The sequence below is a fragment of the Aegilops tauschii genome, chromosome 3 (assembly GCF_002575655.3).
Source record: "Aegilops tauschii subsp. strangulata cultivar AL8/78 chromosome 3, Aet v6.0, whole genome shotgun sequence".
Lineage (NCBI taxonomy): Eukaryota > Viridiplantae > Streptophyta > Magnoliopsida > Poales > Poaceae > Aegilops > Aegilops tauschii.
The window spans coordinates 627,101,268-627,158,739 of record NC_053037.3 but is presented as its reverse complement, the minus strand read 5'-3'; the positions used below and the strand labels follow the sequence as shown (position 1 = coordinate 627,158,739).

The 57,472-nt window shown below is 47.3% G+C and overlaps 1 protein-coding gene and 3 long non-coding RNA genes across 4 annotated transcripts; 2 read left to right on the top strand and 2 right to left on the bottom strand.

Annotated features, from left to right (window-relative positions):
* Positions 1–24,937: 24,937 nt before the first annotated feature.
* Positions 24,938–25,860, bottom strand: LOC120976150 (uncharacterized). The gene is made up of 3 exons (XM_045234489.2): positions 25,737–25,860; positions 25,443–25,652; positions 24,938–25,353 (listed from the first exon to the last, which is right to left on the bottom strand). The coding sequence occupies exons 1-3, from the start codon at positions 25,779–25,781 to the stop codon at positions 25,165–25,167; spliced, it is 444 nt and encodes a 147-aa protein (XP_045090424.1). The 5' UTR covers positions 25,782–25,860; the 3' UTR covers positions 24,938–25,164.
* Positions 25,861–25,993: 133 nt separating this feature from the next.
* LOC141021111 (uncharacterized) lies at positions 25,994–26,614 on the bottom strand. The gene is made up of 3 exons (XR_012181117.1): positions 26,456–26,614; positions 26,190–26,363; positions 25,994–26,065 (listed from the first exon to the last, which is right to left on the bottom strand). It is a non-coding gene; the product is annotated as an uncharacterized lncRNA (long non-coding RNA).
* A 17,941-nt stretch (positions 26,615–44,555) lies between these two features.
* On the top strand, positions 44,556–45,057 carry LOC120970263 (uncharacterized). The gene is made up of 2 exons (XR_005764978.2): positions 44,556–44,655; positions 44,801–45,057. It is a non-coding gene; the product is annotated as an uncharacterized lncRNA (long non-coding RNA).
* A 9,304-nt stretch (positions 45,058–54,361) lies between these two features.
* Positions 54,362–54,868, top strand: LOC120970262 (uncharacterized). Its single transcript, XR_005764977.2, has 2 exons — positions 54,362–54,462; positions 54,607–54,868. It is a non-coding gene; the product is annotated as an uncharacterized lncRNA (long non-coding RNA).
* The last annotated feature ends 2,604 nt before the right edge of the window (positions 54,869–57,472 follow it).

Genomic DNA, 57,472 nt, shown 5'->3' with positions numbered 1-57,472 from the left:
CCTGAGGCTTGGACCAAATTTGAATTTCTTCCCGCCTGTTGTACTGCCAGCCTCCGGAGCGGCGGCGACTCTCTTCCGCCCTTGCTGAAGTGGCGGAGTCCGCTGATGCGCCGGAGGAGGCGAAGGAGGAGGCGGAGTCCACTGACGCGTCGGAGGAGGTGGAGTCTGCTGACGCACCGGAGACATCTGAGGCAGAAGAGGACTCTGCTGAGGGGCCTCCTCCGTCGGAGATGGTGGCTGAGGCGGCTGAGACAGCTCATGAGCCGGAGACGACTTAGGCAGCTGAGACAGCTGAGCTGGACTGTGAGGAGTTTGCCGAGGGGTCTCCTCCGGCCCGAGTCTGCTGAGGTGACGTCCAGTTTGGAAGCTTGATGTTCTCCTTTCTCCATAGACAGGTACTCCTTAAGGCATTTTCCAAAAGCATCTCCCCTTTACATGTAGGGTACTCAAGCTCCAGCCCCTCAAATCCCTCCATTATTTCATCCACCCTGACAATAGCAAAGCCATGTGGAATCAGACGGCAATGGAAAGATTCCTCAGCTCGAGGAGGTAAGACAGAGCCGACCGCCGCCTTCAAGGTCAGGTTCTGGCATTTCGCTGTTAGCACACAATGTTCATTCTCCGTGATACAATCCACGGGGTAGCGAGGAGCCATGATATCAGGCTGAACGAGCTCCATGGAAGCCACACTGCTTCTCCACTGATATGGTGGGGTAGCTTCGGGGGCAACATCGAACGAAGGATCTTCGTGCCACTGAGATGGTTGGCCGGTAGCTCGCTGGCTCTCAAGTTCCTCTAGTTTCGCTAATCTTGAATTGATCTCCTACATTTCGCTTGCTTCCTCTTTCTTCTTTCTCTCTCGGCTTCTATAACCACCCCTATCGGGAAACCTATGCACCCACGAAACGGAGCCTGATGTGCCTCGTGTTCGTCCACGGTGTTCAAGATTCCCGAGGGCCTCTGTCAGCTCGTCCTTCTCTCAGTCGGGAATGAACGTCCCTTCCTGCACTGCCTTAATTTCTTTCTCAAGCTTCATGATGGATATTGCAAGTTGATCGTTCGTCCAAACACACTTCCCTGATTCTGGGTCCAAAGTTCTCCCAACCCCGAAGAACCAAGTCCTTGCCCGATTTGGCCAGTGCAATGTCGCTGGTTGGAGCCCTTTAGCAAGCAGGTCTTGCTCAGCTTTGTCCAATGTAGGCTGGGCTTTGCTGTAGCCAGCTGACCCGGTAGTATGGTGATACTTCTTCTTAGCCTTCTCCGATTTCTTGTAGGCCACAAATGCGGGCCAGTGATCTCTTATCTTCTCATATTGACCAATAAATTCTAGAGTCTTGTCTTTGTCGACAAACTTTTTCTTCAAATCTTTCTTCCAGTTCTTGAATAATTCTGCCATCTTCTTAAGAGAAAACGCCTTGACATTTCGTTGTATAACTGGGTTATTCGGATCCTCCTCTGGCGGTAGGCTAAAATTTGTCATCAGCGAGGTCCAAAGATCATCTTTCCGTCTATCTTGGACATAAGAAACTTCAGGTCCTTCTTCTTATTCCATTCTTGGATGCTGATCGGGACGCTGTCCCTAACAATAACTCCGCACTAATGTATAAATTTGGTCCTGGTACGCTTGGGAGCAATCGGTTGGCCATCTCGAGCGACTTCTTCGATCGTGAACCTTTCATCCTGGCCCAACTTTTTCTTCTGGCCTCGTCTTTTTACCGAAGTTTGGCTCGATCCGGAGGGCTAAAAGAAGAAAGAAGCGTCAATATATGTACATACAAAACAATTAATGCATCTAGTCAGCAGAGGCTTTATATATATATATATATATATATATATATATATATATATATATATATATATATATATATATATATATGCTATTCTAAGCGTGAGTGTAGAATAGCTTATTCTACACCCCCAGTAATGCTACATGCAAAATCTAGCAAATCACTATACAAAATGTGGTAATTCAAAAATATTTGTTTTACTATCCAAGTTTCCAACTTACCACATTGTCACAAAATTTACTATATTTTCAATGATGCCTTACTACATTTTGCATGTACTGTTACTGGGGTGTAGAATATGCTATTCTACACTCACGCTTAGAATAGCGTTAATTGTGAGGAATAGTTATTCGTCACCCTGGGTGAGGAATAGTTATTCTTCACCCTCTCTATTTTACCATCAATGCATCGTAATTTTACGTTTCGTAAGTTTTGTCTTATTTCCGACGTAAAAATAGACCGTAAGAAAATATATAATCGTGTAAAAAATATTTTATGTTATGTAAAATTACAAAAGTAAAAACATAGTGTAAAATACACATAAACTGCAAATTTTCTTGTCTTATGACCTATATTTTTATTTTCTTATGCCAAATTTTACGTAGTGAATCGATAGGAATGTAATTATTTGAATTCCAAACGTAATTTAATTATGAAATGTTCGTAAGATTACCTCGGGTGAAGAATAACTTATTCTGTACTCTGGGTGATGAATAGTATCACTATATATATACACACACCTCGCCGGACTTTGCAACAGTTATGGCTCCCTTCTCCGTTGGATCACCAGAGCCGTCATGATCTTTGATGACCCACAAGTATAGGGGATCTATCGTAGTCCTTTCGATAAGTAAGAGTGTCGAACCCAACGAGGAGCAGAAGGAAATGATAAGCGGTTTTCAGCAAGGTATTCTCTGCAAGAACTGAAATTATAGGTAACATATAGTTTCTAATAAGATAATTTGTAACGAGTAACAAGTAACAAAAGTAAATAAAGTGCAGCAAGATGGTCCAATCCTTTTTGTAGCAAAGGACAAGCCTGGATAAACTCTTATATAGAGAAAAGCGCTCCTGAGGACACATGGGAATTATCGTCAAGCTAGTTTTCATCACGTTCATATGATTCGCGTTCGGTACTTTGATAATTTGATATGTGGGTGGACCGGTGCTTGGGTGCTGTCCTTACTTGGACAAGCATCCCACTTATGATTAACCCCTATTGCAAGCATCCGCAACTACAAAATAAGTATTAAGGTAAACCTAACCATAGCATGAAACATATGGATCCAAATCAGCCCCTTACGAAGCAACGCATAAACTAGGGTTTAAGCTTCTGTCACTCTAGCAACCCATCATCTACTTATTACTTCCCAATGCCTTCCTCTAGGCCCAAATAATGGTGAAGTGTCATGTAGTCGACGTTCACATGACACCACTAGAGGAGAGACAACATACATCTCATCAAAATATCGAACGAATACCAAATTCACATGACTACTAATAGCAAGACTTCTCCCATGTCCTCAGGAACAAACGTAATTACTCACAAAGCATATTCATGTTCATAATCAGAGGAGTATTAATATGCATAAAGGATCTGAACATATGATCTTCCACCAAATAAACCAACTAGCATCAACTACAAGGAGTAATCAACACTACTAGCAACCTACAGGTACCAATCTCAGACTTAGAGACAAGAATTGGATACAAGAGATGAACTAGGGTTTGAGAGGAGATGGTGCTGGTGAAGATGTTGATGGAGATTGGCCCCCTCCCGATGAGAGGAGCGTTGGTGATGACGATGGCGATGATTTCCCCCTCCCGGAGGGAAGTGTCCCCGGCAGAATAGTTCCGCCGGAGCCCTAGATTGGTTCCGCCAAGGTTTCGCCTCGTGGCGGCGGAGTCTCATCCCGAAAGCTTGCTTATGATTTTTCCTCGGACGAAAGACTTCATATAGCAGAAGATGGGCACCGGAGGGCCACCAGGGGGCCCACGAGGCAGGGGGGCGCGCCCAAGGGGGTAGGGCGCGCCCCCCACCCTCGTGCCCAGGGTGTGGGTCCCCTCTGGTATTTTCTTTGCTCAGTATTTTTTATTATTTCCAAAAATAACTTTCGTGGAGTTTCAAGACTTTTGGAGTTGTGCAGAATAGGTCTCTAATATTTGCTCCTTTTTCAGCCCAAAATTCCAGCTGCCGGCATTCTCCCTCTTTATGTAAACCTTGTAAAATAAGAGAGAATAGGCATAAGTATTGTGACATAATGTGTAATAACAGCCCATAATTCAATAAATATCGATATAAAAGCATGATGCAAAATGGACGTATCAACTCCCCCAAGCTTAGACCTCGCTTGTCCTCAAGCGGAAACCGATAGCGATAAATATGTCCACATGTTTAGAGATAGAGGTGTCAATAAAATAAAATACGGACATGAGGGCATCATGATCATTCTTATAACAGCAACATATATGGATATTGTCATATGATTTCTTATGCTCAAGTAAAAATCTATTCACAATGTCAAGTATGAATCAGAAACTTCATTGAGAACCAACAAACTATAATCTCAGTCATTGAAGCAATTACAATTTATCATAACATCGGAAAGAGTCTATGTCAGAGCTTTTCAGCAAGCCCACATACTCAGCTATCATTTAGTCTTTCACAATTGCTAACACTCACGCAATACTTGTGGTTATGGAGTTTTAATCGGACACAGAGAAAGATAGGGGCTTATAGTTTTGCCTCCCAACCTTTTACCTCAAGGGTAATATCAACAATAATAGCTCATGCTAACTTACATCCAATTATTTATATATATATATATATATATATATATATATATATATATATATATATATATATATATATCAGGATCTTTCCGATACACTGTACTTGCCAAAGGATAAAATGTAAAAAGGAAAGGTGCAAATCACCATGACTCTTGCATAAGGTAAAAGTAAAGGATAGGCCCTTCGGAGAGGAAAGCAGAGGTTGTCATGCGCTTTTATGGTTGGATGCACAAAATATTATGCGAAAGAACGTCACTTTATATTGCCACTTGTGATATAGACCTTTATTATGCAGTTCGTCGCTTTTATTTCTTCCACATCACAAGATCGTATAAAGCTTATTTCCTCCACACTAATCAATCATACATATTTAGAGAGCAATTTTTATTGCTTGCACCGATGACAACTTACTTGAAGGATCTTACTCAATCCATAGGTAGATATGGTGGACTCTTGTGGCAAAACTGGGTTTAAGGGAATTTGGAAGCACAAATAGTATTTCTACTTAGTGCAAAGAATTTGGCTAGCATGAGGGGGAAAGGCAAACTCAACATGTTGGATGATCCATGACAATATACTTTATCTCAGATATAAGAAAACATAACCCGTTACGTTGTCTTCCTTGTCCAACATCAACTCTTTAGCATGTCATATTTTAATGAGTGCTCACAATCATGAAAGATGTCCAAGATAGTATATTTATATGTGAAACCTCTCTTTCTTTATTACTTCCTATTAATTGCAACGATGACCAAAGCTATGTTTGTCAACTCTCAACAACTTTTAATCATCATACTCTTTCTATGTGGAGTCATTACTCTTCATAAGATCAATATGGTCTCTTTGTTTCTTTTTATTCTTTTCTCTTTTCTTTTATTCCTTCAAGATCATGGCAAGATAATCAAGCCCTTGACTCAACACTAATCTTTATTATATATAGCTCACGGACTCGATTACATAGAGGGATCCTAAAGCAAAACTCAAAACTAGATCATACCAAAAACTTTATTCTACTAGATCAAGATATTACTAAAAGGATCGAACTAAGAAATAAGGTAAAGATAGGAGTGTGATGGTGATACGATACCGGGGCACCTCCCCCAAGCTTGGCAGTTGCCAAGGGGAGTGCCCATACCCATGTGATTAGATCTCCTTTTTCGGTGATGGTGTGATATTCTTGGCGATGATACTCCTCAGGATACGATTCTCTTCCTCGAGCTTATTGAGTTGCTGCTTGAGATCCATTATCTCCTTACGGAGCTTACCCGTGATGGTTAAAGCTCCTTGCACCCATGGATGTTGCATAGCTGCAGGGGAACAAGTAAAACTCTTTTTCATATTCTCGTAAGAATGAAATCTAACATTGGAAGGGATAACCGAGTTTGGAATAGCCGAGCTTTGTAGTTCCCCCATTGTAAATCCAGCTCGGAAGCGAGAAGTGACTTCTTGATCCTCCTCCATGGCATCTATCCTCTTCAAATCAGCCTCCATCTCTTCCTCCGTTGCTGGCCCAAAGTGGTCAACATCGCTGTTTGTCCTTGATCTCGATGCCGGATGAGACACCCGGCTCTCCCCGACTGACTCTTGAGAAGATATCTTGCTCTAATTTGCAGCAGCAACAACTCGAAACACAAACAGAGGATAATTGCGTGATACGGTGGTCAAAACCTTCGGGAGATTATATAATGAATTTTTACCGACCAAAATACGTATCGTGCAAGAAAACGGAGTCCGGAGAGCACACGAGGTGCCCACGAGGCAGGGGCGCGCCCAGGGGAGCAGGGCGCGCCCTCCACCCTCGTGGAGGCCTCGTGTCCTTCCCGGACTGCTTCTTATTTTTCTATTTTTCTAAATATTCCAAAACGGAGAAAAATTGCCATTGGAACTATTTTGGAGTCGGTTTACTTGCCGTACCACATACCTATTCCTTTTCGGAGTCTGAAACGTTATGAAAAGTGTCTCTTATGTCTTCCTCCGGTGTTACGGTTTCGATAACATTAGTTTCGACATTTATAGGATTACTTGAGATATAATGTTTGATTCTTTGACCGTTAACCACCTTCGGATTTGTGCCTTCGAAGTTGTTGATTTTTATAGCACCGGAACAGTAGACCTCCTCGATAACGTAAGGAACTTCCCATTTAGAGAGAAGTTTTCCTGCAAAAAAACTTAAACGAGAGTTGTATAGCAATACATAATCACCTACATTAAACTCACGCTTTTGTATCCTTTTGTCATGCCATCTTTTAACTTTTTCTTTAAACAACTTGGCATTCTCATAGGCTTGGGTTCTCCATTCATCATGTGAGCTAATGTCAAATAACCTCTTCTCACCGGCAAGTTTGGAATTATAATTGAGCTCTTTAATGGCCCAATATGCCTTATGTTCTAGTTCGAGAGGTAAGTGACATGCTTTTCCATAAATCATTTTATACGGAGACATACCCATAGGATTTTTATATGCAGTTCTATAGGCCCATAATGCATCATCAAGTTTCTTGGACCAATTCTTTCTAGATCTATTAACAGTCTTTTGCAAAATTAATTTGAGTTCTTTGTTACTCAATTCTACTTGACCACTAGACTGCGTGTGATATGGAGATGCAATTCTATGATTAACATCATACTTGGCAAGCATTTTACGAAAGGCACCATGAATAAAATGTGAACCACCATCAGTCATTAAATATCTAGGGACTCCAAACCTCGGAAAAATAACTTCTTTAAGCATTTTAATAGATGTGTTATGATCAGCACTACTAGTTGGAATAGCTTCTACCCACTTAGTAACGTAATCAACAACAACTAAAATATGTGTATACCCATTAGAGGAAGGAAACGGTCCCATATAATCAAAGCCTCAAACATCAAATGGTTCAATAACAAGTGAATAATTCATAGGCATTTCTTGACGTCTACTAATATTACCAATTCTTTGACATTCATCACAAGATAAGACAAACTTAGAGCATCCTTGAAGAGAGCAGGCCAATAAAAACCGGATTGCAATACCTTATGTGCAGTTCTATCTCCAGCGTGGTGTCCTCCATAAGCCTCGGAGTGACACTTGCGTAGGATCTGTTCCTGTTCATGCTCAGGTATACAATGTCTAATGACACCATCTACTCCTCCTCTATAAATATGTGGGTCATCCCAAAAGTAATGTCTCAAATCATAGAAAACTTTTTCTTTTGCTGGTATGTGAAACTAGGAGGTATAAATTTAGCAACAATGTAATTAGCATAATCAGCATACCATGGAGCAGTATGAGAAGAATTTATGACATTTAATTGTTCATCAGGAAAGCTATCATCAATAGGCAGTGGGTCATCAAGAACATTCTCTAACCTAGACAAGTTGTCTACAACGGGGTTCTCAGCTCCCTTTCTATCAATAATATGCAAATCAAATTCTTGTAGCAAGAGAACCCATCTAATAAGTCTAGGTTTAGCATCTTTCTTTTCCATAAGATATTTAATAGCAGCATGATCAGTGTGAATAGTTACTTTAGAATCAACAATATAAGGCCTGAACTTATCACAAGCAAATACAACTGCTAAGAATTCTTTCTCAGTAGTGGCATAATTTCTTTGGGCACTGTCTAGAGTTTTACTAGCATATTGAATAACATTTAATTTCTTATCAACTCTTTGCCCTAGAACAGCACCTACGGCATAATCGCTAGCATCACACATAATTTTAAAGGGTAAATTCCAATCAGGTGGCTGAACGATAGGTCCAAAAATCAATGCTTTCTTAAGTACTTCAAATGCTTCTACACAATCATCATCAAAGACAAATGGTATATCTTTTTGTAATAAATTAGTCAGAGGCCGAGAGATTTTTGAGAAGTCCTTAATGAACCTCCTATAAAAACTGGCATGACCAAGGAAACTTCTTATACCTTTGATGTCCTTGGGACATGGCATCTTTTCAGTAGCATCAACTTTAGCTTTATCCACTTCAATACCTCTTTCAGAAATTTTATGCCCCAAGACAATACCTTCATTAACCATAAAGTGGCACTTCTCCCAATTCAAGACAAGGTTAGTTTCTTCACATGTCTACAAAACTCGATCAAGGTTGCTCAAGCAATCATCAAAAGAGGATCCATAAACGGAGAAATCGTACATGAAAACCTCACAAATCTTTTCACAAAAATCAGAGAATATAGCCATCATGCATCTTTGAAAGGTAGCAGGTGCATTACATAAACCAAAAGGCATACGTCTATAAGCAAAAGTATAGAAAGGGCAAGTAAAAGTGGTCTTTGCTTGATCATCAGCTGACACAGGTATTTGAGAGAAACCAGAGTAACCATCTAGAAAGCAAAAATGTGTATGTTTGGATAATCTTTCTAGCATTTGATCAATAAAAGGTAGGGGTAATGATCTTTTTTAGTAGCCTTATTTAATTTGTGGAAATCAATTACCATCCTATAGCCTGTACTAATTCTTTGCGGAATTAATTCATCTTTATCATTAGGAACGACAGTAATACCTCCCTTCTTAGGGACACAATGGACATGACTTACCCACTGACTATCAGCCACGAGATAAATTATACCCGCCTCAAGGAGCTTTAGTATTTCCTTTCTTACCACTTCTTTCATCTTAGGATTCAGCCGTCGTTGATGATCAATAACTGGTTTGGCATCTTTCTCCAAATTTATTTTGTGTTGGCATAGAGTGGGACTAATGCCCTTAAGATCATCAAGAGTATATCCAATAGCAGCACGGTGCTTCTTTAGAGTTTTCAATAATTTTTCTTCCTCCTTCTCTGAAAGGTTAGCACTAATAATAACAGGATATATCTTCTTTTCATCAAGATAAGCATATTTAAGAGTATCGGGCAATGGTTTAAGATCAAACACGGGATCACCCTTGGGTGGAGGAGGATCCCCTAAGATTTCAACAGGCAAATTGTGTTTCAGAATAGGACCCTGTTTAAAGAATACTCCATCTATTTCCCTTCTTTCATTCATAAACATATCATTTTCATGGTCTAGCAAATATTGTTCTACAGGATCACTAGGAGGCACGACAATAGAAGCAAGACCAATAATTTCATCTTTACTAGGCATTTCCTCTTCACGGTGTTGTCTACGAAATTTAGAAAAATTAAACTCATGAGACATATCATCCAAACCAATAGTAACAACATCCTTTTCACAGTCTATCTTAGCATTAACAGTATTCAAGAAGGGTCTACCAAATATAATGGGACAAAAGCTATCTTGAGGGGAACCAAGAACAAGAAAATCAGCAGGATATTTAGTTTTCCCACACAAGACTTCAACATCTCTAACAATCCCAATTGGTGAAATAATATCTCTATTGGCAAGTTTAATTGTAACATCAATTTCTTCTAACTAAGTGGGTGCAATATCATGCATAATTTCTTTGTATAAGTCAATAGGTATTGCACTAGCACTAGCACCCATATCACACAAGCCATGATAACAATGATCTCCTATTTTAACATAAACAACAGGCATGCCTACCACAGGTCTAAGTTTATCTTTAGCACTAGGTTTAGCAATTCTAGCAGTCTCATCACAGAAATAAATAACATGCCCATCAATATTATCAGCCAAGAGATCTTTAACAATAGCAACATTAGGTTCAACTTTAACTTGCTCAGGGGCTGTATAGGTTCTAATATTGCTTTTACGAACCACAGTTGAAGCTTTAGCATGATCTTTTATCCTAACAGGAAAAGGTGGTTTCTCAACATAAGCAGTAGGAACAATAGGATCATTATAAGTGATAGTCTTTTATTCAACTTTAATAGGTGCAACTACTTTTACTTCTATGGGAGGATTATATTTAAACCACTTCTCCTTAGGGAGATCAACGTGAGCAGCAAAAGATTCACAAAAAGAAGCTACTATCTCAGAGTCAAGTCCATATTTAGTGCTAAAATTTACGGAAAACATCGGTATCCATAAAAGATTTAACACAATCAAACTTAGGTGTTATACCTGACTCCTTACCTTCGTCGAGGTCCCAATCTTCAGAGTTGCGTTTAATTCTTTCCAATAAATCCCATTTGAATTCAATAGTCTTCATCATAAAAGAACCAGTACAAGAAGTATCGAGCATGGTGCGATTGTTGTCAGAAAGCCGAGCATAAATTTTTTGAATAATCATTTCTCTTGAGAGCTCATGATTGGGGCATGAATATAACATTGTCTTAAGCCTCCCCCAAGCTTGAGCGATGCTTTCTCCTTCGCGAGGCCAAAAATTATATATATAATTACGATCACGATGAACAAGATGCATAGGATAAACTTCTAATGAAATTCCAATTTGAATCGTTTGTAGTTCCATGATCCCATATCATCACATAGCCTATACCATGTCAATGCATCTCCCTTCAAAGATAAAGGGAAGACCTTTTTCTTGATAACATCATCGGGCATACCTGCAAGCTTAAATAATCCACAAACTTCATCCACATAGATTAGGTGCTCATCAGGATGTAATGTTCCATCTCTTGCAAAAGGATTAGCTAGAAGTTTTTCTATCATACCCGAAGGAATTTCAAAGTAGACATTTTCATTTTCAGTAGGTTCAGTAGGTTGAGGAGCAACTCTTCGCTCTACTGGTCGGGGTGAAGATACTCCGAACAAGCCCCTCAGAGGATTACTTTCCATAGTAACCAGTGACAGTAAATTTCAGCACACTCTATAAATTTTTCCTTACCAAATTCCACCTACCAAAGGCGCTTCACTCCCTGGCAACGGCGCCAGAAAAGAGTCTTGATGACCCACAAGTATAGGGGAGCTATTGTAGTCCTTTCGATAAGTAAGAGTGTCGAACCCAACGAGGAGCAGAAGGAAATGATAAGCGGTTTTCAGCAAGGTATTCTCTGCAAGCACTGAAATTATAGGTAACAGATAGTTTTGTGATAAGATAATTTGTAACGAGTAACAAGTAACAAAAGTAAATAAAGTGCAGCAAGATGGCCCAATCCTTTTTGTAGCAAAGGAAGGCCTGGACAAACTCTTATATAGAGAAAAGCGCTCCCAAGGACACATGGGAATTACCGTCAAGCTAGTTTTCATCATGTTCATATGATTCGCGTTCGATACTTTGATAATTTGATATGTGGGTGGACCGGTGCTTGGGTGCTGTCCTTACTTGTACAACCATCCCACTTATGATTAACCCCTATTGCAAGCATCCGCAACTACAAAAGAAGTATTAAGGTAAACCTAACCATAGCATGAAACATATGGATCCAAATCAGCCCCTTACGAAGCGACGCATAAACTAGGGTTTAAGCTTCAGTCACTCTAGCAACCCATCATCTACTTATTACTTCCCAATGCCTTCCTCTAGGCCCAAATAATGGTGAAGTGTCATGTAGTCGACTTTCACATGACACCACTAGAGGAGAGACAACATACATCTCATCAAAATATCGAACGAATACCAAATTCACATGACTACTAATAGCAAGACTTCTCCCATGTCCTCAGGAACAGACGTAATTACTCACAAAGCATATTCATGTTCATAATCAGAGGAGTATTAATATGCATAAAGGATCTGAACATATGATCTTCCACCAAATAAACCAACTAGCATCAACTACAAGGAGTAATCAACACTACTAGCAACCTACAGTTACCAATCTCAGACTTAGAGACAAGAATTGGATACAAGAGATGAACTAGGGTTTGAGAGGAGATGGTGCTGGTGAAGATGTTGATGGAGATTGGCCCCCTCCCGATGAGAGGAGCGTTGGTGATGACGATGGCGATGATTTCCCCCTCTCGGAGGGAAGTGTTCCCGGCAGAACAGCTCCACCGGAGCCCTAGATTGGTTCCGCCAAGGTTCCGCCTCATGGCGGCGGAGTCTCGTCCCGAAAGCTTGCTTATGATTTTTCCTCGGATTGAAGACTTCATATAGCAGAAGATGGGCACCGGAGGGCCACCAGGGGGCCCACGAGGCAGGGGGCGCGCCCCCACCCACGTGCCCAGGGTGTGGGTCCCCTCTGGTATTTTCTTTGCTCAGTATTTTTTATTATTTCCAAAAATAACTTCCGTGGAGTTTCAGGACTTTTGGAGTTGTGCAGAATAGGTCTCTAATATTTGCTCCTTTTCCAGCCCAGAATTCCAGCTGCCGGCATTCTCCCTCTTTATGTAAACCTTGTAAAATAAGAGAGAATAGGCATAAGTATTGTGACATAATGTGTAATAACAGCCCATAATGCAATAAATATCGATATAAAAGCATGATGCAAAATGGACGTATCAATCTCCTTCCTCCTCCATTGTTTGATCACCGGAGCCGTCATGATCTCCTTCCTCACCATCGGTGTCATTGAGAAACGACAAGGTGATATCACCTCCGTCGTGGATTATATCCCCCAACGACTCTACTTTTTCTAAGTCCCTGTCCATAGTTTCTGCAAACATTACAACATGGCAATGTACAACCATAAGAGATGGATTAGTGGCAAACATAGACCTAATCACAACAAGGAATCATATGCATATGAGCAATGGATTAGTGGCAAACATCATGCAAAGTTTATAGGCTTTATATATAACTGTCAGTTTCAGACGATGGTTGAGGACGCCTCCCCCCTCATGTCTGATGAGTCGTCTTATCTTTCGAGAGAGGATACTTTGCGGACCGCCTCTCTACACGATCATGCAAAGTTTAGGGGTGTTCTAACGCGGTGCACTACACGATATAGGTGAAGGGGGATAACATCCGAGAATGTTTTCCCAAAGTCTGCATTTTCAGACAGATGAACCGGAGGGTGACGGTTCCAGGTTCGCTATGCTAGCTGCTTGTGACAGACGAATGGAGGGCATATTCGAGTTCGTCATATTTTTCTGATCCATTTTCATATATAAATTATTTTCATCGGAGTTACGGTTAATTTTCTAATTTGTTTGATGATCGCCATTGATCTATATAGTTCTAAATGGAGACACTTTGTTACAAACATATGAACATAAAAAATTCTATGTTACATCAATCCATCCATCCATATATACATATGAACAAATCAACATATAAAAAAATTTAAGAAAAAATTTTCGATGTTACATCAATCCATCCATACATATGAACATACAAAAAAATTTAAGAAAAAAAATCTATGAACATAAAAAATTCATACATATGAACATATACATCAATCCATCCATCCATCCATATGAACTTTGTTAAAAAAATGCAAGGGCGGCAGCGGCGGCGGGCAGGGGTAGTGGCATCGCAGGGCAGGGGCGGCGGCAGCGCATGGGAAGGGGGCGGAGCTCACTGGGGGTGGCGTCTCGGGGTAGGGCTTGGCGGCATCGGGGCAGGGCTCGATGGTGATGGGAGCAACGGCGACGAGGAGCAGCCTGGGGCAAGGCCCCCCTTTCGTCCCGGTTGGTGTCATCAACCAGGACGAAAGGCCCCTTTCGTCCCGGTTGGTGTCATCAACCAGGACGAAAGGCCCCCTTTCGTCCCGGTTGGTGCCACCAACCGGGACTAAAGGTAATTTTCAGTAGCCCAAAGGGCGGGAAGCAGATACTTAGTCCCGGTTGGTAACACGAACCCGGACTAAAGGGTGCCTTTGGTCCCGGTTGGAGCCACCAACCGGGACTAAAGGGTGCCTTTGGTCCCGGTTGGAACCACCAACCGGGCCTAAAGGGCTGATGCTGCCGCAGCCACATGTTTAGTCCCACCTCGCTAGTTGAGAGGCGTGTGCACTGGTTTATAAGCCCCGCTGCGACCGCTAGTTGAGAGGCGTGTGCACTAGTTGAGAGGCATGCCTAAACTTTGCCAATGTCCTGTTGGGTCTGCTGGGCCCGCGGGCATGCATCCTGGCCCATGTACAAATGGGTTTCTAGTCGTATGCAGGCAATGGTGGCCTAGTAGGCGGCATTTTTTATGAAAATTCTTTTTGATTCTTTTTAGTTCATTCTTTTTAGTTAATGTTTTAGTTGATTCTTTTTAGTTAATGTTTTAGTTGATTCTTTTTAGTTAATATTTTAGTTGATTCTTTTTAGTTCATTCTTTTTAACACATAAATACTTTGATAATTTTAGTTAATATTATTTTGATTCTTTTTAGTTGATTCTTTTTGCTATTGAAGAATATTATATTTAATTGATTCTTTTTAGTTCATTCTTTTTAGTTAATGTTTTAGTTGATTCTTTTTAGTTAATATTTTAGTTGATTCTTTTTAGTTCATTTCTTTTTCACAAATAAATACTTTGATAATTTTAGTTAATATTATTTTGATTCTTTTTAGTTGATTCTTTTCGCTATTGAAGAATATTATATTTAATTGATTCCTTTTAGTTCATTCTTTTTGCTATTAGAGTTTTATAAAAACTTTTTAGTTCACTCTTTTTGCTATTAGTTCATTTTTGAGCTAAATGGCCCTGAAATTGAAGGCACTACAAATGACCTATGTAAAGGTTGAAAGTTGGCATGGTATCATTATTTCACCCACATAGCATGTGCTAAAAAGTTGAGAGGGTTACGACAAAAACTTGATGCACTTCGTGTACAAAATGGACAATCTCTTTCAAAGTATCACGGTTTCGGACGAAAACTCATCTGTTACAAAGGCATTTCATTTTTTTGACCTTATTTCAACTCCAGACTTTTTGTGCGTTCAACATGCAACATTCAAAGCCACATCATCAATTTTCAACCCTTTCTGACTTCATTTGGTATTTTTCATGCATTTACTGATTTTTTTAGCTAAATGACCCTGAAATTGAAAAGCACTACAAATGAACTCTAAAAGGTTGAAAGTTGGAATGGTATCATCATTTCAACCACATAGCATGTGTACAGAATGGACAACCTATTTCGAAGTATCAGGGTCGAATGAAAACTCATCTACTACAAAGGGATTTCATTTTTTCTTCGCGTAATCAAAGCCATCATCAGAATAGTTGTGGAGAGAAAGTCTTCACTTTTTCTTCGTGTGTGTCCCTTGCTTATTGTGCCATAACCATGAATAATCTTCATCGTTTAACAGGGTGCTTGGGTCAACCTTCACTTTGAAGGGAGGAATTTCATGGAAATTTTCATAATCTTCACACATGTCTATCTTTCCCTCCACTCCCACGATGTCTCTTTTCCCTGAAAGAACTATGTGGCGCTTTGGCTCATCGTATGATGTATTTGCTTCCTTATCTTTCTTTTTCTCGGTTTGGTAGACACGTCCTTCACATAGAAAACCTGTGCCACACCATTGGCTAGGACGAATGGTCCGTCTGTGTACCCAAGATTGTTCATATCCACTGTTGTCATTCCGTACTGTGGGTCTACCTGTACCCCGCCTCCTGACAGATTGACCCATTTGCACCGAAACAAAGGGACCTTAAAATCATGTCCATAGTCAAGTTCCCACATGTCCACTATGTAACCATAATATGTGTCATTTCCCTCTTGGTTGTTGCATCAAAGCGGACACCACTGTTTTGGTTGGTGCTCTTTTGATCTTGGGTGATCGTGTAAAATGTGTTCTCATTTATCTCGTACCCTTGGTAAGTCAATACAGTCGAAGATGGTGTCCTGGCCAACGAGTACAACTCATCTCCAACAATGTTGTCACCCATGAGATGTGTTTGCCACCAACTGCCGAAAGTCCTTATGTGTTCACATGTAATCCAGTCGTCACACTACTCCGGGTGTTTGGAGCGCAGAATATTCTTGTGTTCATTGACATACGAGGTCACCAAGGTAGAATTCTGTAGAACTGTGTAGTGTGCTTGAGCCCAAGAATGCCCGTCCCTACATATTATTGAGTCCACTCCTAGCGTGCCTTTTCCAGTCAGTCTCCCCTCATATCGCGATTGAGGAAGACCAATCAGCTTAAGGTCAGGAATAAAGTCAACACAAAACCAAATGACCTCCTCTATTTGATGGCCCGTGGAGATGCTTCTTTATGGCCTAGCACGATTACGAACATATTTCTTTAAGACTCCCATGAACCTCTCAAAGGGGAACATATTGTGTAGAAATATAGGGCCCAGAATGGCAATCTGTCGACTAGATGAACTAGGAACTGCGTCATGATATTGAATAAGGGCGATGGGAACACCAGCTCGAAACTGACAAGCCATTGCACCAAATCATTCTTTAACCTTGGTAGGATTTCTGGATCGATTACCTTCTGAGAGATTGCATTGAGGAATGCACATAGCTTCACAATGGCCAATCAAACATTTTTCGGTAGAAGCCCCCTCAATGCAACCGGAAGCAGCTGCACCATAATCACGTGCCAGTCATGAGACTTTAGGTTCTGGAAATTTTTCTCTGGGATATTTATTATTCCATTTATATTGGACGAGAAGCCAGATGGGACCATCATATTGAGCAGGCATTCAAATAAGATTTCCTTCTCTTCTTTGGTAAGAGCATAGCTGGCAGGACCTCGATACTGCTTTGGATGCATGCCATCTTTTTCGTGCACATGTTGCTGGTCCTCGCGTGCCATCGGTGTATCTTTTGTCTTCCCATACACGCCCAAGAAGCCTAGCAGGTCCATGCAAAGATTCTTCGTCACGTGCATCACGTCGATTGCCGAGCGGACCTCTAGGTCTTTCCAATAGGGTAGGTCCTAAAATATAGATTTCTTCTTCCACATGGGTGCGCGTCCCTCAGCGCCATTCGGAACAGATTATCCGCCAGGACCCTTTCCATAGATTACTTGTAAATCCTTGACCATATCAAGTATGGCATCACCAGTATGGAGGATGGGCTTCTTCCGGTGATCTGCCTCACCTTTGAAATGCTTGCCTTTCTTTCTTAAGAGATGGTTGGTCGGAAGAAATCGACGATGTCCCAGGTACACATTCTTCCTGCATTTGTCCAAATATATACTTTCGGTATCATCTAAACAGTGCGTGCATGCATGGTATCCCTTGTTTGTTTGTCCTGAAAGGTTACTAAGAGCAGGCCAATCATTGATGGTTACAAACAGCAACGCATGTAGGTCAAATTCCTCCTGTTTGTGCTCATCCCACACACGTACACCTTTTCCATTCCATAGCTGTAAAAGTTCTTCAACTAATGGCCTTAGGTACACATCAATGTCGTTGCCGGGTTGCTTAGGGATTTGGATGAGCACTGGCATCATAATTAACTTCCGCTTCATGCACAACCAAGGAGGAAGGTTATAGATACATAGAGTCACGGGACAGGTGCTACGATTGCTGCTTTGCTCCCCAAAAGGATTAATGCCATTTGCGCTTAAACCAAACCATACTTTCCTTGCGTCACCTGCCCACCTTCTCTCGATTTTTCTCCACTATGACCCGTCAGTGGGTGCTCTCAACTTCCCGTCTTTCTTACGGTCTTCTTTGTGCCATCACATCAACTTGGCATGCTCTTTGTTTCTGAACAGACGTTTCAACTATGGTATTATAGGAGCATACCACATCACCTTGGCAGGAACCCTCTTCCTGGGGCGCTCTCCCTCAACATCACCAGGGTCATCTCGTCTGATCTTATACCGCAATGCACCGCATACTGGGCATGCGTTCAAATCCTTGTACTCACCGCGGTACAGGATACATTCATTAGGGCATGCATGTATCTTCCGCACCTCCAATCCTAGAGGGCATAGAACATTCTTTGCTTCATACGTACTGTCGGGCAATTCGTTATCCTTTGGAAGCTTCTTCTTCATTATTTTCGATAGCGTACCAAATCCCTTGTCAGATACACCATTGTCTGACTTCCATTGCAGCAATTCCAATGTGGTACCGAGCCTTGTGTTGTCATCTTTGCAATTTGAGTAAAACCCTTTTTTGTGATCCTCTAACATGCGATCAAACTTCAATTTCTCCCTTTCACTTTGGCATTGTCTCTTTGCATCAACAATGACCCGGCGAAGATCATCATCGGGCACATCGTCTGGTTCTTCTTGATCTTCAGCTTCCCCCGTTGCAGTATCACCGTATCCATGGGGATAGTTGTCATCATCCTCTTCTTCTTCGTTGTCTTCCATCATAACCCCTCTTTCTCCGTGCTTGGTCCAAACATTATAGTGTGGCATGAAACCCTCCTCAAGCGGGTGGATGTGAAGGGTTTTCAAGTTAGAGTCATCCTTCGTATTATCACAGACAGGGCATGGACAATACATAAAACCATTCTGCTTGTTTGCCTCAGCCACTTCAAGAAATTTATGCAGGCCCTCAATGTACTCGGAGGTACATCGGTCACTGTACATTCATTGCCGGTTCATCTGCGTACATCCATTGCCGGTTCATCACGACAACCTGCTCGAAACTTTTGCTAAATTTTGAAAAGTTGGCAATGGCGGCCAATGTGCAGTACGCGCCACACATATCTTAAGTCAAGGAAATCTTTGAAAAACCATATTTACTAAAACCAGAATACTCTCGGATTTGAGCACAGGGCTTCCAATGGTGTGCACTAGTCATGGAAAAGATTTGAAGTTTAAATGTTGTAGAAAATTGTGTTGTGCGTGGAAAATGGCAGTTTCCTACACCAGGAGACTGTTTGTTACAATAGCGGCAGAAAACCACTATTTTACATTAGCATTCCATTTAAATTAAAAAAATAAAAAATTTTGGATGGTAACTAAAATATTCGGAGGTCATCGAGATTTCCGGTTTCTGGACGGTAACCAAAATTTTGGTCCGAGAAAAAAAAACCTGCTCACTGCTCGAGGTGGACTGAGTCTGGTTAGACTAGCCACAATGGGTAGTGACATAGACTAGTAGCATGTCCATGTTACTAGTCTATGTTACTACCTCTATAGTGGGGAGTAACATATGTGTGGTAACATGCAACACTTCATTTATTAGTCCATGGACTCATCTTGCCTTGATATGTGTGTTGTTACGCATACTACTAATAACTAGCTATGTTACCACATGCCTCTCTTTCTTTATTTATTACTTGCCACATCATCTATTTTATCTAGATATGTGTGATGTTACTACCTATGCTACTCCGACTGTGGATAGTCTTAACTGTTCGAAGGGAGGTGATCCGGAGCAAACAAACATTTGGCAGGATTCTAGACCGAGAGGATACAATGCTGGACCTGGCTGCACGACACTTGACGCCTAGGGAATCGACGGCTTACCTTTTTACCGTACGTGGCCCTTCCCCTAGAGAAAGACGCAATGTTATTTTTTTTGGTTCCTTTTTTTCCAGGAGTGGGTGGAAAAGCCGGTTTTCGAAAAATCTCGGGAATTCCAGATTTATTTCTCCCGAATTTTTGAAATGAATTTTGAATTCCAAATATTAGAATGTCTACAAAAAAGAAATTTAACCCATTGTGTACATGGAGTACTTCTTGTTGCAGTGGTCAGCTCTCACACCTACATGTCACAGATCAGGAGTTCAACCTGAACCTACCACCGCGTCGCTAACAATTTATTTAAATAAGCTCAAATAACGCAAAATGTTGATTACTGTGCAAACTGGGAACCTAACCCGCGTCGCGAAACCAATAGCTCGCGCTCCCTACCACTACGCCAAGAGACTGCTTGTTACAATACTGGCAGACAACCACTATTTGACATTAGCCTTCCATTTAAATTGAAAATTTTAAAAAATTCAGACATTCTAAGGTCAACGAAATTTCCGGTTTCGGGTCGGTAACCGGAATTTTGGTCCGACAAAAAAATATCCCTGAAAAGACGACAAACTCGCGTGTTGGCTCCGTGTGTTGCGGGGTTGGGCGATGGTGTTAACTTTCCAGGTCAGGTTTGTATTGTTTGCCTATTGGTGTACACCGCACCGATTTACACCCGGCACGAGGTGTTCCCATGTCGCTGTGGGTGTAATTACTTTGCAAGCCCGATACTTTGACCATGTTCGTTGTGATGCCTCATATTTGTCCATGTCGTCCCTCTCGAAAACGGATAAATACATGGTTTTTTCCTTCCGCGAAAGGCACGATTTTACTTCCATGAGAGGCATCGATTGGCTTCCGCGAGTGGCACAGCTGTGCATCTTGAAAAGGAAAAAAAAACGTGTTTTATTTTTTTTTTCCTTTTGCGAGAAGCTCGGTTTTGCTTCTGCGAGAGGCACGGCCATGGCCCTCGGAAACGACTTTCAGAAAGGAGAAAAAAATGCTCCCGGTGAGGTTTTTTCGTCTGGTTTTATCATGAAAAAAGTTTACAAAACCTATTAACATAGGATCTAGTTTTGAAGATCTCGACGTAAGGAATCCAACGGTGAAAACGATTTGATATTTGGACGCACGGTTTAAGAGATAAAACATGGATAAACGGATTTATGAAAAAAGACAAAACTCTCAGGTTGCAACAAGTGCACCACTTGTCGTAACCTGGGGGAGGTGAAAGTGATCTTTGAAACGAGTACTCCTCAATTAGTGATTTGGCACCTCTCTTGATTTCCCCTATTGCTACCTTTCCAACATTCCGACACCATTGCCTCGGTATGCTCCCACTTGTATCCTGCATGGGTTGGCAGGACCACCATTCTGGCCCCACGTGCCGGCATGCGTTGTGTACTAATATTTGGATAATTAAATCGACGAATTGCAACACAACGTTAACATGGGTCGGGAGCGGAACAAGCACACACGGGCCTATCGTACGTGTTGCTCCAACCGGATCCGAGGAGACGACCCAGTACACTCAAACATAGGGCTTCGGGCATATCGTTCATAAATCCCTGCTCCACTCCACTGACCTTCTAAGCTCCCGCGCGCGTCTCATGACCCCTTCGCTGGTGCCGATGGCCATCGATCCTCCGGTGTACAGGCCAACTCCATGCCATCGCGGTGATACTTTTCAAAACCGTTGGATCACAGAAATACTAGCATGGGACAACAACCATGCGTAGTTGCAGTGAATACTGAGAGCCCTTTCCCCGGTCTGCATGACTCGGAGGTCTCCATGTATCAAGATCTCATTCGCCAGGGGTAATCTTGTCCGTCCAGCCAGTAGAAACCCCGGTTCCGCTGGCCAGTACATCTTAGGCGCCAATAGATTCTGATGGATGTGTTAGCCGTCACTTCTACTTCGGCAACACTTCTCTTAGTTACAACTGCAATTGTTCCTCATACGGAAACCGCACCCGAACGTGTAGAGGACATTGTAAGCATATCAAACCTCACGACCACTTCACAGATGTGAAAAACTGGAGACGATTTGTTCGGGGTTCAAATTTCTTTGTGGCCCGTGGCGCTCATGTTTCCACAGCAGTAAGCGTTAATACTACTTTGTACATAGAGCTCCAAATCCAATTTACTACCTGCCTTGGTCCGCATATGTAGCATCGACCACCGGTGCACCTGGTGCGTCTGCGACATAAGCTTTGACGGTTACACCAGTCCCTTCCGTCGCTCTGTCAAAATCGACAATGCTCACTCCACCTCCAACGGTAGCCTAAGAGCTTCCACGGGACCATGTAGGTTCAATGGTTCGAGCTGACTCTGGCCCTTTTCATAGCATCGTGTTCCTCGGAACAATTTCAAGGCTTGCTTCTTCATTATAATTCATGTGCATTCCTAAACCCCGCTCTCTTTTGATTATATGATATCTCTAACTGCGCACGCATTCTATGTACACATAGCCCAACTGTAACATCCCAAATTTTCAGGTTTGTAACCTTAATAGAATCATTCTTTTTTGCATCATGATTTATATGCATATTTTGTAATATTATAAATTTATACATTGAGAGAGAATAAAAGGACTTTCCTGAATGTTTATTTGACTCTTATTTTGTTTTTATAAATATTAAAATAATTCTCAACTCAAGGAAAAATATTGAGAGCAGAAAACACGACGACTTCTTCCCTGTTAGTTACAAAATGACACTACAAAATTACTTTACAACTTCCTTGATCATTTGACCCTGTATCAGAGCTGATGTTGACTGTAGGTCCTGAGTCGTGACCCTAGCAAACGGATTAGAAAAGCCAGATGAGTGAAAAACTTACTTTACAACTTTTTGTCTACTTTTACTTCTTGCTCTCATACTTATACTTTCTCTTTTGAAAACGTAGATGACCCTATGTGCGACTCTAGATGGTCTCAAACTTGGTGCTTTAGCTCCTTCATGCAATATGATTTTGTGATCACAAACTCTGTGTGAGGAAGTTACCAAGACTCCTCAAACACATCAGCAAACTTCTGTAACGGGTTGTAAAGCAACAGGTGGAGGGCCAGGACACTTGTTATTTTCAATTTCTATTTCTTGGATTTGTACAATTTATCCCATCACTCCATTTTGCACTAGTTTCTCATTTTTTGCGGCTGGCATGATTCAATTTTTCTTTGGTATTGTGTGATCATGTAGAGTAAAGGATTTTCCCTATTTTGTCACTATCAATGGGCTATTTCTATAAATCCAATCAGCTCCCAAAATGATGTCGTATGTGGAAAGGTCCAGGATCTTGACATTGCTACAAAAAGTATTTCCTTGCACCTTGAAATCTAGTTTTGGTACACTTGCAATGCAAATTAACTTGCCTCCTCCAGCAAGTTACTTTTCCGGGCTGCATTGGTTGCTGATAACAATTGCTTTAGACTGCAAAAGTTGTGCTCATAGAAGTGTCTGAAGATTCACTGTCAAACAAGGTTTTGGCTTTCATGCCAGAAATATTCAGTATCAGAGAGAAAGTATTAGGGCCTGTTGTTCCTTCCTTGGCATGAATAGAAATGTGCATTGCTTGTGCATGTTTCTCTACAGTATTTTCAGGGGCTCTGCCTTTATCAGTTGTGTTTGGGGCTGTGTGGTACACTTGCTCAGGCACATTATTGTCCTCCTCATCATCCATTTTTGTAATATATGCAAAGTCTTTCCAATTTTGCATTTATGATGTATTGTCCATTGCTCTCTGCAGTAGCTGTTAGAGTTGTGTCGAATATTGTGTACAAGGTAGGTTATAGTTGGACTTGTAGTTGTATTGTATTTATATAGGATATGGAGTCGTGTCCTAGTAGGACACTTGTATCCTAGGCCTATCATATATAGTGGTGGTAGACACACGATATAACCTATGCCAACATAATAGTACCGGAACGCAGGGGAAGCTGGCGGCATGTGCCGGTGTCCAGGGCGACCGGGTGCAGTATTGTAGCGGTGTCATGGGGAGGAGAGACCATAGTCAGGCCCCGGGGATGTAGCCATATCGGTGAACCTCGTTAACAAATCTCGGTGTCGTGCTCATGTGATTGCTTGGTCCTCGGATAATCGACGGTATGCCTCGGATTTATTCTAACAAGTGGTATCATGAGCAAGGTTACGAGGAGGCTGTGGATTGTTGATGTAGAGGAAGTATCGAGTCTGAGATTGCAGCCGGTAGCGGCATGGTTCTCGACAAGATTGGAATAGAAGCAAGGCGGAAGCATCGGTGGCAGCGCGTGTGCGTGTGGCGTGCGGTGATTGATCGGGCGAACGTACTTACGGTGTGTTTTTCAGCAAAATTCCCGGCGATGTCGGATTGAGCAGGCGACGTGTCGTGGTGTTGCTGATTCGTCGGTCTTGATGAGACCGGGGAGTTCATCGAACATGGACACAAAGGGGCCCAATCTGAGGCGCGTACAGGGTGGCAGCAGATGCAGTGGTGGCCAGGCGCGCGTGTGGAAGACCAAATCTGGCGTGTGTGCGCGCTAAAGGCCAGGCCGTGGTAGATGCGTGCGTTGCACGAGACAACGTCGCGTTGGAAGCCCTGGAGTTGCATTGGTGGCTGCTTAACTACCGGAATCGCACCCTATGCCGACGGCCAGGGCCGTCGGCATAGCCATGACTAGCCGTCGGGTCAGGCCTATGCCGACGGCCCCCGTCGGCATAGGGCCGTCGGCAACATATCCGTCGGCGTAGCCAGGATGGCCGTCGGCATAGAAAAGCCGTCGGCATAGACCCTATGCCGACGTTGGCCGTACATCTATGCCGACGGCCTTGGCCGTCGGCAACGTCATCGCCTAACGGCGGCCGCCGTCAAGTGCTGCCCAATGGCTTCTCGCCACGTGGCGAGACGCCGTTCAGCATGGGCGTGTCTATGCCGACGGCCCAGCCGTCGGCTTAGTTTGACATTATGCCGACGGCCAGGCCGTCGGCATAGACACGCCACGTGTCAGATACTGGGCGCTCCTGGGGCAGGTCTATGCCGACGGCCTGGCCGTCGGCATAGACGTGCCATGTGTCGGCCACTGGGAGCTCACGCCAGGCCTACGCCGACGGCCTAGCCGTCGGCATAGTTTCCGCGTGTTGTCCACTGGGAGCTCACGCCAGTCCTATGCCGACGGCCGACGGCCAGGCCGTCGGCATAGTTTCCACGTGTCGTTCACTGGGAGCTCACGCCAGGCCTATGCCGACGGCCAGGCCGTCGGCATAGATTCTGTCCATTTTTTTCTTTTTTCTGTTTCTTTTCAGCTCAATTCATTTGAATATATAACAAATAGCATATAGAACAAAGAGCATATACACAGCATCACACAACAAATTGGCATCGCTAAGAAGCATCGCAAAGCATCACACATATAAGTCCACAAAGCATATAAGAATCTCACAAACAACAATAAGATAAGTATCATCACAAGCATACAAGTATCATAGCATCGAGAACAAGCAAGTATCATAGCATCGAGAAAGGCTTAAGCGCCAGGGCGTCGAGCACCGCGGAGGTCGTCACCGCCAAGACCGCCGAAGCCCAGGTCGTCACTGCTAGCGGCAGCGCTACCGCCAAGACCGCCTCCGCCTCCATCTCCGTGGATCGGAGTGGTCGGGCTCCGTGTCTCGGGAGTGTTGCGAAGACCACCGCCAACGGTAGATGCACCTGTTCCCTGGATGTTGAAAAGATATATTAACGGGATATAAGACTGTGTTGAAAGGCATGACATGCTTTGGATGAATTGATTGGGGATGAACTAACCGGCGAGGGGCCAGCGTTCTGTGCCACAAACTCCTCAAAGGTCAGCAGCACTGGTTGTGCTGGAGGACCCTCTGCTGATGGCCATTGAGGACACCTGCCGGCCGCCATCTCCTGAAAAGTGTGCTGCATCTCGCGATCCCTCTGCTGATGGTATGCATGAAGGCGGTCGTGCCACGCCATGGTCTCCTGGCGTGTGTACTCCATGTAGGCCTACAGTATGACATGATGAGACTCATAAAACTACTAAATGCGGAAAATAAAGGGAACAATGAAGATAAAAGGGAAAATACTTACAGTTTGCTGCTCCTGAAAGAGGGACAGTGACGGTGCACTGCTCATGCGCGTGCTCGTGCGCTGGCTCAGGGTCGGGTCGATCCGACGGAGCTGTGTGTAGGAGATAGACGGAGTGATCACAGCATCGAGAACCGCCTCCTGACCGTGCTCCTTCGGCCCATGCCCACCACCACCCTTTCGTCCAGATCCGCCGCAATGGGGTCAGGTGTGTCAGGATGTAACGCCAGATACCCTTCGGAGTAGGCCTTCTTCCTCCCCGCGGTCTTCTTGCCGTAGTACTTGGGCTCGCCAGGCTTGGGGTCCTTCCGCGTATGGGCGATCTCCCACGCCTGCATGTGTGAGAGAGGCCGCTTCAGTTTCTCCTCTTGCACCACCAAAAAGAGGTTAGTCATACATAAGAAAGTGATGGTAAATAGAAGAAGAAGAATGTTTAATGGGGTTAGCTAGTCATACATTAACTGCCTTGTGGAGATAGTGGTTTCGGTTTCCCTGAGCATGTACTCCCTCCTTCCCTCGGTTAGCCTTGTTTTTGACTCTCATAGCCGCCCAGGCTCCAGCCTCATCACACCAAAGATCCACCAATGCCGCCCAGGACTCGTCTTTTCCATAACACCAATTTGGACACACCTACATAATAAAAGCATAATGGCATGTCAACACGAAACGGTGAAATGTACCACAAGGTAATGAAAGCATAATGAAAAATCTTTTATACTTACCGCCAAGAACTCGTCCCTCTCCAAGGTAATGCCCATCCTCCGCGCTTCTTCCTTGGTCATCTTCACACCAAGATAGTCGTGGTAGTATGTCGAGATGGCCACATAGCGCACCTCGTACTGCATCTGGCGGGCCTTCTTCTTGCATTGGCGTAGCACGATTTGGTCCGCTCTGCCCCTGTGCTCCGGGAGAACTCGATAGAATTTCTACAATCATGCACGAAACAAGAATGGAAGAAGCCATGAGTTAAATCATTCATGAAACTAGAATGGACTTGTGCTTCTGAAGAGAACTCACCCAGAAAGTGGTGATCACGGCCTTGGCATGGGTCCCATGCTCCGCGTGGAGGGCCGCTTCCCAGTGCTCCCAGCTCGTGGCCAAGACCCGATGGTCCGGGTGCCTGACTGGATCCGGACAGTACAACCCCGGCCAGTGTAACTTCAGCAGGACGGTGATGAGGCCGTTGGGAATACGGACCCCTTTAGAATATATCCAGTTGCTGCAAAAGAATGAACTATTAGCATGTGACAAGCAAAATAAATAACAACCGGAATGAGCATGTGACAAGAAAAATAATGAAATTATTATAAAGTGGCACTTACTCTTTCCCCGTGGGCTCAATGAGCCACTTCTGCTCCTCAGTAGCAGGAACCTGCTTTGGTAGCTTTGCGTTACCACGCAGCCACCCCTTGTTGTCAACCCCCTCCCCGCCAGCACCATCATCCCCGCCACCACCCTCCTCCTCGCCTGCCTTCCCCTCCCCAACCTCCTCGTCATCCTCCTCCTCGTCCTCCTCCTCCACCTCCTCGGCCCCATCCCGAACCTCCTCCTCCTCGCCTGCCTCGTCCTCCTCCTCCTCCTCCTCACCAGAGGAGGGTACCTCACTAGAGGATGGCCTCGAAGACAACACCCCTAAGTCGGTGAGGGTGCGCTCTTTTTGGCCGCGACCCCCTGTAGTGGCTCTCCCCCCACCTCGCCCTCTAGGGGCTCTCCCCCCGCCCCCTCCTCCTCTAGGGGCACCTCTCCCTCGACCTCCTTGTGAGGAGTCATCGTCAAGTAGCCGGGGGGAGGATTACGTGCTCGACCACTCCGACTAGGCAGGCCAATGACCTTGCGTAGGAAACCCACGCCGTCGGCCTTCCCCTTGCCCATGTTCCACGAACCTGCATTGAAAAGAGAATAAGCAATTAGTAAATTAATGAAATGAAGGAAAAGGCATGAAAATAAACACATTAATAAAAAGGCATAAAAGGCATATTCCTAAACTATAGAAAAAAAGACTTGACACGTACATCTGCTAGAAACCATATGAATCATCACTGTTGTAACCTCTTTCTCGGTCCGTCTCATCATCACTATCAATCATATCATCTTCGTTGTCTGACGGAGGTGGAGGCTCTTCCTCGTCGTCAGCGTCTAAGTTTAACTTTTCTAGCATAAGTATGTCATTTTCATTGACAATGGTCTCACCATCATTACGTGCTTCGTCGTCGTTTGGATCCACATCATCATCACCCAATGGTCTAGCGTCATCGTTTCTAACCACATCATCATCATCAGGTTGCTCTTGATAGAACACTCCCTCGTATGTCATGGGGTTAATGTTGTAGTAATCGTCTTCATTCGGGTTCGGTAGCTTACCATGTGGCGACACCTTGAACACAACTTCCCAACCCTTTAGGTACTCTTTCTGGCATGGGTAAGGCAGATAATATACTTGTGTAGCTTGGGTAGCCGCAATGAAGAGATCGGCTCCGGCATAGACGGTTGATGGTTTAACTTCGACCAAACCAATGGAAGGCGTATGTTTTACCCCCTCCCGCGGATCGAACCATCGACATTTGAACACAGGCAGACTTAGGGTCTCGCGCCCCTGGTGGAATTTAATCTCGTATATATTTTGTACCCTTCCGTAGTAGTCTACTGAATTTTGACCGGGGGTGTACACTCCGGTATTTATAGTTTTGGGATCAGGCCGGCTGTTCTGGTGATCCTCTGTATGGAAGCGATACCCATTCACATCATACTTTTTACATGTCATGACGGCAGGGTCAAAACCCATGGAAACCCATCTCAATTCATCATCCATAGATATGTTCGGATCTTTTCCCTACAAGTATAATTGAAATTGTTGCGTGCATTAGTTAACTAATAAATGTTGAACTAGGTATTTAATAGGGGAGTGTGGACAATTACTTTCTCCATGAACCAAGCAACAAAATTTTTACGTCCAGGGTTTCCATGACGGAGAAGAGTAAGTGCCTCCGCCTCAGTAGGAGGATTCATTCCCGTCCATTCCTCTTGAACGAAATCACTAAAAAAAAGAAAACCGGTGTTAAACCGGGACTAAGTGAACATAAAACATGATGATGTGGAAGACATAAAGGAATGGTGTAGTGGTATTACCTCATCCACACTTCCTCAACTTCCCTGATGTTGTGCAAGATATAGAACATGAGGTCCTCCCACTCTTGTCGTGGCATGTTATAAGGTTTCGAGGCCCCAGCCCTCCCACCTTGCGCGTTGAATAGATAGAGCTTGGGTTGATAATTCGGCTCTTCTATATTGTATCGAGGCACCTTGTTATGCAGATGGGGAACGTGGTCTGGATAGTATGATGTCCTGAGGTCTGACACCTCCTCTAGGATAACTGCCTCAGCTATGGAAGCTTCAATCTTAGCTTTGTTTCCACATTTCTGTCAGAGATGCTTGTTCTGTCTCTCAGGGCCGTACTGCCAGCGATTCTGCACAGGCCCCCCCAACAATACCTCGTTCGCGAGGTGCAGAATGAGATGTGTCATCGGTGTAAAGAAGCCTGGCGGAAAGATCTTCTCTAGCTTGACTATCAACTCTGGTGCCTTCTTATGCAATTTTTCAATCACGTCTTTACTTACTTCTTTAGCACAGAGCGTGCGGAAGAAATGGCTTAGCTCGGCAAGCACTCGCCAGACATGCTCGGGGACATAGCCTCGAACCATCACCGGCATTATCCGCTCAATCCATACATGGTAGTCATGACTCTTCAGGCCGGTCACTTTGCCAGTTGAAAGATTGACTCCCTTACTTATATTCGATGCATAACCATCGGTGAACTTCAAAATGTGTTTCAGCTAGATAAGTACTTCCTTTTTTTCTGGTGGTTTAAGGACAAAGTCCGCATCTGGCTTGAACCAGTTTTTTCGACCGCCTGTGGGAGGCTTCATGTTCAGACGTGGTCTATCACAAATTCTCTGTTGATCGGCTCTAGCTTTAACGTTATCCTTCGTCTTATCAGGAATACTGAGGATCGTGTGGAAAAGGGACTCTGCCACATTCTTTTCGGTGTGCATCACATCGATATTGTAAGGAAGTTTGAGGTCCTTGAAATAGGGAAGCTGTGAGAAGGGGGTAATGTGAGTCCAGTTGTGCGTCTCACCATATCCCTCGAAGCCTTTGGCTTTGGCTTTGGCTTTGCCTTTGACTTTAGGCTGGAGAGCTTTTAGCTGAGCAAGAACATCTGCCCCCGAAAATGTTGGAATCTCGGTTACTTCATGAACAACCCGGCCTTTCGTGAAGTTCTTCTTGTCTTCCCTGTCTGGATGGTCTGGAGGGAGGAACTGTCGATGCAGGTCAAAGGCTACATACTTGCCACCCTTACTCAGCCAAATCATTCGCAGAGCCTGCATGCACACTGGGCATGGCATCTTCCCACTTGTACACCATCCGCAGAATAGAGCATAGCCGGGAAAGTCATGCATGCAATAGTGCAACCAAACTTTCATCAAGAAATTTCTCTGCAGATCCCGGTCGTATGTCAACGTCGGAAAGTACCAAGAATGGTGCAAAGCATCCACCAGCGGCTTCATAAACACACCCAATTGCTTCCCCGGATAATCAGGACCCGGAATGATGTGCGACAAGAACATGGTCTTGCGTTGCATTAGGGCACCGGGAGGAAGATTGAGCGGAATTACAAACACGGGCCAGCAGCTGTATGGATTGGACGACATACCATATGGATTCAACCCATCACCTGATATGGCTATTCTGACATTCCCAGCCTCGGCTGCTTCCTCGGGGTATTCTTCATCGAACGACTTCCATGCTTCCCCTTCCGATGGATGTACGATTTTTTTTGGATTGTACCTTATACCTTCCTTGTGCCACTTCATCATTTTGGCAGACTCCTTCGTGATGAAAAGGCGCTGCAATCTTTTTATAAAATCAAGATACCGAAGAACCTTAACGGGGATGGTTAGCTGCTTTTTCTCACCATCCTCACCGACCACCTCAATGTACCGAGACGAACCGCACTGCCTACAGTACTTGTCGTCCGCATACTCGTGCCTAAACAAAAGGAAATTCTTCGGGCAAACATCTATTTTCTCATAATCCATAGAGAGAGCCTTCATGATTTTCTTTGTGTCGTACATGCTTTTCGGCAGTTCATAACCCTCAGGGAGGCTGTTAGCCCATACTCCCAAGAATGCTTCGAAGCATTTCTGGCTACAGCCGTACTCAGCCTTGACTGCAATCAGTTGCGAGATGGCATCCAGCTGAGATATTTTCGCCCCCGCATAAAGCGGTTTCTTCGACGAGGCCAAGACCTCCAAGAAGGCCTTTGCGGTTGCCTCCGGCTCCTCCGGTTCATTCTCTGAAGGTGTCGCATTTCCCGTTTCTGCAACAATGACATCATCTAGCATGTCCCTGACCCCGTCGTCCTCATATCCATCGATGCGTTGTCGCATCACCTCCTCTCTACCACGGTCCTGCTCGGCTATGTTTATCGGCGGCATGTCAAAGTTTGGCATATATCCGTGCGTGCGAAGGTGCTCACTCATGTCCGTCTGATTTCTACGGTGACGTCTGGCACATCTCGCACAGGGGCATGGTGGGATAATTCTCATTGGACGACGGAATATCTCCTTCAAATAGACATCGGTTTTCGCGATCCACTCTGATGTTACTCGATTCCGACGGATAAAACCACTGTACATCCACTGATTATCTGCCATCCTCTGCTTTTTTGCAAGCCACACAACATAATTAAGGATTCATTTAAATTAATCACATCAAATTTTTAGTTTCTACCGCGTTTAATCCACCTACATCTCTAATAGGTAAAGATGGGTCCTAATCCCACCCGAGGATGTGTAGATTGAGTACGTTCTCCATTCTACCCCGTTCCGAGACAAAATTTCGGCAGCACCTCCCCGCTGTTCTCCAGATACACGTCTCGGCAAATAGCCGAGAGAATGATCTCCGGAGAACAATGGGGAGGCGCCGCCGAAATCCTGTCTCGGAACGGGGTAGAACATGGAGAACATACCCAATCTACACATCCTCGGGCTGTCCGTGGAAAACGCTGGACAATCCGAAAGAGCTGCGGTGATAAATATGCAATTGAATGCATATTTATCGATGCAACCCTTTCGGACGGGAGACGCCTAGGTTACGCCAGTTGACTTGAGAATGAAATCTAGTCACATGATTCGTAGCTCATCCTCGGCTGTAGAGGAAGTAGTCGAACAGCGGAGGGACAATCGGGGTCCAACAGCTCCTACGACGATCACCCCACCGAGGTGGAACACCACAGAACCTGCACCGTATCATCATCATCATCATCATCTATCATCATGTAACAATTATCGAAGCATAAAAAAATCATCATCATCATCATTTATCTTGATCCAACAATCATCATCATTTATCATCTCTTCCGAAAAAATGGAAATCTATCATCATCATCATCTAAAAATTATCAAGGCATAAAAAAGCACTATCATCTATCATCAACATCATCATCTATCATCATCAACATCATAATCTATCATCATCAACATCGTCATCTATCATCTATTTTTTTGCATTTCTTGCATTTCTCACATTTCTAACTATCATCAAATCATCTATCATCTAACTATCATCATACATAATGCATGCATCCATCCATCTAACCATCTATCATCATACATAATGCATCCATCCATCTATCATCTAACTAAATTAAAAAAAATGCTTCAAAGAGGGAGGGAAGGAGCTCACCGTGTGGGAGGGCCGGCTGGGGGGGGGGAGGACAGGCACGGAGGGGGAGGTGGAGGGGAGCTCGGGCTCGGGCTAGGCCGACCGGAGCATCGACAGAGAAGGGCCGGTGCAGCCTAGCCGCCGGCCGGAGCAACGGTTGGGCAGCGGTGGGTCGGGGCGGGGCGGCCGGCGTGGGGTTGCGACGGGGAGGCCAGAGGGGGGTCGGGGCGGGGCGGCCGAAGGGGGGTCGGGGCGGGGCGGCGCGGGGTCGGGGCAGGGAGGCCGGAGGGGGGGCGGGGCGGTGCGGCCGGCGCGGGGCCGGCGTGGGGCGTCGCGGAGTCGGGGCGGGGCGGCCGGCCCGGGGTCGGGGCGGGGTGGCTCGGGGCGGGCGGCGGCGGGCTCGAGGTGGGGCGGCGCGGGTCGGAGCGGGTAGGCGCGGGCGGCGGCGTGCTCGGGGCGGCGCGGGCGGTGGCGTGCTTAGGGCGGGCGGCGGAGGAGGTGGGCGGCGGCGGTTGGGGTCGGGGTCGGGTGCGGTGAGAGGGAGAGAAATGAGTGGAGCAGGGTGGCCGCGCGAGGGGATAAGGTTGGCCCTATGCCGACGGCATGGCCGTCGGCATAGGCTCGGCCCACATGTCAGCAGCCCAGGGGGAGTGGATAACGTGGACAAGGTGGCTCTATGCCGACGGTCAGGCCGTCGGCATAAATAGGAGGCCTATGCCGACGGCATGGCCGTCGGCATAGATTGCAACTACTTTTTTTTGAAGAAACAGTCCCACCTCGCCGAGGGAAAAGCAATTTGACCTGTTTAAATAGTTCACTAATCCATACATTATAAACTCCGGTATTCATTAGACTTATATGAAGAAAATGGACAGTTGCTGTGAACTTTTCAGTGCTTGGGCACCGGGCGTGCCCGGGCAGCCGGCCAGGTGCCCGAGCACTAAAAGGTTCACAACAATTGTACATTTTCAATGATGAATACCGGAGTTTTTAATCAATTCAATTATTACATTTTTAGATTCTTAGTTTACCGTCTGTATGGGACCCGGCACCTGGAGGGGGGAAACGGGCGCGTCGGGTCTACACGGAGGGGATCTTGCCGTGGGTCTGGCCCGGATGTTGCTCCAAAGTGTTCCTATGGGCTGACCTAACACAACCGGGTGGATAGGTCCACTGCTCAAAGCCCATCCGTGCAAAGTCAAAGGGCAAGATCCCGTGGTCAAACGCTACAGGGTTAGGCGGGACGGGGGCCCTGGGGGTAGCAATGCCACCCGAGCGTCGCACCGGGCCCTCATACATGCGGGGTGGTGTGGTGGCATCTCCCAAGAGGCGGCACGCGTCTCCGGGGTGTGCCCCCCCTCACGGACGGCGCCGCCGCCCGCACCTGGAGGGGGGAAACGGGCGCGTCGGGTCTACACGGAGGGGATCTTGCCGTGGGTTTGGCCCGGATGTTGCTCCAAAGTGTTCCTATGGGCTGACCTAACACAACCGGGTGGATAGGTCCACTGCTCAAAGCCCGTCCGTGCAAAGTCAAAGGGCTAGATCCCGTGGTCAAACGCTACAGGGTTAGGCGGGACGGGGGCCCTGGGGGGTAGCAATGCCACCAGAGCGTCGCACCGGGCCCTCATACATGCGGGGTGGTGTGGTGGCATGTCCCAAGAGGCGGCACGCGTCTCCGGGGTGTGCCCCCCTCACGGACGGCGCCGCCGCCGGCACCTGGAGGATGGAAACGGGCGCGTCGGGTCTACACGGAGGGGATCTTGCCGTGGGTCTGGCCCGGATGTTGCTCCAAAGTGTTCCTATGGGCTGACCTAACGCAACCGGGTGGATAGGTCCACTGGTCAAAGCCCGTCCGTGCAAAGTCAAAGGGCTAGATCCCGTGGTCAAACGCTACAGGGTTAGGCGGGACGGGGCCCCTGGGGGGTAGCAATGCCACCCGAGCGTCGCACCGGGCCCTCATACATGCGGGGTGGTGTGGTGGCATGTCCCAAGAGGCGGCACGCGTCTCCGGGGTGTGCCCCCCCTCACGGACGGCGCCGCCGCCGGCACCTGGAGGGGGGAAACGGGCGCATCGGGTCTACACGGAGGGGATCTTGCCGTGGGTTTGGCCCGGATGTTGCTCCAAAGTGTTCCTATGGGCTGACCTAACACAACCGGGTGGATAGGTCCACTGCCCAAAGCCCGTCCGTGCAAAGTCAAAGGGCTAGATCCCGTGGTCAAACGCTACAGGGTTAGGCGGGACGGGGGCCCTGGGGGGTAGCAATGCCACCCGAGCGTCGCACCGGGCCCTCATACATGCGGGGTGGTGTGGTGGCATGTCCCAAGAGGCGGCACGCGTCTCCGGGGTGTGCCCCCCTCACGGACGGCGCCGCCGCCCGCACCTGGAGGGGGGAAACGGGCGCGTCGGGTCTACACGGAGGGGATCTTGCCTTGGGTCTGGCCCGGATGTTGCTCCAAAGTGTTCCTATGGGCTGACCTAACACAACCGGGTGGATAGGTCCACTGCTCAAAGCCCGTCCGTGCAAAGTCAAAGGGCTAGATCCCGTGGTCAAACGCTACAGGGTTAGGCGGGACGGGGGCCCTGGGGGGTAGCAATGCCACCAGAGCGTCGCACCGGGCCCTCATACATGCGGGGTGGTGTGGTGGCATGTCCCAAGAGGCGGCACGCGTCTCCGGGGGGTGCCCCCCTCACGGATGGCGCCGCCGCCGGCACCTGGAGGGGGGAAACGGGCGCGTCGGGTCTACACGGAGGGGATCTTGCCGTGGGTCTGGCCCGGATGTTGCTCCAATGTGTTCCTATGGGCTGACCTAACACAACCGGGTGGATAGGTCCACTGCTCAAAGCCCGTCCGTGCAAAGTCAAAGGGCTAGATCCCGTGGTCAAACGCTACAGGGTTAGGCGGGACGGGGCCCCTGGGGGGTAGCAATGCCACCCGAGCATCGCACCGGGCCCTCATACATGCGGGGTGGTGTGGTGGCATGTCCCAAGAGGCGGCACGCGTCTCCGGGGTGTGCCCCCCCTCACGGACGGCGCCGCCGCCGGCACCTGGAGGGGGGAAACGGGCGCATCGGGTCTACACGGAGGGGATCTTGCCGTGGGTCTGGCCCGGATGTTGCTCCAAAGTGTTCCTATGGGCTGACCTAACACAACCGGGTGGATAGGTCCACTGCTCAAAGCCCGTCCGTGCAAAGTCAAAGGGCTAGATCCCGTGGTCAAACGCTACAGGGTTAGGCGGGACGGGGGCCCTGGGGGGTAGCAATGCCACCCGAGCGTCGCACCGGGCCCTCATACATGCGGGGTGGTGTGGTGGCATGTCCCAAGAGGCGGCACGCGTCTCCGGGGTGTGCCCCCCCTCACGGACGGCGCCGCCGCCGGCACCTGGAGGGGGGAAACCGGCGCGTCGGGTCTACACGGAGGGGATCTTGCCGTGGGTCTGGTCCGGATGTTGCTCCAAAGTGTTCCTATGGGTTGACCTAACACAACCGGGTAGATAGGTCCACTGCTCAAAGCCCGTCCGTGCAAAGTCAAAGGGCTAGATCCCGTTTGACCCTACAGGGTTAGGCGGGACGGGGGCCCTGGGGGTAGCAATGCCACCCGAGCGTCGCACCGGGCCCTCATACATGCGGGGTGGTGTGGTGGCATGTCCCAAGAGGCGGCACGCGTCTCCGGGGTGTGCCCCCCCTCACGGACGGCGCCGCCGCCGGCACCTGGAGGGGGGAAACGGGCGCATCGGGTCTACACGGAGGGGATCTTGCCGTGGGTTTGGCCCGGATGTTGCTCCAAAGTGTTCCTATGGGCTGACCTAACACAACCGGGTGGATAGGTCCACTGCCCAAAGCCCGTCCGTGCAAAGTCAAAGGGCTAGATCCCGTGGTCAAACGCTACAGGGTTAGGCGGGACGGGGGCCCTGGGGGGTAGCAATGCCACCCGAGCGTCGCACCGGGCCCTCATACATGCGGGGTGGTGTGGTGGCATGTCCCAAGAGGCGGCACGCGTCTCCGGGGTGTGCCCCCCTCACGGACGGCGCCGCCGCCCGCACCTGGAGGGGGGAAACGGGCGCGTCGGGTCTACACGGAGGGGATCTTGCCTTGGGTCTGGCCCGGATGTTGCTCCAAAGTGTTCCTATGGGCTGACCTAACACAACCGGGTGGATAGGTCCACTGCTCAAAGCCCGTCCGTGCAAAGTCAAAGGGCTAGATCCCGTGGTCAAACGCTACAGGGTTAGGCGGGACGGGGGCCCTGGGGGGTAGCAATGCCACCAGAGCGTCGCACCGGGCCCTCATACATGCGGGGTGGTGTGGTGGCATGTCCCAAGAGGCGGCACGCGTCTCCGGGGGGTGCCCCCCTCACGGATGGCGCCGCCGCCGGCACCTGGAGGGGGGAAACGGGCGCGTCGGGTCTACACGGAGGGGATCTTGCCGTGGGTCTGGCCCGGATGTTGCTCCAATGTGTTCCTATGGGCTGACCTAACACAACCGGGTGGATAGGTCCACTGCTCAAAGCCCGTCCGTGCAAAGTCAAAGGGCTAGATCCCGTGGTCAAACGCTACAGGGTTAGGCGGGACGGGGCCCCTGGGGGGTAGCAATGCCACCCGAGCATCGCACCGGGCCCTCATACATGCGGGGTGGTGTGGTGGCATGTCCCAAGAGGCGGCACGCGTCTCCGGGGTGTGCCCCCCCTCACGGACGGCGCCGCCGCCGGCACCTGGAGGGGGGAAACGGGCGCATCGGGTCTACACGGAGGGGATCTTGCCGTGGGTCTGGCCCGGATGTTGCTCCAAAGTGTTCCTATGGGCTGACCTAACACAACCGGGTGGATAGGTCCACTGCTCAAAGCCCGTCCGTGCAAAGTCAAAGGGCTAGATCCCGTGGTCAAACGCTACAGGGTTAGGCGGGACGGGGGCCCTGGGGGGTAGCAATGCCACCCGAGCGTCGCACCGGGCCCTCATACATGCGGGGTGGTGTGGTGGCATGTCCCAAGAGGCGGCACGCGTCTCCGGGGTGTGCCCCCCCTCACGGACGGCGCCGCCGCCGGCACCTGGAGGGGGGAAACCGGCGCGTCGGGTCTACACGGAGGGGATCTTGCCGTGGGTCTGGTCCGGATGTTGCTCCAAAGTGTTCCTATGGGTTGACCTAACACAACCGGGTAGATAGGTCCACTGCTCAAAGCCCGTCCGTGCAAAGTCAAAGGGCTAGATCCCGTTTGACCCTACAGGGTTAGGCGGGACGGGGGCCCTGGGGGTAGCAATGCCACCCGAGCGTCGCACCGGGCCCTCATACATGCGGGGTGGTGTGGTGGCATGTCCCAAGAGGCGGCACGCGTCTCCGGGGTGTGCCCCCCTCACGGACGGCGCCGCCGCCGGCACCTGGAGGGGGGAAACAGGCGCGTCGGGTCTACACGGAGGGGATCTTGCCGTGGGTCTGGCCTGGATGTTGCTCCAAAGTGTTCCTATGGGCTGACCTAACACAACCGGGTGGATAGGTCCACTGCTCAAAGCCCGTCCGTGCAAAGTCAAAGGGCTAGATCCCGTGGTCAAACGCTACAGGGTTAGGCGGGACGGGGGCCCTGGGGGGTAGCAATGCCACCCGAGCGTCGCACCGGGCCCTCATACATGCAGGGTGGTGTGGTGGCATGTCCCAAGAGGCGGCACGCGTCTCCGGGTTGTGCTCCCCCTCACGGACGGCGCCGCCGCCGGCACCTGGAGGGGGGAAACAGGCGCGTCGGCTCTACACGGAGGGGATCTTGCCGTGGGTCTGGCCCGGATGTTGCTCCAAAGTGTTCCTATGGGCTGACCTAACACAACCGGGTGGATAGGTCCACTGCTCAAAGCCCATCCGTGCAAAGTCAAAGGGCTAGATCCCGTGGTCAAACGCTACAGGGTTAGGCGGGACGGGGGCCCTGGGGGGTAGCAATGCCACCCGAGCGTCGCACCGGGCCCTCATACATGCGGGGTGGTGTGGTGGCATGTCCGAAGAGGCGGCACGCGTCTCCGGGGTGTGCCCCCATCCAAGTGACGGCGGCACTGCCTTGCCTGCAGGGGGGCACACCGCGGAGCCCCAAGACGGGCGTCTACGCATGCGTGAACACTTTCACATATGCATCGGGACCCGTGCGATGTTTCGGTGACATAGCTACACCCCGAATCCCCCCACCAACTAGAATTCCCTCCGTGTCGACCGTTTCCCCCCTCCGTGACACGGCGATAGCGATGTTCGTAACAGGGGGCAATCGATATACAATCAGGGTATATTTTTTTAGATAAGGCATAATTATCTTATGCAAAAACAAAAACTAAAATAAAGTAAAAATGAGAAAATAAAGTAAAAATAAAAAAATAGTATGCCGACGGCGAGACCTGTGCACACACGGACGTGCAGTCCCACGGATCGATGACGTGGCATGGCGCACGGATCGATGACGTGGCAGAGGGGCCTATGCCGACGGCTATACCGTAGGCATATATTTGCCATAGGTAGTATAAAACGAAATTTAAAATAAAACTAAAAAAATGTATGCCGACGGCTGTCGGCATATCTGTGCACACACGGAGGTGCAGTCCCACGGATCGATGACGTGGCATAGCACACGGATCGATGACGTGGCAGAGGGGTATGGGCCAGGTCTATGCCGACGGCATAGCCGTCGGCATAGGGCTGGCGCGGGTATGCCGACGGCCGCCGTTACCACCCGTCGGCGTAGGCTCAACGTCGTCAAACGGTCAGCGCTGACGGCAAGGGCTATGCCGACGGCCGCTCCTATGCCGACGGGCCCCATAGGCGTACCTCGAGCGGTCCCGACGGCCTCGTATATGCCGACGGCCCCGTCGGCATATATGTATTTATGCCGACGGCTTTTCTATGCCTACGGCCTGCCCTTGGCCGTCGGCATAGCGGCATTTATGCCGACGGGTGCCGTCGGCATAGATTTGGCCGTCGGCAAACGAAGTTTTTCTGGTAGTGAATTGGAGCTGAGTCATGCAAGAGCACACGGAAGGTTGCAACCTGCTGATGCGAGGCAAGTTGAGATTTGTTTTGGACAAAAAAGGGACCGAGTCCCAGGAGGAGACGTGATCTCCTGGTCTCCGAGCTGGGAAGCTGTAGCTGTTTGAAAGCAGTAGTCGACATGGGAGACAAAGGCACGAGGCAGTCAGATCAGATCGGCAGAATAATCCAGCGTGATATGCGTACATTGGAAAGCACAGGCAAGGCAAAGCAATTAGCATGAATGGGAGTTGTGCAAGGGAGCCATCACTAGATTACCAGAAGATTTTCTTTTGGATGGAATTGCTATTAGTACATAAGGGTGTACTTGGACATCACGTGAGGAAAGCTCAGATAATTTTTCGCAAGGTTAGCCGTACAAAGAACCATGGCGCCATCGGGTACCAGGTTTGAGGTTGAGAAGTTTACGGAACTGAAAACCTTGGGTTATGGCAGACACGGATGAAAGATTTGTTGGCACAACAGAGATGCTTGAAGGCGTTGCGGGAAGCCAAGCCAGCTAAGATGGAAATATTATGTGATGGATGGAAATTTGCGGAAAATGATTTGTGAGCCTGGGTCGGGCTAGATAGTCTGACGGATCGACGCAAGTCAGTTCAAACAGAAGAAGGTTGGTGGGATCGGCGACAACGACATAGGAGCGTGATGCTGATGGTGACCGACTTTTGGGGCGTGAAAACACATGGCACAGGCCCTGGGGGCTTGTGTGGCTTCGACAAGACTATGGCGCGAGATTGATTCAAGTTGGTGTATACATGGAGCTTGAAGTCGATGAGGCACATGGGTGGACTGATCATCTACCATGGAGTCATGTTCAAGGAGGAGCTGGAGTTTGGAAGACTTCGCTCAGTGCTGATTGAGGGGCTACGGTGTAAGTCGACAGAGAGTCGAAGCCTATTCAGCAGGTGGGAAAAAGCGAGTGACGCGCGGTTCAGACTGGAGCCCAGTGGTCTGATGGAAGCGTGAAACTCAATATCGGTCGGTGATGATCGATGGTACTCTGCAGTGGGGGTTGAGTGGTGTGGGTTCGCGACCCTTGAGACTCGACCAGGATAGCGGAGGCTCGACGCAGTAATAGCGGCGAGGCATGCGGTATGCACAGGACATGGAGACGGGCCAGGGCTCTGGTGGTCATACATGTGATGAGACGACTGCGAATTTGACTCGGGATGACTACAAGCAATGGTCAGTGATCGGTGTGTGATGACGTTGATGGATACTCTGGAAGTTGAGAGCACAAATTAGAGTAACAAGGAACTTAATTTTGCTCGAGTATTGACTATGGTCAAGAAAAGAAGGGACTACATGTTGCAGGTGGAGTCACATGGAGTCTTTGGAGTAGCAGCGGTGCTCCCGGGAAAAGCTCAAGTCCAATGTACATGGAAGTTTGATGCATGGACGAATTCAAGGTGGTGGAGAATATTCGTCATGGTGGAGTTTGTTAGAGTTGTGTCGAATATTGTGTACAAGGTAGTTTACAGTTGGACTTGTAGTTGTATTGTGTTTATATAGTATATGAAGTCGTGTCCTAATAGGACACTTATATCCTAGGCCTCTCATATATAGTGGGGGCAGACACACGATGTAACTTATGCCAACATAATAGCACCGGAACGCAGGGGAAGCCGGCGGCATGTGCCGGTGTCCAGGGGGACCGAGTGCGGTATTGTAGCGGTGTCATGGGGAGGAGCGCCCATAGTCAGGCCCCGGGGATGTAGCCATATCGATGAACCTCGTTAACAAATCTCAGTGTCGTGCTCGTGCGATTGCTTGGTCCTCGGATGATCGACGGTATGCCTTGGATTTATTCTAAGCTCTATCATCTTTAGAAAATGGAAGAGTGTACTCCTCTTAAGCTGGAACTTGTACTTGCAGCTGGGGAGTAGGACCTTTGTACTGTTTTTTTTTGCGAGGAGTAGGACCTTTGTACTGTTGTTGATAGTTTATGTGTTTGTGCACTGGCCGTGTCTGCATGTTCCAAGCTGCTGTAGCTTTATCATGCACTTTGGCATACAAGACTGCCTCCATTATACGTGTGGATTTCTGACCACACACTTCATGTTTAATATCTACCCTTAATTCCCCAATAAAACAACTCAGCAGAAAGTTTTCTTGTAAGCAATGATGATTGCTTTATACCAAAGCTAGAGGCTGCTCAAAATTGTTAATGTAGTGGGCTAATAAGAGCAACTCCAACGGGCCGACCCAAACGGACGTCGATTTCGTCCGCTTTTTGTCCGTTTGGGTCGGCCGCCTGTCCTGCGTCCGCCCTCTTTTAGATTTGGGTCGGCAGCGCGCCCAACGCGCTGATCCATATGTGCCGGCGTGGCCTGCTGGCCGCCCAATATTTACATTGATTTGCATTCAAATATATTGTCAAATAACATAGCTTTACCGAATAAAAATATTATAGTTTTACAAGCCGGATACAAATAAAAATGTTTCACATAGTTTTGCAAACGAATAAAAGAAGATACATCTATTGGTTGCCAACATGAGCCCACATATGCTCAACCAAATCATTCTGCAGCTACACGTGAGTTTCCCAATCACGCATGTCTTCATGAAATTGGGTGAACTGTTCAAATGTTGCCGCTACTTCATGCTCAGGCACAACATTCTCACCCTGAAACTGAAACCCTTGATCGTACATATGTTCTGGGCGCTCGTCTTCTACAATCATATTGTGCATGATCACACAAGCAGTCATCACCTCCCACAGTTTCTGCGTGCTCCAGGTATTAGCAGGATACCGAACGATGCCCCATCGAGATTGCAAAACACCAAAGGCACGCTCGACATCCTTCCTGGCACTCTCTTGCTCCTGGGCAAATCTTTTCCTCTTCTCTCCGACAGGGTTGGGTATTGTCTTGACAATAGTGGTTCACTGAGGATAGATACCGTCACCCAGGTAGTATCCTTTGTTGTAGTTGTGTCCGTTGACAGTAAAGTTCACTGGTGGGCTGTTGCCTTCGGCAAGCCTAGCAAACACCGGCGAGCGCTGAAGCACGTTGATATCATTGTGTGATCCAGCCATGCCAAAGAAAGAGTGCCAGATCAGATCTTGAGACGCCACGACCTCTAATATGACAGTGCAAGCCTGGACATGTCCTTTATCCTGCCCTTGCCAAGCAGAAGGACAGTTCTTCCACTCCTATTGCATGCAGTCTATGCTGCCAAGCATCCCTGGGAAGCCCCTTCTGGCATTCATCGACAACAAATGGGCTGTATCTTCAGCTGTCGGCTCTCTCAAGTACTCAGGGCCAAACACAGCAATAACAACCTTGCAGAACTTATACAGGGACTCTAGGCATGTAGACTCACTCATACGGACGTACTCATCAATGAGATCACCGGGCACTCCGTATGCAAGCATTCGGATGGCGGCAGTGCATTTCTGATAAGAGGAGAAACCGATCTTGCCGACGGCATCCTCTTTGCACTCGAAATAGTCATCATAGCCGACCACCCCCTCTCTAATAAGGTTGAAAAGATGCCTACTCATACGGAAATGGCGGCATAATTTTTGATGTTTGAACAACGGATTTGTTGTATCAAAGTAGTCCTTCCAAAGAAGGAAATGCCCGCTCTCTCGGTTGCGATTCAACGCCGGAAGGTGGCCGGAATGGAGCCACGAAACAATGGCAGCTGGCTGTTGAGGTGGTGATGGACCAACACGGCAGCCAATAGCTCCTCCTCGTTGTCGGACGACGAATCGTCGGAGTCGCAAGGAAAATTGTGGAAATAGAACTCATCGGCGGAGTCCATTTTCGTACCTTGGCAAACTGTCGAACAACTTGCGGGTGTCGAAGAAGGAGACGGCCAGCGAGGGGAGTCGCGGTGCGCACGGACTAGCTAGCTGCCCTGCCGACGTCCAACAAGTGGGCCGGCGTCCGACGGGCGTGCCGGTGAGGATCTGGCCGGGGCGGCGAGGCGGCCTCTTGGTCGCGGGCGGCTGTGCGGTTGCGGGGGGGGGGGGGGGGGGGGGGGGGGGGCTTGGGAAACAGTTTGCTCCCCGGCGGCAAGACGGACGTGGAGGGGGCGACGGGGACGGATGTGGAGGCGGCGGCAGCTGGCAGAGTCGCCGGCAAAAAAGGGCGGCGGCGTCGGCGACGAAGGAGGCGGACAAGGGTTGTTGGCTGGGGGTGGGGGGAGGCCAATGAGCCACCGACCAACGGACCCGGGGAGAGGAGAAGGCGAGCGTGCGCGCGCCCGTCGTGTGTCCGCGCCGACGCAAATCCGGCTCAAAAAAGGGCCGGGAATGGGTCGCCCGCGGACGAAAAGCGGACGCGCGTCCGTTTGGGTTGGCGCGTTGGGCTGAGTTTTCTGTCTGTGCCGACCCAAACGGACAGCGACGGACGAAATGGGTCGCCCCATTGGAGTTGCTCTAAACTTGTTTGTTGTATGTTTTTCAGAAGTTCTACAGCTTCATGTACATTTTCTTAAGAGAATCTATCAGCTACCATATTTTTCAGCTAGTTAGACAGCCTTCCCTGAACAAGTCCTGTGGCCAAATTAACCAACTATTCCTTACGGGACGCTGACGTATTTCCCCCTCCAATAAGGCTACATCTACGTAAGTTATTAACGTAAACTTACGTTCTTTCCTCCCTCAACCAATCAGCCTCCCCTTGATTTTAATGGGATGGTGCCAGGCGTGTTTTTTCTTCCAATTAAATTGTGCCAAGCCGGCCCACACATAAAATTAAGTTAGAAGTCTACGTAGGTGTAGCAAAGCTCATTTTCCCTCTCCCGTCTTTCGTCCCCCACGGCCCACCCTTCTCCAACCTCCTCCTACGACCCCCACCCCTCCACCGATTTTCTTTCCTCCCTCCACCGGTTTTCTCTCCTATCAGGTTCGATACGTCTGATTCTCTTAATTAATCCCATAATTAATTGCTCCCTATCTTATTTGAGTTAACCCGTAGTAAAGGCGGTGATCGATCACATCTTTTCGATGCTATTTCAATGACCGGGAGTAAAGACAGTGATACGGTCACATCTTTTTGATCTTATATGTGTGAATTGCGAGTAAATCTTCTCTAGCTACAGATCTATATATAAAGATAACATCATGTATTCTTCTGGACGCCCAAACATAAACAAGAAAAAGAAGCTTGCATTGATCTTATGGAGCGGAAAACTATTCTTCTTTGCCTTTTTGTGCTTTTGCTGCTAGGAAATTCTACTCATGCTGGTACGAAATTGTTCTCCCTGTCCCTATGTATGATTCATTTCCAATGCCACCCAGAGTAAACTAGTACTGTTAGCTGAACTGCATGGATTTCCTTAGAACTTTCTCAATTGGGACTTGTTTTAATGATGTATATTCGTGTCTACAGAAATGTGTGAAGTGCACGTTCCTTATTCCGGCATTATTTGCATAGAATTAGGTTGCCAGAATGCCTGCCGAGATTCCTGGGGAGATCACACCAAGAAAGCTTATTGTGTACCTGTCAATGCTTCCCTTTGGAGTTGTCATTGCATAGTATGCAATGACTAGAATGTGTCTACTCCATCATGTTGAACAACGTACAATGATGTGATCCAGTAATAAAATATTGGTGCAAGATGCATGTGAGAATATATATTGAGCGTACATTTTTGGTGCACTTGTGATTTGATTTGATTTTGTCTTGTGTTATCTTAGGCTTGGTGATTTTGTGTTTGCATGATTTGTGTTCATAAGTTGGGAAATAACCATATGCAACATGAATGAACAAAACTTACTATATCGGCGCAGCTAGCTCTGGAGCTCCAAGGATAGCCCATTCCTGGCACAAACCTAGACCCAATGTTCGTCGTTATCGCTTGTGCGACCATCCTCCTTATTCCTTAGTCTCCATTGATGACAAAAGAACCAAACCCTGGGCTGGCCTGCTTATTTATTTGATTCCCATGCCTCTGATCTCTTGATCCCAAACAACTGGTTTTAGCACACTCCAGGATAAATGAACAACGGAACACATGCAACCATGCTTGTGTATATTCAAGAAAGAAAATCATTGCTCAGCTAGGAGCATAAAGACACAGCATGAATCATGTCCTCAACTGTTCGCCCCTTCTTAGAAGACCGTGGACTCTGATGTAGCGTGTGCACATAGTTCGGTATTCATTCTACGTTGCTGTAAGGTGACACAGACCTCTGATATGCGACGGATTGTGCTTTGCATCCAAAACGGCGCGTTGGTACAAAGTACAAACATGCTTTGTATCTGAACTATTATGCTTCAGTAGAGACTAGCAAAAGATCCGTGCGTTGCAATGGGTACAAATAAATAAAATTTTGCTTACCAACCTAAAAACTAATTTATCACTCAAACAGTTTTGAAATTAGCAAAGCAATTTTCTTTTGATTTGAGCAAAATAAAAATGGAGATTGTAACACTAAGCTGGCCCTTCTAAGCAGTTGCGTGCAAGGTGAGAGAGCTTAACTTTGAGATGAGCAGATGACTGCTGACCAGGCTTGAATCCCCAAATCTTTACCTAATAAGAAAGGATGGAAGCTTTCATACGTCATCCATTTACATCCATTGATTTTGTGTAAACCTCAAAAATTAATGGCTAAGATTTAAAAATAGTTCACGTGTAAAAAAAAAAGTCCTACGTATCGTCCTTCGCGTTACGTTTCGCGACCCCACAGCCCACAGCCCCCACCCAAGCTGGAGCGAACCCTACCCACGCGAACCATCACACATCCTTCCCACAGCCTTTCCCTGGAATCGACACCACACCTCACCCGTGCTCCGGCGCCGCTGCACCTCCTCAGCCCACTCGCTGCCGCCGCACCTCACCCCGCTAGCCAAGCTAACCTCCCAGTCTTTGCTCGGCCCGCCCGCCCCGGCCTCCTCGATGCTGGATGACGCTGACCAGCCTCTGCCTCCTTTTGACGCAGGTGCTTGAGGCAGAGCTTGCGGACTCCATGGAGTTGCTGGGGCGGCCCAGTTCGGTGTTGGAGGGAGACGCCCGGGCCGCAAGCGGATGTGGAGCTTCTTCAATGTCTGTATCACCATGGGTATGAAAGTCGAGTTAGAGGCATGTTAATCCTGGAGCAGCAGACAATTTATTCAATCGAATGAATGATAATACTCAATTAACAAATTCTCGTTGATATGTATCAAAGCACTCAATCTTTTATATAGATTGAGACAATACCTCGTGGCCAACCAGGAATCGCCTGCGACCTGCCGCTCGCTGCAGAATCTCCTTCATCCTGCAGCTACTACCCATCTCTAAGATTGTTTCCACGTGAGAATGGCGTCGTCGCCCTTGCGTCGCAGCATTCCGCAGGAGTGACACATGGGTCAGACATATGGCGCACTTCCCATCCCCTTTCCGCGTGGATCAGTTGGTGGGCAGTTTGTACCGGGCTAGAGACAAAATCGACAATGGCTATGATTTCCCGTTCATGTTATCATGGATCCTAGAGTAAAATTTATCTTATCCTCTGTAGTTAGTCGCTCACACTGGATAATTTGAGCAGATTTTCTGACCGTCTGTCAGGAGAGGACGTGTACAGGAACCTGCAGGAAAACTTTAATGGGAGCAAGAGCCAGAGATGCAACCACGCAAGGTCGAACCGTCCATGGAGATCCTCTTCCTCTGCAGCAAGACTCTGTTGATGTTGCTGCCTTAAGTAAGCATGCTCATGTACACGGCAAAAAGTAGTATGCTTGTCAGGAGCCCGGCTGTGGGAAGGTACAACCAAAAAAAATGAATACATATGCCTTTACCAATTGAACACTAACGTCTGCGGACTTTCCTGTTTACTAGCATTGACGGAGTTTCCAGTAATTTTAGGCTCACATGTGAAATGTTTATAAAAGCCTTTTTTATGTTTTTTATCCACGAGGAACCTTCTCTGTTTTGCATAGTTATTAGAGAGAATTCCTTATTTGACCCTTTCTTAAAGTTTGGTTCCGTATTTGACCCAAAATAAAATTTTCTATCCTATTTGACATCGAAAGTAATTTTTGTTTCTTATATGACACTTCCGTTCATTTTAGACACTAACGGTGTTAAATGTGAGGTGAAAAGACCATGTTGCCTCTAGTGCATTGTGTAACTATTCTGGATGTAATAAAAAAGCAAACAATTCACTCATATTCGGTAGCTAGTTTGCTACGTACATGCGTGTTGTGTCCTGGAAGAATCGATCAAGCGTGGCTTGTGTATTTGCACGTTTCGCCAGAAAGCAATCGGCAGGTCGGACTAAGTTCACGTGGAATCAATCCACCTGGTTGTCTGCCTGCTTGGTGTGCACGTGCACCTCAACTCGGGCAGAATCAGCTAGCTCGTCTAGACGGAACCAAGTTATGTACCTGCAGATGACGACGCCCACGGCCGCTCCATCGGCCCATCCAGGGACTCACTCCTGAGCTCGGGCATCGTTGTGCTTGTCCGACTACCACAGATGCATCTTTAATCGCGACTGCCACGAATCGCAGACGATGACGGCGCCGTCCGCAACTCATGGCACCAGTGTGGTATGGGTAGACGCGCCAGCGGCGCCATGTATGCATGAACGCTCAAGGCCGAGCCTGTTGGAGCTGCCGTCCAGTGACACATGCCGGACCAGCCCTCCGGCGACACGAACGCCGGACGGAAGGAGACGAACTCGATACGAGACACGAATATCTGTGACGACACACACCCCGGCGACGAACGCCTCACCGTGTCGACGGCTTTTCTGTATTTTCAGCACGAACTGACCCCACACGAATGGGACTACAACTTCTATGTACACACGGCCACACCGCAAGTCTCGTACGCACTAGCTTAACTAACCACCACATTGGACACTAACCGCATGCACCGGCTACTCCCTACATGCACGTACGAGCAACTACTCGCTGGAACTTTCCAACAGCAGCAAGCGCGTGGGATCCACCCAGCCACGCCCACGGCGCCCACAAAGGAGGCGGCCTGCTCAACAGATCACCAAGGCCATGGGCATGCACGCACACACACGCACGCACCATGGTGACAACGGGCGCACACACGTCAGCTCAGTTTATTCCTAACAGAGCCCGCCTCAGCGGCGTGGGCCATCCACTATACATACGCAGTATTCGTTGAACATCCCTAAAATATGGATGAATTGATTGCCTTTTTACTACATCCAGAATGGTTAGACAATACACTAGGGGTAAAACGGTCTTTTTGCCTCACACTTAACACCGTTTTATGGCCGTATGCATTGTTCTGATGCAGAGGCTGGAGCGAACCCCCCTTTTCGTAAAAAACACTTAACACTGTTAGTGTCTAAAATAGACGAAAGTGTCATATATGGAACAAAAATTACTTTAGGTGTCAAATAGAGAAGAAAAATTATTTTGGGCCAAATAGGGAACCAAACTTTAAAAAAGGGCCAAATAAGGAATTCTACTAGATAGATAAATGATCAATTCACTAATTAATCAATCAGTAAATGATCAGCTGCTTAATCCTACTAGATAGATACTCCATTCATCCAATCAACTGTGAGTGTTAATAGATTAATGCAGTACATCCATTCATTCAAATAACTTAATCCTACTAGATTGATATTGCATTCGGCACCGAGAGATTTAAGATCTCATGAAGTCTTGATCTTTTTCCTGGTCCGTGTGCAGATGCTGCAGAGGAACAAACAATGATCCTGCTTACCTGGACTAGATATAATTTTGGTCTCCGCCTGAGCTCTAGCTGCTTCATGGATTTTTTTAGCATCTACAGCGAGCAATCGTTTGATGCATGGATTTGTGCTCCATCCGCCCACCCATTTGTTCGACTCATATGCTTATTCATGTGCTGCCACTGTGAGGATGGTCATTTATATGTTGGGAAGCATTTGGACAGTGAGCAATTGTTGTAGACCTTGAATTGTCATGTTATTTATATCAGTGTTTTAATCTGGTAAAACTTTGGATTTTATGCAAATGCCATTCTAACATTACTAGATTTGCCAAAGTAGCTGACCAAAGTTCAGCAAGAAGTTATTAGATCCCAACGCGAGAGGGCACCATCTGAACCCATGGGCATATGCACCTACTTTTCAAAAAATGCATTTTAAGCACGTTTTAAAATGTTAAAAAATTAAAAAGAAAATATCACGCATACATGTTTGCAAATGTGTGTACGCGGCACAAAGTTTTATGAAAAAAATGTCTTTTTGTTTTGCCTCCACAAAAAAAAACAAATTTCAGTGCTTCTAAATAGTGTTCCACGACATAATTTTTTTGTCTTTTCTGCACAGGCCACAAAAAAGTTAGCATTATAAGGTGAGACACTTAATTTCTTGCCAAACATTTTTACAAGCGATGGAAATGCAACAGAGGTTTATTGTAGTTGAAGAAAACCATCATCAAAGGCAGAGCCACTAAAAATGATGATAAGACAATAGAGATAATGCAACGGTGGAGTCGAGGAGAAAGACACAAACCTCCTCCATAAACAAAATAAAAACTGCTTGTGCCATCCTTATACGTCAAGTAGTAATGGAGGCAATGGTAAAAGATGCACACACTAATAGTTATAGTCTGCTAGGCTGTCAGTATTTATGCCTACTGAAGTAGCAGCAACACTGGAGATTTGTTTAGAGCCATCTTGGCATCTCCGTCCTATACTCTTGTTCCTTCCGAATCCTGCCAGTACCGAGAGTATTAATCACCCTTCTTACTGAACTTAGCAGCAGGCTTCTCTTCTCCTTTGTTTACCTCATGGTTTTGCTGAGTGATGTTGGCCTAGGGCGTGCGAGATGTGCTTTGTTGGTGATCACCATTAATAATATATCTGTGTAATCTATAATATCTAAATAGTTCATCCTCACTATGGTATTTCTCTTAACATGCAGGCTATCCACATCAGCAGATCAGCCACCTCAACAATCTGTTACTAACTTACGGATGGGCCCGACCAACACATCAGCGTCCGTTACCTATTGAGCAAACTCTCATCTCCCCGGTCAATTATTTCGGCTCTTCCTTCTCGGCTTCTCCGTCAGTTTCCTCAACTTTCATCCCCTCCCGTGAGCCCCTTCAATTGCCAATCCACTCTTAGGTTCCTGGCCAAATCCAGGAAGGAGAAGATGGATCTCATGTGCAGTTTTTCATCCCCACCACCCACCTGCACTACGCCAAGAACAAACAGAAGAAATTCCAAAACATGGAAGGCGATGAATCTCACGTTCTTGGCTGGGTAGGACTCACAGAGGACGGCCGCAACAACTGGCTCCCGCGCCGTCATGGTGCAGCCGGTGCAGGACCGAGGAGGGACCGCAGCAGAGGGGCCTTCTTCCTCCTCCCCACGCCCTTCTCCTCTTCTTCTTGCACCAGATCGAGGACTTGATGTCGTTTCGTGTCACCACGTTTGGGTCTCGCCTGCTCGTATACTAAATATAGGTGTGCAATTGTGATATTGAGCTCGCAGTGCACCAACGGTTTGTCTAATTCTGTAGAGCTCGAAGCTTGCGTGAGATGTGAGCAAGGAATGGCCATATTTTCATTCATCGTTATTTTTTTATTATCTGCTTGCCAGCACCGAATTATATACCCGTTTGAGCTTCTGAGTATTATAGAGGAAGTTACATTATGTCTGCGACCTTAATGAATTTAAGTCAATAAATTGAATTACCGATGCAATTGCGTGGTTATATAGTGCAGTGTCTACTGTGGCTCTCCCATTGCAACGCACGGGCACATTTGCTAGTGAAAATCAAATGATAGAAAAGTCCACTTTGAGACGCTGTCATCTGCGGTAGAGCAATGGAGTTTTGTAGCAAAAACAATGCAACTACTTAATCACAGAAAGGAAAAAAGGTAGAAGTGATACAAATAGAGTTCTATAGAGAACTGCCAATGTCGCTGACAAATAAAGTGAAGCAAAAGAAGTGTCCCTAGTTACGCAAATGAATTGTCACGTCCATTAATTAAGTAGAAGAGAGTTGTCTAGTTAATTAACACAAAATCAGGCGAAAATCGTCACAACCCGACGAGCATCATTCACGCAATACCGTCCACACAACTTAACACAGAGGGCCTCGCCAAGTTTGCACGGCATCATCGTCATCACTGACTGCAACCAGATTAACCAAGTTGATAAATAGACGTTCATCCCAAACTGACTATATAACAAAGTTGAAGAAGCTACCACACTTGTTCTAGAAGGCTAGAAGTTCTCACATTAATTGGATATTTGAGAACAAAGAGGCAGATCTACACAGCTTGTTATGGTGTTGCAGATGCCCTCATACAGTCATACGCATGCAGCTCTTCTCCTATATATTTTCTGTAGCCACTGCAACCGCTTAGGCCTGACGCTGCGTCGTCCACAACGCCCAAGCGCTTTTGCGAATGCCTGCGCTACATGCTAGCCTTGTGCTGTCGATGCTGGGTCTCTTCATAGACTGTAGCTGCAGCTACGCCACGCCATAGCAAGCAGCCTACGACATCTCGCGCTCGAGTGCGTATTGTGTTGCCGATGGTGCCCGTCTTCACAGCCTGTATCATTGCCTCGACCATGCGCTTCGACAAGTGGCCGGCAGCCTACCGACGCCCCGCGCTACCGCCGACCCCGGCTCAGCCACTGGGCGCGCTTGCCGCCAAGCATGGGCTGGGCAGTGAACTTACTGGCGCGCAGGACAGACGCCCGTGGTGGCTCTTCTGATCCTGCTACAACTACGACACCTGAACGGTCGGGCATCTCAATCGCGACCAAGTCAACTTAACGAACGTACGCTAGAACTTGGCATGGATGCTTCAAAATTCTCAGCTTCGGTCATGTAAGCGGGAAAAGACTACAAGAACAATGAAGTTGAAGTATGTCATGAAAAGGACGAGAAGAATTTTACTCCCTATGTACACTAGTGTAAGACGTTTTTTCAGTTTAATGTAAACAGGTAGTACTTGCTAATGAAGTAACATAGAATACGGCTTAGGCAGGGTGCATCAGAAAGAGGAACCAATTTCGGAAGGCTCCCCTCTCCCCTCCCCTCCACCCTCTCCTAGCTCCACAACACCACCGCCTCCACCCCCCCCCCCCCCCCCCCCCCCCTCTTCTTGGTGAACTCCACCATTCTCACCTTCCCAACGTCCATTGCTTTCCCAACACCGCTCCCAGCTATGGCCGTCATGGAAAATGGACTTCGATGATGAAAATGGATCGGAAAACATGGTACTGTCACTATTTTAGTTTTTGTGATGGTGCTTCTGTTATGGACGGCGTGATGGTTGATGAATATCGGTTCTACGTGACACAAGTGAACTGTCACTAAAAGCCGTCACCTTTGTAGTGTGAAGCTGGCAACTTAAGAAGAAAAAAAGCTCGTGCACGAATCTGTGCACAGGGAGAGACAAGCCCTTGCACACAAACTGTTGGTGGATGCCTCGATCGTCACCCGTCAGTGCTGTGATCCGGCTCTTCCTTCCTTGCTGTCAATCATGGCAACACCTCCTTCCGAGGTAGAAAGTTGTCCATAACGAGAGCCTTCAAGTGATGGTCACACATGGTGGAGGGAAACCCCTTCCCCGTAGTGGAATTCACTGCCGGCTTTTTCTTGACCTTGTTGGTAGAGGTACTCCGGTCAGCTCCGCTCCGCCCGCTGGTGCCACCAAGGCTGTAGCTCTCATCGCTGTGAGCCATAAGCAGATATGGTTGAGTTCGAGGAAAATGAGAAAGATTAGAGTTGAGAGATCAAAGCTTGCAACAATCAAGGATTTCTCAAGGAAGAAGAACAGGTGCGGAGTGCAATCTACCAAATGGGGAAGAAACCACTATGGGGTGCTCTCTCTCTTTATAACACCGGTGGATACCCAAACGAGGAGTGTGATCAAGGGACATGTGTCCCACGTTCTCCACGAGGTTTCCCCCCGCGCAATCTATATATACGTTGACACCATATCTTGGCATGGACAAAACCGCAATTAACGAATGCTCAAATGAAAAAGCTTTCGACATGAAAAGTCTACGTATCATCGAAACTGATGATTTTGATGTTTAAATCATCTTCATCCGAGGTCATATGCAAAAGTTCCAACCAAAACTGTGCATTCCAGTACTAGATGACCGGATTGTCCGGCCGAAGGCCCGATGAAAGACCAGACACGGGGTTTTATCCGGGAAGACACCAGAAGTTCGAAAGTTGAAGTAAATGTAACGTACATTTTTTAAAAACTCATGAATTTTTTTTAACTAGTGAACATTGTATAAAAATTATGTAAATGTCACGTATGTGTTTTTTAAATGCATGATTAACATTTTTTTTGAAAATTTATGTAATGTGTGTGTGTGTGTAGAGAGAGAGAGAGAGATAGAGAGAGAATATTTGGAAATATAAACAATAGTAAAGATGAAGCAATTTTTAAAAAAATGTGAAGAAAAAACATGCGTGACATCAGCATGACGCGGCCACCTGGTTACTGACTTACTGGGCCGGCCCAAAAACTTCTCCCTGCAGGTGACCGTACGCTAGGAGTCACTGCAGGTGGCACATAGTCGGACCGAGGTTCATGGTCAAGGTTTGCATCACACGAAACAAGGTTCATTGCCAGTGAGTAGTTGGTGTGTGCCTAGCTACATTATTCGGTTTAATGTTATCGGATCACATCCAGTGGTGCACAATCTAGTGTACCTCCCAAATTTATATCAGCATCGATATGGAAAGATTTAGTATATAACATTAAGGGATAGAACAAATATGTACCAAATAAGGGCAGTGACATGGTTAGATCTTTACAATCTTATTTGAGTGAACTGGTAGTAAAGGCAGTGATCGATCACATCTTTTGGAACTTATTAGAATGAACGGGAGTAAAGACAATGATACGGTCACATCTTTTTGATCTTATGTGTGAATCGGGAGTAAATCTTCTCTAGCTACAAATCTATATATAAAGATAACATCATGTATTCTTCTGGACGCCCAAACATAAACAAGAAAAAGAAGCTTGCATTGATCTGATGGAGCAGAAAACTATTCTTCTTTGCCTTTTTGTGCTTTTGCTGCTAGGAAATTCTACTCATGCTGGTACGAAATTTTTCTCCCTATCCCTATGTATGATTCCTTTCCGATACCACCCAGAGTAAAGTAATATTGTCAGCTGAACTGCATGGATTCCTTAGAACTTTCTCAATTTGGACTTCTTCTAATTCTGTATATTCGTGTCTACAGAAATGCACTGTGAACTGCACGTTCCTTTTTACGGCACTACTTGCATAGAATCAGCATGCCAGAATGCCTGCCGAGGTTCCTGGGGAGATCACACAAAGAAAGCTTATTGTGCACCTGTCCACGTTTCCCTTTGGGGTTGTCATTGCATAGTATGCGATTTCTAGAATTTGTCTACTACATCATGTTGAACAATGTACAATGATGTGATCCAGTAATAAAATATTCGTGCAAGATGCATGTGAGAATCTATATTGAGCATAAATTTTGGTGCACTTGTGATTTGATTTCATTTTGTCTTGTGTTATCTTAGGTTTGGTGATTTTGTGTTTGCATGACTTATGTTCATAAGTTGTGAAATAACCATATGCAACATGAATGAACAAAACTTCCTGTATCAGCACTCCTAGCCCTGGAGCTCCACGGATAGCTCATTCCTGGCAAAAACCTAGACCCAATTTTCGTCGTTATCGCTTGTGCAACCGTCCTCCTTGCTGGTGTCCTTAGTCTCCATTGATTGACAAAAGAACCAAACCCTGGGCTGGCCTGCTTATTTATTTGATTCCCATGCCTCTCTCTCTCTATGTGTTCTGTTTATCCCAAACAACTTGTTTTCGTAACCGCCAGGATAAATGAACAACGGAACACATGCAACCATGCTTGTGTATTTTTCGAAAATAAAATAAAATAAAATCCATGCTTTTGTATATTTGAGAAAGAAAATCATTGCTCGGCTAGGAGCATAAAGACACGCGTTGAATCGTGTCCTCAACTGTTAGCTCCTTTTTAGAAGACCATGAACTGTGATATAGCTTGCGAACATAGTTAGGTATCCATTCCACGTTGCTGCTTGGTAGGGTGACACAGACCTCTGATACGTCATAATTCTATCAAGATCCGTTCGCATGCAATGGATTGTGCTTTGCATCCAAAACGGCGCGTTGGTACAAACATGCTTTGTATCGGGGCTATTATGCTTCAGTAGAGACTAGCAAAAAGGCCCGTGCGTAGCAACGGGTACAAATAAATAAAATTTTCTTAGCAAGCTAAAAAATAATTTATCACTCAAACAGTTTTGAAAGTAGCAAAGCAATTTTCTTTTTATTTGAGCAAAATAAACATGGAAATCACTGAGCTGCCTTATAGACAGACATTTTAACACTATGCTGCCCCTTCTAAGCATTAATGGTAGCAAGGTTTTTTCGAAACGGAGGCAAAAATTTTGCCTCATCGAAAATAAAGAAGAAGAGAATTGCCCAGTTAATTAACAGAAAACCGGACAAAAATCAATACAGACGGAGCACATACAAACTACTCACACTGCATGAAACCCTACAACCGCACAAGCGGCCCGTCACACTCACCGAAAAACACAACATGCACAAAGCCCGAGAGGCACCTCGCAACCCACAACAACAACCCAATCAAGCAACCAGAGAAGTCTAACCTTTGGCGCCACTCTTGCCTTTGCCCACCTTCTTTTGTTTGTCCCTTACTAGCGTCCCCGTCAGGAGGCAGCCAATCGACCTGCCCAAACCAGGTGCCAACACAAGTGGCTCAACGGTCATGCCACTCACACGCATCACCGGTCACAGACGAGGGAATGGCGGCAACATCTAGAACTACACACTCCATGACGCCGAGAGATAGGTTGTTTGATGCCTGACAAGTCTCCATGGGAGGCGGTGAGGACACCGGGTCCACCTCTGAAGCTTGGAGAGAGTCCATCTCGAGCCGCTCCATTGACAAAGGCGAAACAGGTTCCCCACACAACACCTACATCTCGGGCATGGTCTGCAGCACGGAGACACAACCTCGGCGGAGGCCTGATCCTCGAAGTCTAGCAACACATGGGGCGTCGAATTAGACCCAACATGAGGCAAGAAGCTCGAAGCACGAGGGGAGAAGCAACCATGGAGATCCACATCATTGTCAATGGAGGCGACATAGGAGGGAGTTGCTCCTCAGCCGTCGCAGCCGATAGCCTGCCCAGAGCAATCTCCGCATGGTGCAGAAGGCTCCCAGCATGCAGCAGCCATCCGTGCAGTGAATCAACCACATCACACAGAGGTTGAATCGCCTCCACCTTCTGTAAGGAAGCCAAGCCTTGTAGCTCAGAGCATAGCAGCTCGGCTTGCGCAACAAAGCTGTACAGGGTTATCGAGCAAGATCAGCAGACGCCAAGCGTTTCGACACTCACAGGCCCGATGGTTGTTCCCCAAGCAACGAGAGCACCGAAAGGGATCCCTGCACTCCATCGCACGATGTCCAGTAACAAGGCACCTGCAGCATCGACCATGCAGCCACGCGGGGATGGGCCGAGGGGATGAAGCTGAAGCTGGAGACGACAGACGATGTTGACCATGCCATGGCCGCACTTCCTGCCAACCCTCGCAGGTAGCTGCCTCACGCTCAGCACTGGCCCTGTGGGACCACTTGGTAGCCAGGGGCGTTTGGAGAGCCAGCTCTAAGCCATCTTCATCTTCGTCATCGTCGTCGTCGAGGGAGCTCCACGAAGACCGCACCGTGTCCGTAGCCAAAGCATAAGAAGCACCCGAGGCAGCCAACGACTTTCCAGCCCTCAGGTCCGAAGAGAGCCCGGAGACATGAACATGACTGCCGTCTCCAGCAGAAATGTCGGGCGGTGCACTAGGTGTTGGCGTCGTGTGGACCAGATTGCCGGCGACTCGGGTTTGGACGGAACCTCGTGCCAGACCAGCCGTCCCTGCATGGTCGGGTCAGCCTCCCGCGGCAAGGCTGCGCGGAGATGGCACCGGCAGAGGGGCGGGGGCGACGACGGCAGCAGGAGGAGCCAGAGTGGCCAGGGCGGCTTCCATTGGCGGAGCAACAGAAGGGAGAAGCGGGCCCG

Bases quoted from the DNA above. Each gene is read 5' to 3' on its own strand.
- LOC120976150 (XM_045234489.2), bottom strand. From the start codon at position 25,781: ATGAGCAGTGCACCGTCACTGTCCCTCTTTCAGGAGCAGCAAACT. The intron at 25,653-25,736 runs GTAAGTATTTTC...GTCATACTGTAG, and splicing joins TCTTTCAGGAGCAGCAAACT to GCCTACATGGAGTACACACG. The intron at 25,354-25,442 runs GTTAGTTCATCC...TTCAACATCCAG, and splicing joins AGAACGCTGGCCCCTCGCCG to GGAACAGGTGCATCTACCGT.